Raw genomic sequence first — 72,089 nt, 5'->3', positions numbered from 1 at the left:
TTGACAATACACAGACAGACTGGTGTGGCTTTTTTCCAATAAAACTATCTACCAAAGCCAGAGGTAGGCTAGATTTAGTCTTTGGGCCATAGTTTGCCAAACCCTGTTCTGGGCAAAAGGACAGATACTCTTTGCCTATTTGCTGATGGGCTAAGGATTCCCGTTAAACTATTGACATCTTACTGATGCTGCTTGGTACTCAATTGATCTATGAGCTGTTCACTTCTGTATGGGAAAGTCATTTTCCCAGCAGAGCTCCAGATGTTGGAAAGAGGGAGAGAACACCTACTTAGTAAGCCGAATGACAAAATTAATTTGGGGTTAGAATGTCAAGGACAACTTCCCCCCATTCATTTGTAACTTAATGGAAGAGCCTTTTCATAGATTCTGAGGGTTACAGAGGGAAACCTAGTTCTTTATGGCACTGACGGTGGAGGAGGAGGGGGAACAGTAGGAGGTAAGTGTCGGAAGGGAAAGAGAAAATGATGACGATGAAGAAAGGGAAAAGGAATAGAAATGGCAGAAGAGGGGTCTGATTTCTTATTCTGGGGGATTTTGTAAGCTGGACTATTTTGCTCACCTTCCCATAATCTCTAGTAAAACGCTGACTATGAAGAGAGAACGTTATGGGTAACAAGTTCTTATAGTGTCTTCCCCTGAAATTTGACTGATTCCTTACCGGAATAGAGATTCACACTGATAAAAGGGTTGATTTGGGGGTTTGGTTTTCATGGAGCTATTTTTTTTCATGGAGCTATAATTCTGTTTTGTAAAGCTCTCTGGACAGCCATTCCCTAGGAACACTATGTAAATTCTGGAGATTGATTGATTGATGAATTGTCTTAAAAATACTGTTCACTACTGAGATCAAGACAGTTGTTGTGATTTATTACCCATTTTGTGTCCTATTGCTTTGTTTAACTGTAACCTTTACCTCCAAGTTCCTGTCCTTTCTGTTTTCTTTTGAACTATTATTTCACCTACCTGGAGCACGTACCTCTTCTGCAGCGTTTTCTGTTCAGTATCATTTGATGTGGATTCAATTTTCCAAAAATATATCTCTGGTTCAACAGTTTCTACATGGAATATGGTAATGTGACTCTTAAGGAAAGCATTTCTCTCTCTCTCTCATTCTGGTGAAGCCTTATCTCTGCTGAAAAGTGATTAAATAACCGAATCATGATGCCTTCTCTTTAGGTGAAAATGAGCTCTGCATTTGTAATTTAAATATATGGGCCTACAAATGTACTTTGCCTGCTGTGTACTGCCTTCTATGAAGAGCAATTAAATGCTTTTGCCGTTCAACGGTAATGAAAATGTAATGCAATAATACTCTAATCAATGCCTTATGCTTATATGCAGCCAGACCATCACTCCCTCTGCAGTACACCGATTTCTCCGAAGAGCATAAAAGAAGGAGAGCCTGTTTTCCTTCTTAACTATAATTGCGTATTTACCTTTAACCCTAGGAGTTGATCATAACAAAGGCTGCTTTTCTCCTTGTCCTTCAACGGAGCTTTGTGTTCATGAGTAAGATGCCTAAGTGAAGGTGTATTTGGCCGCCTCAACTCACAAAGGTTAAGCAATTTAGCACTAAAAGCAGCCACAGTGGTGCTTTATAGGGGCGATTATCACAGCAGCAGTTTGATTTTCTGAACCAGAAACACAATTACAACACAATCTTTATCTAATACATTTTCAAAGAGAGTGAGGAAGAGAAGAGACATAGTGAAATAAACAATTTGCAAAACATTGAGATGTGAATTCTAGTTCTGCCACTAACTAGTTTGTGATTTAGGGCAAATTCCCTAACAACTCTTGGGCTAAAATTTATCTGTAAAATAAATATAATAAAATATGCATTATATATCCCAAAGAATTATTAATGGATTCATCTATAATAATATATATATAATTATAAAGTCTTACAAAAGTACAAAGCACTGGGGAACTGGAAAGCATTCTTGTTAAAAGATAGGTTACCATTGCACCAGGAATTCGTTTTATACAGCACTGAATTCTGACATGGATTCTGGATTCTTCCTCACCCACTGAGCATCAGCCCTGCCATTTGAGTGAGTTTGATCAGCTTCCAAGTTGGCATAAAATAATAGGCACAAGTCCCTCTCTCTTGCCCAAGTGTTAGTTCAGGGACGAATAGCCAAGCACAAAGCAGTCCTGAGCCACAGATATTGGTTCAGGATAGGCACACGATTTCAATGATCCAGAGAGAGAAACTCGGGGCTTCTAATATAATGAATTATAACCCTGCTCCAGAGGCTGTGTTGTACAGACATGAGGTAGGAACTACTACAGTCATGTTGCCACCATAAGGGAAACCCATCTGAGAAAGGTGGAAGTTAAAGAGCTCCAGGGGAATACATCCAACTGTACATAAAGCCTGCTCTCCCTCTGGACGGTTTCGATCATGGCAGCCAAATGCTTTCTTTTATTGTTGAAGCCAATTTAAACTGGGACTTTTGATATTTCAGCATCTTGATTTATACACAGCCTCAAGGACATAACATGGAGTAAGACATGGAGTGAGGATCAAGAAGCCATCAAAGAAATGCCAATTAAGTGAGAGAAAAAAGAGAACAGCTTTAGAAGAGAGGAGATGGATACTCTCTTATCTTCCTCCTCCTTTTTCTTTCCTCAAGATGGATGGTTGTGTTTCCTGAGAGGAAGCATCTAGAGATGGAGGAAGGGACAATTATATCTTGAATTAATTAAGGTAACTCTTCAACTATCAGTGACTTAAGAGAACATTAATTTAGAAACCAATTTTTTTTTATGTGGAGGGGGGAGTATAGGGAAGTTGGCTCTGGCGCTTATTCAAGCCCCCAGGTTGATGGAGGCGTTGCAGTTTTGCATGTGTAGCTTCCGAGATTACTCAGGTTTTTGATAACTAGCCACTGGATGCAGTAAGAAAAAGAAAAGAGGGTCACACCCCTCTTCCATTAGATAAAACAATGACATAGCAAAGCCAACTGCAAAAGAAACTGGGAAATGGAGTCTAGCTGTATGCTTGGAAAAAGCGAGTGAAATGGTTTGGTAAACGGCTGTCGGGTCTCTACCTCACAACTATAAGGGCTATGGTTTTTGGCCTGTGGGTGTGGTCAGAAATATTTTATGCTGCAAATTTAAATAGGTACCAGAGCCAGGTAGATAACACAGAGTAGTGAAACCATCCAGGCAGAATACAGTAAAGAATGGCAAAGATTTGGTCAATACAACGATTTAGTCATTTTGACTAAAGGAAGGAAGTACTGATCACTCAGCCAACTGTTATCACAAATTTACAAACATACCCGAGCCAGGTAGATAACATACTGAAACCAGTCAGGCAGAATATAGTGACGAATGGCAGACATCTGCTCAATACAGAGAAGTAGTCATTTTGACTAAAGGAGAGAGCCTTTGATCACTCAGCCAGCTGTTGCCACACAAGAATCTGAACTCAGTGTTTCTAGATCTTTTGATTTCCCAAGATCAATGAGGAATCTAGATTTTCTGTTCAACATTCTGATTTTTAAATGCTGAAAAAGGCTTTTTTTTTAATCACCAAGAAAAACAAAAGATGTGTTTCTGATACCAAGCTCCACCTGCCGACCACCAGCTCTTGATAAACAGTGTAGACTTTTTTATTTTTAACTTTTATATTCTAGTGGAGCCTCGTTGATTACCAATGTTGTGTCAGTTTCAGGTGCACAGCAAAGTGATTCAATTATACATATCCAGGTATCTATTCTTTTTCCGATTCTTTTCCCATTTAGGGTAGACATCTCAGTCTATCAAGGAGTTTCTCTGAGCACTAAGCTCTAACACAAATGTGCATATATTTATTAAAGCTATATAAATAAATCCATCTGTATCTCAGATATCACTAAATGTTCATTTCTAATCATCTGGTTATGAAAGTAAAATAAACTTTTTAACATCTGTCACCACACTCTAGTGGATTATGATGCATGCATCATGTACTGGAGATAACAGTTCTATGAGTTCACTCTTCTATTTTTTTTTTTTTCACATGTTTATTGGAGTATAATTGCTTTACAATGGTGTGTCAGTTTCTGCTTTACAACACAGTGAATCAGTTATACATATAACTATTCTTTTAACATTTCAATTTTTCTTTAAAAATTTTTATTCACTAAAACCTTTATCTTGTATATTCATCCATGTAAGATAGGTCATGCAGTTAAGTTAGTCTGAAGTGACTAGACCTCCCACGTTGCCCGTCAATAATTTTCTCTTAGTGATTTCAGGCAAACTATGACACTGACGGTTTTGCAGCATATCGTCTGAGGGCCATTTCTTCTCTACATTAAATGGCTGCAGTTCATCCCCACGTTTTGAGATGACAAATACGATAAGGGTTTTGTCTTTTTCTTTTTTACCCCAAAGCCTACATACATATTTTTACTAATTGTAGAAAACCATTTCTGACCGGGATAAGAATACGGAATTCGAGTGATGATATGTTTTATAAACTTGAAGAACTATGAAGATACGTGCACCAAGAAGCATCTTTATAAAACACACTCAGGAGATAAATATCATGTAATACTCATTCAAGGCATAATATTCAGGCTTAGAAAGATACTTGGTGATGATTTCCTTAAAATTTTTATGAAGTATATTTTTTCACATTTATTTAAACAGCATTATTCATTGGGAAGATCTTTTCCACCATAGCCACAGTTCAGTGTAATCTAGAATTATTTAAGAGAGCCAAACACGCAGCAACAGGCAGAGGTTGCCATTAAATACTACCCCTTGGACAAGTTCATAAACTTGATTATACAAAGTAAAGTAACAGTAAAGGTCTAAAAGAATGCTTTCATGTTAGCTAGCCTTTGAATTAGAGAGCTGAGAGAAATGCACATGTATGTTCGGAGCAAAAAAAAGTATAGATGTGTCTGGGTCATTGAGATCAAGGTGAACACTGAATACTATAGACCCACTACTAACAATTGTTCAAAGGACTAAAGGGCAGCTTTGTCTTCATTTCCTTTCATTCCTTTCATTTCACTTTCACTGACTGTAGCCAAGGAGATGACCTTAAACCTTAGGTTGTGCCTGTTTTTTTTTTTTTTTTTTTTTATAATAACAGCTTTGTGAAGATTTAATTCATATCTCATTCAGTCAACTCATTAAAGAGTACAATTCACCTCAACATCACTAATTATTAGAGAAATGAAATCAAATCTAACATGAGGTATCACCTCACACCAGTCAAAATGGCCATCATCAAAAAGTCTACAAACAATAAATGCCGGAGAGGGAGTGGAGCAAAGGGAACCCTCCTCCACTGTTGGTGGGAATGTAAATTGCTAACAGGCATTGCAGAGAACAGTATGGAGCTTCCTGAAAAACACCTAAAAATAGAGCTACCTTATGATCCGGCAATCCCACTCTTGGGTGAATATCTAGAGAAAACCGTCATTCAAAAAGACACCCCAATGTTCATTGCAGCACTATTTACAATAGCCAAGACATGGAAGCAACCAAAATGTCCATCAACAGATGGATGGATAAAGAAGATGTGGTATATATATATATATATATATATATATATATATATATATATATGCAATGGAGTAGTACACAGCCATATAAAATAATGAAATAATGCCATTTGCAGCAACATGTATGGAACTAGAGATAATCATACTAAGTTAAGTAAGTCAGACAAAGACAAATATCATATGATATCACTTATAGGTAGAACTGAAAATATGATACAAAGGCACTAATTTACAAACCAGGAACTGACTCACAGATTTACAAAACAAACTGTTTGTTACCAAAGGGGAATGTTGTGCGGGAAGGATAAATTAGGAGTTTGGGATTAGCAGATACAAACTACTATATATAAAATAGATAAACATCAATGTCCCTCATTTTAGCACAGGGAACTATATTCAATATCTTGTAATAAACCGTAATGGAAAAGAATGTGAAAAATAATACATATATATCTGAATCAGTGTGCTGCACACCAGATACTAACACAACCTTGTAATTCAACCATACTCCATTTTATTAAAAAGTGTACATTTCAATGGTTTTAGTATATTCATCGTTAAGTTGTATACCCATCACTATAATTTTATAACATTTTCATCAATCCAGAGAGAAAGACCATGCTCATTAGCAATCACTCCCATTTCCCCTCAAACCCCTCAAGACCCAGGCAACAACTAATCTACTTCCTAACCTGATAGATTTGCCTATTCTGGGAATTTAATACCAACGACATCATGTCATATCTGGTATTTTGTGACCACCTTCTTTTACTTAGTTTACAAAGTTCATCGGTATGTCAGCATGTATCAGTCTCCATTCTTTTTTATTGCTAAATAAATAATATTTCATCACATGGTTATACCACATCTTCTTTATCCATTCAGATGATAGACATTTGGGTTGTATCTACTTTTTAAATATTATGAATAATACTGGTATAAACTTTCGCGTACAACTTTTTGTAGGAACATATGTTTTGAGTCCTCTTGTGTACATACTTAGGAGTAGAAGTGCTGGTCACATGAGAAGTCTGTGTGCAACCTTTGAGGAACCATGAGACTGATTTCCAAAGCACTTGGACCATTTCACATTTTTATCAGCAGTATGTATACAAGGGTTCCAGTTTGACCATACTTGTGACTGTCTTTCTTTTTTGCTTATAGCCATCCTAGTGGGTGAAAAATAGTGTCTCAGTGAGGTTCTGATTTTCATTTCCCTGATGACTAACAAATTGATTTTTAAGGCATTACACATGAGCAGTAAAAATAGAAAACACTAAATAGTTTCATAATTTAAAAAATATTAAGGTATATTTGTGTTAATAGTATGAACCAAAAAGGAGGTAAACCAAAAGGAGAAAATTATTCCTATTTCACTGGACCCAACCATCACATTTCTTATAGAATGGCATATCCATGCAGTATAGTTTCCACATGCAAAGGAAACAGGCAGTAGATCTATTTTAACTATACTTTTGATGAGACTAGAAGGATCCTCTTAAGAGGTATGCCTCTAAGAAGAGAAGACAAGAAACAGGAAGACCTATTAGTAGGCTCTTGTAGAAGCACGGGCGAGAGAGTGTGGTGACTTGGATTATATGGTAGCCGACTGGAGGTTTGGATGAGGATCCAGGAAATGCTTCATGAATTACATACCATCCACGAATACATGACTGGAGAAAGTGGCCTCGAAGGATGAGCAGAGCGTTAAGGCAGAGAGAGCGTGAGAGAAAGAAAGCAGAAAGCTAGAGTAGAGAATTTCACTCTGAAGATTAAAGGGCACATAAAAGGAAAGAGCAAGCCACAGAGTTACACACCAGAGGAGCGGTTATCAAAATGGAATTCCGTCACCAGTATCATCACTATCATCTGAGAACTAATTAAAGATGCACATTCCAAGGCCTCACCCAGACCTAATGAATCAGAAACTCTGGGGGTGGGACCCAGAAATGTGTGTTTTAAAAAGCCCTGCAGATGACACTGATGCACACCAAAATTTGAGAGCCACCTTTTAGACTGCAGAGTAGAAGCAGCGTTGGAAAGGGCTGGAAAGGTGAGCGGGTACCAATGGAGGTGAGGATCTCTAGGGATCTGGCAGCTCATAGGGAGGTCATGAGAGCTTCAGGAGCAGTAGAGTCATTCATCAGACTGACAACTCATGAGTATTAAATCGACCGCAGTGCAAGGTGAAATTGCCTACATGGAATGCAGATATCAATAATTACAGTACAAACACCTAACATATTTCTGATTTCAGCACAGAACCTGGGAGAAAATCTTGTTTCCTCCAATTTTAACTAAAATAAAACGAAAACAAAAAAAAAGCATTTTTCAGGTTCTTATCATTGGAAAGTCATTGCACTAGCCTGGGTAAGAAACAGAAATAAACGGACATTGTACGAAAAATGCCTGTAATCTAATGAGGGGGAAATGAGAGATTGCATATGGAAAGAAAATCAACAGTCACCAAAGACCTCTTTATTATTTGCACAGGGCTGTTGTGTCGCACAGCTTCATAGAGCACTGTTCAAATCAAAGTTGTTGTGAATTATGCCCCCTGGAGTTGTATCAGTGCATAGCTACTGCTGCTATAGGTATCCCACCGGCATCTGTGGCTGTCACAGGACTATAAATTATATTATCACGTAAGTTTTAATCTCTTAAAATCCATGGGATATACTGCTAAGTGAAATAAGCCAGTCTGAACAAACTGTGTACTGTATGATTCCAAACATATGATTTCCTGGAAAAGACAAATCTGTAGAGACAGGAGAGAGATCACTGGCTGCCAGGGGTTCAGGGGATGCAGGGGAGGGGTGAAGAGGTAAAGCACAGGGGACTTAAGGGCAGCGAAACTATTCTGTATGCAAATGCAATGGTGGATACAGGACCTTCAGCGTTTGTCAAAACCCAAAGAACTGTACAACACAAAGAGTGAACTCTAATGTACAATATTGACTTTAGTTAATAACACAGTCTATAGTAAAATTTAGTTAATGATATAGTAGTTCATCAGCTGTAACAAATGTACCACACCAATGCAAGATGTTAATAATAGGAGTAACTAGGGGATGGGGTGGGGCATATGGAACTCTCTGTACTTTCTGTGCCATTTTTCTATAAAACTAAAACTGCTATAAAAATAATCTCTAAATTAAAAATAATCCATGGGAGAGAAAAGGATAACACGATGAAGGAGGTATGACTGACCTCAGCTGAGTCATGAAGAATAGGTTAGAAGCATCAAACTATAACATCAGAAGTTTGAAAGATGGACTTAAGTGGAAAAAAAAATTAAAGAACCACTTAAAGACCTAGGTACTCCAAGATAATCTCACTTCTCTACAAATTCAATATTCTATCATGCTTCTCTGCCCTGGCATGTGCTGCTCCTTTTTCCAAAATACGTCTGCCCTCTTCTCAAGTGGGAAACTGTTGGTTATCTCCTTCATGAATGCTTTCTTGACTCCCTGCAAAACCACTTTTTATTACTTCATACTTATCTCCACTGCAGCACTTCCGAGCTGTCTTATGTGAAGATGATACTGGAGTCTGACTTCTTAACCGATTTTTACCTTTCTGTTAAGTAATGTAAATAAATCACGGTAAACTTGTTCCTTCGACCTCTTGGCGATGGTGAATAATGCTGACCACTATTAACAAGGAATAATAATGAACATGGCATGTATGTACGTGGATGTACAAACATCTCTTCAAAATCCTGCTTTCATTGTTTTAGATAAATAACCAGAAGTGCAAATACTGGATCATATGGTAGTTCTACTTTTAATTTTTTGTGGAAATGCCCTACTGTTTGCATTGTAGCTGAACTATTTTATATTCCCAGCAGCAAAGCACAAATGTTCCCATTGCTCCACATCTTCACCAGTACTTGTTATTTTCTGTTTTGTTTTCTTTTTTTTATAGTTACTATCCCAAGTATTCACTGACAGATGAATGAAAAAAAAAACAAAATATAGTATATATATATATGTGTGTGTGTGTGTGTGTATATATATATATACATATATATACATATTCATACAATGGAATATTACTCAGCCTTAAAAAGGAAGGAAACCCTATCAGAATATGGAGAAACTTTGAGGACCATACACTAAGTGAAATGAGCCTGTCACACAATGACAGGTATTGCATGATTCCACTCATATATGGGATATCTATTTTATAGCTATATCTTTAGCAGTCAAATTTATAGAAAGAGAAAGTATAATGGTGGCTGCCAGGGGCTGGAAGAGGGAAAAGTGGGAGTTGTTGTTTCATGCATGGGCATAGAGTTTTAGTTTTGCAAGATGAAAAAGTTCTAGAACTCCGTTGCACGACAATGGGAATATATGTAACACTACTGGACTTATAAATGGTGTAGATGGCAGATTTTATGTTATGTGTTTTATAACAAAATTCACAATAATGAAAAGTAGAAACTCTGAGTCTTCTTGTTTTAGTAGATCAACCAAGTTTATGGGTACTTTCAGAGCCATGGTCAACTATGCTGTTGCTAGAAAGTTAGGGAATACTCACTCTATTCCCTCTACAAGCTGTTTTGCAAGCTTGGTTGCAATCCTCAGCTCACAGTTCCTTCTACAATAAGAGTAAAAAAAAATCTTCCCTTTCCATCTGGAGCCATTAGGGTCTCTAATTATCTCTAATTGCTTGGACTACTGCAAATTTCATGCATAAAATATGATCCCTTTCTCGTCTTTCCTCTTATAAACTTATAATATTGTTACAGCGAGTTTTCATTATTTTCAAAATTGTTCCTATTTTAGATATTTTTATAGTTAACTAATGAATTTGTTCTGTCTCTTTTAAAAATATTTTTACATCACACTGACTTCTTTCAAATGGAGTATAATCTCTTTTTTCTAAAGCTAAATGTGTTTAGTTGAAAAGGAAGAAAATATTATACATAATAAAGATGATAACACTTTTTTTGTTTATACTTCCTGTTCTTTTCTCTGTGTGTAGATCTTTTAAAACTCGAATCACACATTCTATATCCTACAGCTTTTTTTCTGGTAACCATCATGCATCTTTATAAATAACATTGCATTGAAAATACTGTTTGCTAAATCACAGCACCGAGCCTTGGAACTTCCTTAGGATATATTCCTGTAAGTGTAATTACTGTGCTAAACAATTTGTATATTTTTCAGAGCTTACCTATAAATTGTCAAATTATCTTCCTCTTTAGAACCCCACCGTGAAAGTGCCTATTTTACTATATCCTTGCTAAGACTGTGTACAATTGCTATTTTCAATATTTTATAAGCTGATGGCTGGCCAATCCATGTTATCTGGTTGATTTGATGTGTATTTATTTGATTACTTGGGAGGAGAAATGCATTTTTAAAAATATGTTTATTAGTCATTTGATTCCTTCTTTTTATTATCTATCAATTTTCTTTACTTAGTTTTAAATAATGTCTTTCTTATTAAGATATAAGAGCTCTTTATATGCTAGAGTCATTAATCTTTTGTCATATATTTTCAATGTTTTCTTGACTTGTTGCTTACCTTTTAATTTCATTTATGGTGCTTTGAGGGAACTTCAGTGGCTTCAATATTTATGAAATTATGTCTATCAATGTTTTCTTTTATAAGCAAGTTCTTCAAGAAGTGTACCCTGATTCTGATTCATATTTCTGTCAGTGTTGGGAAAAGATGCATTTGGGGTATAGCACAGAAGCTGTGCCTTATGGCCTAGAAATCAGACGGGTCTACAGAGACTGATATTTTACATATTTTTTGGTGTCAATTTCTCTTACCAAGTTGCCTTATCTATAACATGGAGTTGTTATAAATATTAGATCAAATAATATATCTTTAGCTCTTAGCTCAGTGGATGGTTTCTAATAAATACTCAGTAGCTCTAAGGATGATGATGATGATGGTGATTTAAACCTCTGATTCTTAGCTTCATAATCTACTTGGCTCTCTTAGAACTAGATCCACGTACATATTTTTATCCCTCAGGGATTTAGCCTTCTTCTCTCACTCAAACCCTTTTTAAGGCTAAAAACATCTCTTCTAGGTTATTCCACACCCCAGCTTCCAGAATTGGGTAATGAATATAGTACATAGAGCTTCTCACTAACAACAAGTGGTTTGGGTTTAAAGGGCACAGGGATATCACACAATTTCATAAACACTAGATGAACTGCTCTCCATCATGGCTACTGGTGAGAAGCCACAGCCCACTCCTGTTCTCACCAATTCTACATGTGGAACTGACCGATTTCTGCCCTTCCTTACAACTCCTTTGTCCTGTGTTCATGAGGCTTCCCTCCCCCTTCTCAAAGAGGCTTGTCTCCCCAGGGTATAAGACTGCTCTGGCATTTGAGGCAAAACAATGTCGGATGCTTCGCATTTCAGAGGCTCTCCCACCTCTGTGAGCCGCAGTCCCCCTCAGGGACACTCCCCTTTGGGCACCTGTCATTCAAGTGACGTTCGTTGTGTATCTCTTGAAGCAAATACTTCTTCACATCGTGTTAAGTGGATCCAGTGTCCTGAAGACAAGGTCCCCACCTCTAAGTTCCTCCCCAGTCAGAGGCCCTTGCCTCTGTGTAGCGCCTTCTCAGGTTCTCATACCGCTTCCACACATGATACCTGACTTCATCATCATGGAAAAAGCCAGCAAGTTCACTTCATCAGTGATAAAACAGAGGTTCAAAAGCTTGAGTGACGTGGCAATGATGGAGCTGACTCTAGAGTTCATGATCCCTGTATAATCCCTATATAATCCCTTCCATCCCTCCGGATGGTAGCAAAACGAACACTGTCAGTCCAGCCTGCCTTTCCTGGTAGCTTCATCTTTGTGCTCTACTGTAGCGAATAAGTGCCCTGGTCAGGTACACACATGTTCAAATCCAGACACTCACCTTTACTTACTGGGTGATCTTAAGCAATGTATCCTACTTACTTGAATCTCAGTTTTGTCATCTCTAAGATGGGATGGTAATTATAAATAAACCTACCTCACAGAATTGTGACGTGGATTAAATGAGATAGGGCACGTGAAGAGCTCAATACCTATTAGCTATTATTATAACTGGAAACATAGGTATGACATTGGCTATTATGTGGATTATTTAGCAGCCTTCAGTCAGCTCAAAGCCATACCTGAAGTACATAACCCACTGCGCCACTGGGATGGAAAATCCTTCCATGATTAGCTCCCTGTGTCTCATTTCAAGGCTTTTTTTTTTTTTTTCTGAACTCTATAAAAGAATGGTAGACGCTCCAGAAAGACTGCCAAGGCAGGTGATTTTTGACTTCCTATTTCTTACTCATAACCCAAAGAAAACTGACAAGATACTCTTTAGCCATACACATTGTTCCCACACACACACACCTTGGAAGCATTTTAACTGGCATTGGTTTCATGAGCTTCCCAGCACCACACTTGGATTAGCACAGGAACCCAACCTGTAAAAGCTGACAGATGCCCTCAAGAGATACTCTGGTGATCATACCTTCCAATCCTTCCCTGGTGATGTCCTTCAGTTAACGCTTATTTTAGAACCGTCAGTAGCTTTTTCAAGACACCCTGGAGAGGAAGCCTCTGTGGTTACACTTTCAGTATCATGAATGAATTATTCATATATGTCACAACGATTCATAAAAAAGTGAATGCGTTAGCTCAGAACATTCTCAGAAGTGTAGTTTTAACATACAAGTCCTACTCATACACACCTCAATGCTTTACAGCCTCTGATGACTCACAATTAAGTGACATATTTTGAGCAGCTGAAATGGTGTGGAGATGAGTGAGTAATCTGTTATGTAACTCTGTGTCTTATACTTTGGAAAACTCTTTACTACCCCTTTAATAACTACACAGACGTCTCAAAAGTCCTTAGGAACCCCTTCTAAAGCCCAGCCGTGTGCCACTGTGACCACTTTGAATACAGTCAAATTCTCAACAGGCTCAGCATATATATCCAAGAAAAATACTCTTGCAGACATCAAAAGAGCTCAGCTGAAATGTCATGCAATTCTTCCAAGGGCTTATGTCTCAGTAACATCTCAACTATACAGCTAACAAGCCAAATCAAGCATAGTCAAAAAGAAGACGTAACCAAAGGGAAAGTTAATGGCCCTTCCTGTCATTAGTTGACTACAAATTTAGTTCCCAACAGACTCCTTGGTTCTGGAACATCTATCAAACTTAGCAAGAAAGTGAAATTCCTTATGTGTCTCTGGTTACACAAAGTTAAGAAAGTGATCGGAAGAAAGACATGAACATTCTTGCTGCATGTAGAGTTTTCCCCAAGAAGCACCAGACAGAAATCTTGACTCTACAGTAGAAATGTTTTGTTGGCAAAGAAGAGCCATGGAATCTGAAATGCAGCTCAGCCCTTAAATCAAGATGTCATGCTCGTGTGACCAGCAACCTCACATACTGCCATTTTCCAGCTGACAATTAAGAATATGGGATTTTATATTTTCTCCAGTTGTGTTCCACAGTTTGAAATAATTTTTGCCTACTAAGCAAAATGCCATTATTAAATAGAACTAATATTAATGAACTTTTACATTATTATGTACTAGGTATCTTGTACACCTTTTATATAGTTAACTCGTTTAATCCTCAAAACAATCTTATGTGAATAGGAATTTTTATATTCCCATTTTATAGATGAAGAAACTGAGGCCTCAAGAAGTAATGTATAGAAAGAGGAGCAGCTGTAATAGTAACCCACATATCTAAAGGTAAAGGCGGTCCTCTTAACCACTCTGAATCATCCTTTGATATCTCATGATTTTCAATATTTTAGAACAAAGAAATACGTAATTGAAAATATGACATTTTGGACAGGGTTATATAATCAACTTTAGCACATAGAGTTGGTAGAATTCTAGGCAAAGGCAAAATATTTGAAGTTTTTATCAATCTACAAAGTATTTTTATTTCTGAATGTAAGCTTTTAGTTGGATATGTTTTGAAATACTGAAAATAAAGGAGAAATCTTTACTCCCGTCTTCTCCTCCACGATGGCCTTTCTATATTCTTAAGGTTGTAAGGCTTTCAATTAGAGAACAGATTATTTTAGGTAGATGTTGAGAGCTTTTCTAACTCAAAAAATGAACAAAAAACATTGTTTTACTTCAATGATAAGTTTTTTAATTGTTGATTTTTTTAATGTGGCTATTCATATACTTGTCTATCAATGGTTTTTTTTTGAATTTTTGAATTTTTTTTTATATATGTCTATCAGTTTTTTAAAAGTGCATGGTAGTTCTCAAATTTCAATGTGCATAAGGATTCTGCTTGGGATTTCCAGGCTCTTTCCAAAGATTCTGATGCTTAACTTCAGGACCTATGTTCTTAGCATGTGGACAATTACATTCTCAGCCAGCCTCCAACAAGATTCTGGAGCAGATAATCCTCAGACCCAAACTCCTTACTCCGTACTCAGAGCTTCCTCATGTTCTCCTGTACCTGCACCGGTCATTGTCCACACAGCATCAGGACTGATCCGGGGGTGCCCTGTTTAAAAGCCTCCTTTGGCTTCCAATGCATTTAGAGCACATTCAACCTTGGGAGCTTGGCCCCCAGCGCTGCACTTTTCTGGCCTCCACTACCTCCTGAATTCATCTCTTGTCATTCTTCCCAAACTCACTCTGTTCCAGCACCTTCGACTTCTTCCATTGCTCAAAAAGGCCTGACTTGGTCTGGTTCTGCGGCCTGAGCCATCTGCTTTCAGGGACCTTCGCAGGCCACCCCTAGTCCAATACCCTCACTCCAAACTCTTTCTACGTTAGCTCTCTGTTTGATCGTCTTCATCAGACTTGGCCTTACCATTCCCAGTTAATTCTGGAGCATTAACTCTTGGTGGCACATTCCCTTGGCCCACAAAATCCTCACCTTGTGGGAAGAGGTGTAGCCAGAGAATGGCTAGAGCAGGGTCCTGTGGGTCACATGGCCCAGGGCAGGGGCAGGAAGAGGAGGGAGTGGGGGGGTCGAGGCTCTGATGTGATGACAAAAACAGGTCTATCACTTTCATAGTCTGAAACAACATCTGCTCCTTTCTTGGTTGCTTCTACAGTTTCAAATCATACTTACTAAAGTATAAATTACATAAAGGCAGACATCTTGTCTGTCTGATCGCAGTTGCATCTCCATCGTGTATGACAAAGCCTAGCACAGAGAAATGAAAAATCAAAATCTGTTGAATGAATAAATGAATGAGTAAAACATAATCGCTTACAAATATTCATAAACAAAGCACACAGACAGAAAGCCCTACCACATCACAACCAATATGCCAGGACCCCTTCTAGGTGCTTTGCATACAAGATCCACTTTATTCTTTAAAACGATTGATTGAAGTAGGTACAAAGAAAACCTCTGCTTTTACGGATGACATAGAAAGGTTAAGAAATTTGACTAATATACAGCTAGGAATAGGCTCAAGAAACTGTATTCTTTTTCATGATGAAACACTGCGTGGGTGAGTAAGTGTACGAATAAATAAATGATTGTGTAAGGGTGGCGAGGTAAAGCTAATGAATGAATATAATCAACCCAGTATACCAGACTGAAAAGAGGACTCTCTTCTTCATTCAGATGTAGAGAAAACAGGGCAAAATTTACAATTCAAATGTAATCCGAAAGTGTATGATGTGAAAACATTCATGTGAAAGAAGTCACCAGCATGCAGCCTTTTTTCTTCAACAGAATGAACTTTCCCAAGAATGCTGGGAATTGGCCACAGTGCAAGATGGTGGGAGAGAGAGCAGCATCTTGGTGTCACAGACAGTGACATACAAATAAGCACCATTTGAGCGGGTCCAAACCAGCATCCTTCTAGCTATGAAAATTACACACTACTTTTGGAGACTGCCAGGGCTTTGGAAACTTGAGCGCAGGAAAGATTTGAGCATTCGGTTGAAGATGATTTGCAGTGTGTCCCCTGGCTTTCTCAGTCCCCATAATACCTTAGAGCTTGGCTTCCGGATATCAGTATGCTGCCTGCTGACTTTTAAGTAAAAATAAAATCAAACACCTGTGCATCAGCCAGTACGAACTACTGTAGTTCCCACACACATCCAGCTATAAGACCTTGGCCATAAAGACAGTTTTATTTCTCAGTTGAAATACAGATGGGAGATTTATTACAGGAGTGACAGGTAGTATGATTAATAAATATCTGTCAACTTTTCATTCTTTCTGTTATGCTAGTGGAATTCGATTGTAAAAGAAAGAAGAAATCAGAAGAGGAGGGGAGGGGAGGGCGGAGGACCAGCAAAGGTGGGGAATAGTAGGAAGAGAGGGAGGGGACAGGGGAAGGAAGGAGAAGGAGGAAAGAGAAAAGAGGGCTTGTTACCTCTGGCTGGAAACAAGCGACCTCCAGAGACATCCTTCCTAGAGCCCACTAGTCACTAAGGTCTTCGCTCCTGACTTGAGTAATTTCAAGGAGAAGTTAGTTGGGTCGCTTCCCTGTGACCTCATCAGAACATCATGACTCGGGAACCTCCATCTCCGGAGCATCAGTTGTTATTCTCATATTCATCCAGCCTCATCTCTTCCCCCACAAAAAAAAAAAGGTTAAAAAGAGAGAGAAAGTTATGTACAACACACACATACATGTTTGGTTTGTTTTTTAAATTGTTTTGCTTCTCTTTTTATATGCATAACTCCATAGGGTCTCTTGAGATAATTCAGTGAATTAACTGGAATTGCCCTAAACACTGAGAAGCATTGTTCACTGTGGCAAAATAGAGGGAGGCGGTGGATATGTAACTTTCTTGTTTGCATTCTGTTAGCATTCTCGTCTCCATAATTATTGTTTTATTATTACTACTACTACTACAATTATCGCCATCATCATCACTACTATGATGGTGATGATAATGATTATTCTGATTTCTTCTCCATCTTCTCCTTCCACATTTATTTTCGTGGTTCCCTTTTTCTATCACAATTAGCTTTTGTTCTTCAGAGTGTTGGCTTAACTGTTTTTCCCTTTTACCAGCTGCTTTTCCATCTTAATGGTTCCAGTTTTCCCTTATTGCACTATGTGATGGAGTGCTGATAAATGGATTTTTCCATAATTTATACAATGAAATATTATATGAAGATTTATCTATACTTAATATAAAAAGGTACAGAAGCATAAAATGTAAGAAATAATTTCCTTCTTAGCCCACTCTCCATTTCCTTCCAGGTCATCTCAATTCTACTCTCCAGAGAAGTAGAAACCTTAACGTATTTGATACATCCTTCAGGTTATTTTATATACACATACACATATGTGTTTGTACTTATTTCTATAGTCACTCAAATACACATACTCTTCTATAACTTTCTTTTTCCTTTAAACACTGTGTTGGATCTCTTTCCAGGTCATGGGTTGTTACCTCATTCTTTTTACTAACTTTCTGGTACTCTGTTGTGTAAATATACCATATTAAAAAAAAAAAAAAGAACCTCTACTATATTGATGACCATGTAACCTTTTTCCTAAATTTAAACTGTCAACGGTTTAAATCAAACTGCAGTGAATATCCATTCATGTTGGGACACACACACCTCTATGAACATAGAGACAAACTTCTTTTTTTTAATGAGACAAAGTCTTACAAGTAAAATTATAGCAGTGAAAGGTATTCTTATTTTAAATTTTAATAGAGTTTGCCAAGTTTCCTGCTGTCAAGTAATATCAATTTATAATGTTTAAACTGAATTTATGTTCTTGAATTTTGAAATTAAAAATTAATACACACCCAATTTAATAAATAAAAATCATATAGAGATATACTGAGGGCCTCCCTCCTCCCCCTACCTTCCAATTATAGCCCTTTAAAATACCCAGTGTTAACTATTTGACTAACGGATTGGCAAAAATCAAGAATGTCTATTTTTCTACACCCTCACCAGCAGTGAAGGTTATCAATCTTTATTTTTTCTAATGGATGAACAGAAAGATGTTATTTTATTTACATTTATCTAAAGGCATCTATTCATTGTACATTTACATTTCATAGTCCATAAATTCCCTTTGTATTACTTTTGTACATTTACTATTAGATTATTTTTTTCTTGTCAATTTATAGGAGAATTTTTAACATGAGAAATATATATATATACATATTTGCATAACATAGTTATAGTCCACTGTTTATCTTTTAAGTTATGTTGAATATTTTGCTACTTTGAAATTTAGAATAGTCTATATATTCATAGAAAACACCTGGGATTTTAATCTGAATATTATGTACTTTAATATAAAAATTCAGGCATTAATTGTGAGTTCCCTTAACTTTATCGCAACATATTTTCTCTTTGTCTCTTTTCAGATTCTCGGGAAATGAAGTGCCTCCTATTGTCAAAAGCAAACGTTTTTCTTGGGCTTCAAACCTAATATCCCTACCTCATACCCTTTTGAACCGATGGTTGCTTGAGATAAAGGATTTTTTTCTTTTAAATATTTGTGTTATACAAGTATTTTTCTGATTTTATAATTAAATTCTACCTATATTTCATGACAATCAGAGACTACTCTTTGTTTATACATTTTCAAAGCATTCATTGTGTGTTATTATAATAACATTTTCAAGACTGTCCTAATGGAAACTTTGAAAGCATGTATGCTCTCTTTTTACATCATTTAGAATTATGTGTACATAATTATACATGTAACTATCATCATGTATATGCAGCCATGTATAGAATCTATTTCTGTAATTGTAATTTATGTCTTTCTCTTCTTGATCTGTAATAGACTTAGATAAATGAATAAAATTATATGATTATATCCACTTCTTCTTTCTCCTATTGTTTTGCTTGATAAATATTGAGTCCATGATATGTGGTATGTAGACTTTTATAAATATCATGTATTTAGTATGAATTTTACCTCTTAATCTCTTTTATTCATGCTTACTTCTTCAAATACCACTTTATCTATTTTTTGGTGTGTGTGTGTGTGTGTGTGTGTGTGTGTGTGTGTGTGTGTATTGAGCATTAATTCTATTTAACTATACTGCAGATAAAAACAAATGAGAGATTACGGTTATAGCACTGGAGTGTGAGTGTACATGAGCATTTTCTCATTGTTTACTTTTGCATTTTAATTGCACTCTGGTTATTTGACTTCACAAAACTTAGCAAAAATAAAATGGCACATATCGTGTCTCATCTTTTTCTTTCTAAAGAATTCTAAATATTTAACACTATGTTAAAATACTATGCAAATATAATTTTATCACAATGGCAATCAATAAAATAATAGTAACAATGGGCTTATCAAGAGGTAATTCACTGATGGTACATAAATCACTTCATTCATGTCTTATGGACACATCTAAGGCAGGATTGACATTCTTCGTGGATAGAATGGCTGAGGTCTTTATGTATTCTACTACATAAAGGAAGATTCCATTCTCCTAAAAAAAAATTTTGCCTCATTTGAGTATTTCTCACCACTCTTTCATAGAGAGAATATACAAAGTAGCATAAAATCTAATGTATTGCATAAGTAAACATAGTTTTAAATGAACTAAACAAAATCTAAAAGTTTCCAGCCTTTTCACATTTCATCACGTTGACTTCAGTATTTTCAGGTTACGTTTCCTCTTTGGTTTGATTTTGATGTGCTCTCTCATATCAAATCTAGGATAAACTTTGTGACCCATCAAAATACTGGATTTATCTTACCTTCTAAATGTTGAACTAAAATTAGGATACAGTTTTTCATTAGTGACCATTTCTATTTTCACTACCATTTTTTTTTTTCTGGATTATATTTGGCTTTGATGGTCCTAATTTTCGTCTTCATTTAGGCTAGTATGGTCAGTCTTTGTGGCAGTTTGCTTATAGAATGTACCTTATTATAGTAATCTATCTTCATTCTTATTCTCAATGGATTAAAGGGCTCTTTGCAATTTAGTTTTATTTTGTTTTTCACATACTTTCTCATTCACTTACATTTTTATAGTATTATATTAAAATTTCTGTGAAATGTGTATACTGAAATCTCTGTGTCTGCATCTCACTAATTCTGAGACATATAAATATTCCTTTGAGAGAGAAGCCTTGATGAGCAATTATCTACCGAATGCTTAAGAGAAAAACAGACAATCAGGTGAATTTTATCTTCTTCTCTTATACTCACCTTGGCAGTATCATTAAATGCTGTATCTAAAAGCTTTGTTAATTAACTGAATCAGCAGGTAGGAAACTCAGAGACAGATTGCTAAGCGAAAGAAGGTGACTAATAATTGAGATCATTCTCCAAAGTCGTGTCATCAGGCTGGTCATTCTTATACTGATCTGGCTCTGGAAGGAGTATAAATACTCCTGTCTTGGAATGACAGATGTTCTTCTAAATTTGTCTTTGAAAATGTTTCTACTTGACTTGGATTGTTCCTATTTTCCTTACTGTAGCACTCTCAGCTCTTAGCTTGGTATCAGCAAAAAGCCTTCTCAGTACTTTCCTAGAAATTTTCCAGAATAGCACACATCTCACTCCCATCCATTATGCGTAAGGACTACAATTTTTGAAGGCACTTTAAAATAGGCAAGATAAAGTCTAAGAGCATGAAGAGGGAAAAGCATGATTGTCTCTGTTTCATAGGTGAGACAGTTGGGACCCAGAGAGGTTACTTTACTTACTAAGCTATGATAGAGCAGAGGAGAGAACCTAGATCTCCTTCTTTAATTCCTACTGGATATTTGATGCTCACATAAGAAGAAAGATAAAGCATAACTAAAGGTAACATTTTAAAATGAGTAAGTTGATTTTGTTTGCAATCTTTCAGCAAAGTATATGCAACTTGATGACATAGCTATTGGTCAGCTTTTACTTCCGGTTGGTAGATTTTTTTTTTTACTCTTTATTGTTTCCATGTTAGATGATTCCAGATGACCATTCGTGCTGTTACAACTGGCAGTAAATATTTTATGCATTGCACTGATAGTCCCAGGTAATCGTATGGAATATAAACACAAAAAGGTGGTGTTGTCAGTGAAGTCTACTTTTGGAATGCCATCAGACTCGAAGCTTATAGCATATCTCCTTCAAAAGCTGGATAGCTGATTTTTTATTTCACCTTGAGAGACAGCAGAAGACGGATTCCTCATTTACTGTTTAATTATATATGAATATGGAAAGAATTTAGTTATGTTTCACATTTGAATGTACTTTAAAAATATGTCTTAAAATATATCATCATTTTCTTTTTCTGATCAGTGAAGAAAATAACCTAATTTGGGAAGAGATAAATTCTTTGTGTTTGAAAATCTGTACCACTGTATATATATAGCACATCTTCTTTATCCATTCATCTGTCGATGGACAATTAAGTATATCTATCTATCTATCTATATTTATTTATTTATATATATTTATATAATGGAATATTACTCAGCCATAAAAAAGAATGAAATAATGCCATTTGCAGCAACATGGATGGACCTAGAGATTATCATGCTAAGTGAAGGGAATACAGACAGAGAAAGACAAATATCATATGATATCACTTATACATGGAATCTAAAATATGATAAAAATAAATTATTTATAAAACAGACAGACTCACAGATTTAGAAGACAAACTTATGGTTCCCAAAGAGGAAAGGGTGGGAGAGGGATAATTTACTACTTTGAGATTAACATATACACACTACTCTATATAAAACAGAAACCCAACAAGGACCTACTGTATAGCACAGGGAATTATACTCAATATTTTGTAATAACCTATAAGGAAAAAGACTATATATATGTGTGTATATATATATATTATATCTATCATATATATGTATGTATAAATGAATCACTTTGCTGTAAACCTGAAACTAACACAAAATTGTAAAACAACTATACTTTAATAAGAAAAAAATTTTTTAAGTCAGTACCCTAATTTTGTTTTCTTAATATCTTAGTTTCAACATAAAAAAAAAAAGACAGACATTCTGGTCCTGAAGTGATAGAGTCATTCTATTCCTGATACTGAATATATTACTGAGATATGCCACTTGTGCAAATAATGTAAAATCATAGAAATGATCTAAACTATTAGTAGTAGTATCACAAAGGAGTGTTTTTATATTATCTCTCATTTCAAAATTGCTCTCTGAACATCTTTCTCTTTCTTGAAAGCCAGCAACTTCAGGGTAGAAAAGCAGAATCTTACATTCATTTTCTCCATCTATGTCACCACTTGTACACTTCTGTTGTTTAATATGAATCAAAGCAGAATTGCTGACCACCAAATTTTCTTGGCAAATAAAATATCTTATGAATGGCATTAAGGTGCAAATCATTTTCTTTGCAAAGCAAAGCCCATCCTTGCTGCATATGGATTGTTGGACTCCAATGGGACTGATCCCACTGCACAGTTTCTAGTCTGGCTCATAGATCACAAAAAAGAATTGTAAACCAACAGACAGCTCCCTTTTCCTGTAGCCCGGATAAACAGAATAAAACATGTCAAGCACGTCTCCTTCATTTCTGTACTGCACCGATGCCAAGAGCAGCTAATTCATCCTCTCTCCATCAGTAGCATCACACAAGCCTGAAGTGAACTATCTACCAGCAGATGCACGAGAGTGTAACTGCTCTTCCACAATGTTTGCCATTGATATTTTGCAACAACCATCAGTGTTACTTGACAAGGAATTTTGCCAATATCTCATTCTGCCTTCCCTGTGATCATACTATTTTTCAGTAACATGGCATCTGCTTTTAGTAGTTTCTTGGCACTAGTGTGACTTGCACCTGTGTTTTGGCAAGACGAATGCAACCTTGAAAGACGCTTCTATAGTTCTGGTCTTTTTTCCACCACTGACAACAGAAGTCGTCAATTTTGCATCAGAACGCATTATTTTGAGCTTGTTCAGGAAAAACAGAGGGCACTCTTTTTTGAAGACAATATGAACAGTTCTATGGCCTTATTCCAATATTGGATCAAGTTTTATAATGAACTTTTATATAGCTTGCTAGTTTAAATATACACAATCTTTAAGATATTCATGAAATTAACACTTAAGACTCATTTTTCTTAGAACAATACTCGTTCATATTATAGATGTGCACCAAAGTCTCGGTTACTCTATATATTTGTGATGCTTTCTGAGTCAGAGAATTTATGTTCTAATTTAATCACCACTTTTATGCACCAATGAATTCCTTTTTGTGACTTGAACATTTTTTGAATATGTATAACATATTCAACAGGAATAAAAATGCAAATTTCACAGTTAACTGCATGTTAGCTGAAATGAACTGACCATCAGTCCTGGTTAAGCATATAAAACCCTTAAATGTAATGAGAATTCTGTGACTAATCCAATAAGCCTTGCATCCCATATCTGTGAAATTCATGTGGGAAAAGTGTGTTCACTGGCCTCACCCTCAAATCTCTGAACCACGTGTGACGGTCCTTGCAGATACCACTGGGTCAGGAACCAGCAGGGTTGGAGAAGCCCATTTTGAGAAACACTATTTCAGTGCAATGATTGGTTCCTTCCACAGAACTATTTTCACCTTAAAAGGCTTGCCATCTTTGGGAGAAGACTCCGCCAGTACAGAAGGGGAAAAGGCCACAAAGAATACTGCAGGGTATTACAGTCTCTGTCCTTTTGCTCTCCCTAAATCCAGTCTTTTCATCTATACCTGTATTTCACCATTCTGACAATGACTTCTCTAAAGCACCATGCACTGGATGCCTGGTTCTGAATTTATAGAAACATGTAGGCTTTTCTTACTGACTCTGTAAGTTTGTATTAATCCCGCTTTGGAGAAAAGGAAACTGAAACTTAGAAAAGTTATTTACTTGTCCCCTAATCACTTACTTGTCTCCTCATAAGTGGCAGAGTTGGGTCCAAACCCAGGCTTTTGGGGTTCTAAATCTGGTGCCATTGGCCTGCATGCTCACCGCCTTGTTACAAGGCACATAAGAGCTCCTTTTACTTTCTTGTTCTAAAATCTTCAATGATCTGACACTCCCTACAGGAAAAGGACAATCTGGGCTTCACCTGCTCTTCCAGCCTGACTCTGACAGGCTGCGCGCATTCCCCAAGAGCACCACGTCCCTCCCTCCTCTCGGGACTAAGTTCAGAGCCATCCCTCTCACTTGCCAGCCATTCCTGGCCTTGCCTACCTATCAAAATCCAGCCCACCCTGCATACTTCCGCCGCCAGGTCATGTAGCATGCCCTGAGGCCCCTCAGGTCATCACTTACTTTTCCACAGCAGGCACTGGAAAAGCAGGAGAATGACACCTGAAAAGGCAAATTCATATCATAACTGTCTGCTCCAGCGACTGTCATTATGTGGTCAATCGACCAGTAACAAAAGACCCATGGAAGTGGAAGTGTTTTTAAAAATGCAGATATCAAGGTTTCTTTCCAGATATACTGCTGGCGTGGAGTAGAAAGTCTGAGTCTTCAACAAGCTTTTAAAATTAGTCTTTTTCGGGGGCTTCCCTGGTGGCGCAGTGGTTGAGAGTCCGCCTGCCGGTGCAGGGGACACGGGTTCGTGCCCCGGTCTGGGAAGATCCCACGTGCCGCGGAGCGGCTGGGCCCGTGAGCCGTGGCCGCTGAGCCTGCGCGTCCGGAGCCTGTGGCGGCCTGCGCGTCCGGAGCCTGTGCTCCGCAACGGGAGAGGCCACAACAGTGAGAGGCCCGCGTGCCGCAAAAAAAAAAAAAAAAAAAAAAAAAATTAGTCTTTTTCATCTTAAAATGTGAGACTCTCTGTCTATACACATGTATATAAAGGATGCTCAGTGCCTTCACAAAGGTTGGAGGGTTACCTAAGACTGGAGATGTCCACTTATCCTAGCAAGTCTCTGGGGTCCAAAGTTGAGACTGTTCACCCTTCAGGGAAGGGAGCCTTAGCTAAGGTAATGATCACAGTGGGGTAAGTGAGCCTCTACCTGCTCAACACCCCGAGTCTCTCACTCTCTTTTCTTCTGATACCTCCTCACATTCTCTCCTGAATCCATTAACACATTCTCCTCTTGATAGCATCCTTTATTTTCTCATTACAAATTGGTATATATTTTCAGAGAAAAATTAAAACCCACAGAAAAATTGATATTAAAAGTGAAGACTAGGGACTTCCCTGGTGGCGCAGTGGTTAAGAATCCACCTGCCAATGCAGGGGACACGGGTTCGAGCCCTGGTCCGGGAAGATCCCACAAGCAGCGGAGCAACTAAGCCCGTGCACCACAACTACTGAGGCTGCACTCTAGAGCCCGCGAGCCACAACTACTGAAGCCCACGTGCCTAGAGCCCGTGCTCCACAACAAAAGAAGCCACTGCAATGAGAAGGTCGCACGCCACAACAAAGAGCAGCCCCCGCTCGCCTCAACTAGAGAAAGCCCGCGCGCAGCAAGAGACTCAACCCAGCCAAAAATAAATAAATAAATTATTTTTTTTAAATCCTGAAGACTAGTTAATGAGTGTTAATATTATGCCCTATTTCTTTCTCATTTTTCCCTATGCATGTATACTTTTAAAAGAAAAAACAGCACGGAATCAAATAATGGCTATATAGGGAATTTGTGTTCTCTTTTTATTCTCTAACCTCATAAATGTTAACATCTCTCGTATCTTTCATTACTTTTTTTGAGTCAAGATTTTTAATAACATCATAAGAACCTATCTTGTGATTGTTTTGCTTACCAGCATTTATGCAGTGCTGGGTATATGCTAGACACTTGATATAAGTGTTTCGGATAAAAGAGTTACTATTGAACGACTCAATTATTGATGGACATTTCGATTACTTCCAACTTTTTCTCTATTGTTAATAACACCACAATTTTTATGTCTGATGATTTCCTTCAGTTGAATTCCTAGAAGTGGTGTGTATATATACATATGTATATAAACATATATATACATATACATGTATATTCTGACGCATATATCAAATTTTATTCCACAAAGATTGTTCTAATATTTCATTGTTCTGATATTTCAAACTCTTCTAGTTTGAGAAGTTTTTAAAAAAACTACGCTTGCAGTAAAATATGTAAAAGATATATGCTATCTGTACTCATGCATTGTGATGCTTGGTTTCCAGTCTACATCTTTTTATAATCTCTTGGAACTCCTAACATGAAGATAGAAAAAAGATTCATTTTTTCCTATCTCTCTACTTAAAAAATCAATAAATATTTGATGAGCTGTAAATGTGTGGGGTAAGAATTTGATTACTACATGATAATTGAAATATAACTTTTATCCTTAAATTACACACAGTCTAATAAGAAAAAGAAGACTCACAAATGAATTAAATAATAGCATAGATATGAGGGACTACCATTTTATAGAAAATCTTCGGAAGGAATGATTATTATTGCTGGGTGAAGAAACTAGTCTTAGAGCTGGCTGTGGAATGGGTGGAATTCTGCTGAGGGAGGAGAAAATACACAGGAAATGAACAAGTGGCCAGGGGAATATGCCAATGTGTATGGGGGAACAGTTTGCCTAATGTGTGAAGTGGGAAATAAGATAGGGAAGGAAAAAATAAAAGGAATGCCGCCCTTCATGTCAGGCAAAAGATTTTATATGTAAACTGATTTAATGATAATTAACTTTAAGAAGCTAAATAATAACAACAACAAAAATAAACAATCATAATACAGCACTGCTGGCAAGCACTTATTAAGCTCTTACAGTGTGCCAAAGGCTATGCAAGTTATCATGTTGATATTTTCCTTTTTAATATTCACATCAACACTATGAGGTAGTTGTTCTATCTTTATTTCTTACAGTAACAGAGGCTAAGCATATTAATCCATATCAGTAAGACACTGGGATTATTAGGATTTGAACTCAGGTGTGTTTGACAGCATAGCTTATACTGAAAAATGAAAAGGGAAGGGAAGGGAAAAGATGGAGAGAGAAAGACAGGGGTTGGGGGAAGACAGAAAGAAAGAGAGAAAGAAAAAGAGAAAAGAGAAAGGAAGGAAGGAGGGAGGGAGGGAAGGAAGAAAGGAGGAAAGAAAAAGAAAGGAAAGAGAAAGAACAAAGAAAACAAACTTGCAAGAGAAAGGGTGTAGAAATCCGTCAGGTGGCTATTTCAGTGGTCTGGCTGAGGGAATATTTCCTACATTAGTGGCTTTCAAAGCTTAATGTGCAGAGTCATTGGGGTAGTTTATTTAAACTAAGTTGCAAATCCTCAAACTATACCCCAGGAAAGAGTTTTCAGCAGGAAACAACCTAACTTTATGCACTTTAAAAAAAGATCTCTCTGGCTACTCTTTAAGAGGGCAAACTGGATGCTGGGAGACCAGGTAGATGGCTACAGTCAGGAACTAGGTGACACGGTTTGGATGAGGGGGTGGCAGGGCTATGGAAGTAAGTGGGTGGATTCAAGAGTTATTCTGACTAAAAGCCAAAAGGACATGGGAGAAAAAGCAGGTTGAGGGAGAGGATGAGTTGAGTTTTGAGGGCCTATAACATAGTTATATTGATGGAGCCACTGGGAAGTTTAAAAGACAAGTTTGGAACTCTGGATTCAGAGATAGGCTAGACATGATTCTCAGAAAATCACGCACATTTTGGGAGGTAGGGTAAAATTATCAACATAGATAAGATTTTCAAAAGCAGATTATTTTAAGAAAAGAAGAAACACCTTTAGAGGCAGATGCTAGTGAAATGCTTATGTTTTACTGTTGTTATCATCCTTGTAACTAACATTTATGGGACACTTACTAAGTTCCAAACACAATGCCAAGCACTTTTTATTATTCAAAAATATTTTGAATGTCCAGAAACTCCAGAAAATACAATGCCAATCCAATATGGACTTAACAAGTATTTAACATCTTGCCATTCTTGTTTTAAATTGTTTTAAAGAATTGAGTTGAGACTAAACATCTTACATGTACTGCCTCAAATATTCTCCAAGACGCCCAGGTGAGGTAGGTACATGCATTATCTCTTGTCCTCGGTTTTTCCCTTCAGGGGCATTCACTATTCTTCTCTGTGTCCCCCTACCTTCATGGACTGCACAAAAGATTCTCTTGGCTTTTGGCTTTTAGCTGATTTCCCCCAAAAGGGAGCAGCTCGTGGAGACTGGAGGCAGGGAGGAGAGTAAGTCAGAGTCTGATTCACTATAAGGTGGCCTGACAATGATCGTGTCCATGGCCAGAGGTCACTGCTGTGCTCAAAGGAACCTGTGCTCTCTCTCGTTTCAAGTTCCAGTAACCTCTATCTTGTGCTTTGTGGTCTAGAGGTGGGAATAATTTGGCTACTAGATACGGACAGTGCTGGGGTGGCATCTCCTGTTTTCTCTATACCCCATATATGCCTTTGTAATTTACCCCTTTGTAAATAAACCTCTTCAAATGTAACCTCATTTGGATATGTCATTTGTTTCTTGTTGGAACCCTGACAGTGCAATCCTATGTTACAGGTGAGGAAACTGAGGCTCACAGGGGAGGAAGTAGCAGAATCCAGACTCAGTTCCAATCCGTCAGACTCCAGAACTTGTGCTCTTGTCCACTCTGTAGCATCACCTCCCTACATTAGGCGAGGGAGGTAAAACGAGGGTGCAGAGTCGAGCTGACCATTGTAGAAGGAACTTAGTTTCCTGATCAAGCCGAGCTTGTGCCCAACTCTGGGCCTTGTTTTCACTCTTCAATTTGTATGTAATTCCGTTCTGACTCCACTCTTTCCCATCATTAGCCTCTGAACATAATATCATATTTTCAAAGCAACTTCTTCACATTCCTAATTTATGGTACTCACCCGCTGTTACCCAGCCACTCTCTCATATCACCCTATTTTAATTTCTTTATAGAACTTGTATTCTCTGGATGGATCCTCTATTTATTTGTTTACTTGTTTATTGGTATCTTTCCTACCCCTCACCCTCTGGCAGGTAGAAGGTCTAAGTGACCAGGGACCATATGGGGGGTGCTTACCCATATGTTCCCATTGATGAGGACACCGCCTGACACACACAAGCAAGTGCTCAATAGTAATCAATGAATGCATGAATGAAGAAAAAAGGAAAAAATGAACAAGTGAATGCAATTATATCATTTTAAGGCTAACTAAGATAACAGATAGCTAAGGAGTAGGTAGTGTCCAGCTAGGAAAGAAAGCAAACACAGATTTTTCTTTCAAGATGTTTGACTTTGAAGGGAGAAGGGTAGCACAACAGGATGGAGCCCCTATATCCCAGCTGAATTTATGGTTCAAAGAAGACAAAATCCATGTTTCTGAAATTCTATTATTTTAAAGAACCATTTCACTATGATTATACGCTATTTTAACACTTGCAATTATAGAACCAAAATAAATGCCTTAAAATACGAATCAAGAGAAATTGGATTATATATCTATCAGTTTTCAAATCATATTGGTATATCTCCCACTTGGGAAGATATTTCTCCTCTTTTTTCTCTTTGTGGAAAGGCGGCTTGTTGCATTTCTACTGCTGTTACAAGAGAACACAAGGATATAAATTAAATGGCTTATTTTGGAATGACTGTCCTTGTAAATCTTTGTCCTTTGAAATTCAAAGGTCAATGATACGCTCTGTATACAAATTTAGTTGTTAAATGTATTGCACATTACTAGTCCTGGCAGACGGAAAACTACAAATTTATCATGGCCATGGCTTCAGGAACATGCCAGGTCATTATGCACACAGTGTGACAACTAATGACAGTCTTTTAAATTCTCTCTTTACAGTGGCCTCTTCCACACACACACAAAGCTAAAATATACTTTGCCCATATGTCAAAACCAGATTCAATATCTTTTTAGACACTGTAATTGATTGCAATCCTTCATTCTGCTAAAGATTAAGCTGAACTTCTGCCCTTTAATAAAAACTTTAATAAAAACTCTCTGGGAAAATTTCATGTAGTCAAGTCTTATTTTTAGTTTTGATCTGGATGCTTTATATTGAAACTAAAAATTAGAAATGATGGAAACAACTGTTATTGTAATATCTTGAATTTGATACAATTCTTTTCTTTACGGAGCTTGAAATGCTTTCACATATAGTGTTTCATTTTTCAAAACGTCAGTCAAAAAAGGAGATGTTGATTTTCATTTAACATTCTTTCATGCTCAAAAAATGTTTGAATTGCTCACGCACATGTGTTAATTTGTAAAAAATTAAAGAGGGGGCAGGGGAGGGAGACAGAGAGATGGTGGTATCATGGACCACTGGAATTTAGGCATAGAAGAGACAGAATCCATTATTCTGGATTACATAATGAAGTGGATGTGGAACTTTGTTTTAAGTCACTTGGGTTTGGAGGCTCTTTGTTACTGCACCATCACCTCACCTATCTTGACCATACAGTATGAATAGTTATCTACATTAAAAAAATTCTTTGTATCATCTGTGAAATTTAACAAAAACTCTAGGCTCCAATCTTATTTCTAATACCTACCCACTGTGTAGCTAGAGCAAAGGATAGAAACTTTCTGAATCTCAGTTTCCATTTCTATATAATGAAATCCAAACTGCATTTCTCACATGGTTGTTGTAAAAATTAATAAAAAAAACTTTGCCCAGTGACTGACATCTATTAAAAATGTATTAAATGGAATATCCATAAACACAGAATCCACAATTCCAGTGTAATAAGCTAGTGACCATCACTAAAATAGGTCAGATTGGCAAGTCATATTTCCTGCTATCTTCCCCAATTTTACTTCTTTCTTTAGAAATTCTAGGCCATCAACAGTAGCAGCTTCTCCTAAGCTGCTGTTTCTTTAGTCACGTTGGTATTCATCATTTGTTAACTATAGTGAGTGGTAACTAGGAACTGTACTATTCCTTTATCTTGATCTGGGCCTTCCCAGTCTTAAATATCTGGTTCTCTTTCAGGAGACAGCAGGCAAAGCTCCCTCCTTAACACATCTCTAGGTAAGTACCTAATTTCAAGTCTGCAAAACTCTCATTCTATTCCACCGACGGTTTAGTCCTTCTCATCCCCTTAGGAAAGATATCTCTAGTTATCTCTCTACAGTCCTGTGTGTGTCTTACTCTAGCTTTCCTTTCCATACTGATCTGTCATCTTCTACTACAGAAAACTAAGAGGTCAATGGAAGCTTTGTATTTTAAGAACTTCTACAATAGATTTTGCTCTACATTTTTATTAGTTGCCTAAAATAAACATGTGCTTTTCTATGTTTAAAAATAATACGTTGTTTCAATAGTGAAACACTGAAAGCTTTTACCCTAAGATCAAGGACCAGAGAGGGAAGCCCACTTCACCACTGGTATTCAACTCTCCACTAGAAGTTCTAGTCAGAGCAATTAGGCAGTAAAATAAGACAAAAGGCATCCACACTGGAAAGGAAGAAGTAAGACCATCTTTTTTCACAAGTGACATGATTCTATATAGGGAAAAATCCTAAAAACTTCACACATACACACAAAACCTATTAGAGATAATAAATTCAGCAAAGTTGATGGGTACAAGATCAGTATGTAAAAATCAGTTATATCTCTACACACTACCAATGAACAATCTGAACAGGAAATTAAGAAAATCCCATTACAACAGCATCAGAAAGAATGAAATGCTTGAGAATAAATTTAACCAAGGGGGTGTAAGACTTGTACACTGAAAGCTAAAAAAAATTGCTGAAAGAAATTGAAGAGGACACAAATAAATAGAAATTTCCCTGAAATTCTACTCAACACATAATTTCACTGTTAAAAGTTTGGTATATATTATTTTAGACCTTTTTCTATTTATTGTCAATTATGGTTCTTGGTTGGAAGCAATAGAAACTGTCATACTGGGTGATATATGGCTTTTTTACTTTACCTCTCTGAGTTTTACCTTACATATCTGGTAAATGAAAATAATAAAAAGACCTACTGCACTGGCTATTGTGAGAAGTAAAGGAGCTACAGCATACAAAATACATAAAACAGTATTTATTACAGAGAAAGAGGTTAATACCTATTTGTTATTATTATTATTTTCATATTTTAATTATTGTTGTTATAATTGGTTTTCAAAATCAAGTGTAGCTTATTATGCAAAACTCTCTATTATAGATGGCCTCACATTACATCCTAACTTACTTACCACTCCCAAGTCAAAAAATTATTTTCCTCTCTTGTAAGAATACTTTCCTTACTTTTATTCAATCTGACTTGTTAATTTTCTTCATCTGTACTTTAACTTACAAAGAAAATATTTTTCTTCAATGCCATTTCCTTCTATCAGCAAATCCAACTCAAAAATTTATATAAAACCTACTGAAGTCTCAACACTTCTACCACACATGCTCTGATCACTATGGCCCCTGATAGCCATCTAGTGGCAATAATATATGTGTTAGATTGCATTATTCTTCAAAGTGTTTGCCTTTCAGTAAGAGACCCCTTTCTACAGGAGGCTTTCTTACCCAAGGCTATATGACTTGCTCGAGCCAATGGAAATCAAGAGGAAGTGACATGTCCTACTGATTCTGGTGATGTTTGCACAACTTTATGAACATACTAAAAACTGTGAATTATATGTGTTAAATGAGTAAATTCTATGGTATGTGGATTATATCTCAACAAATCTGTTACAAAAATACAGTACAATAAATATACAACACTAAAATACAATAAAATTTAATATACTTAAAGTAGAATTAATGAGGAGATGATAAAATAAATATTTTAGATTATAAAAAAAGTATGTGAAATACTTCTATGAAGAAAAGCCACATGGAAGACATAATTAATGTTTGTGAAATTTCTGAGGTACTCATTCTAATTTCTGTAAGTTATATAGAAAACATCAACATAATAGTTGATATTAAACATGTCATATCAGTATAATAGTATTGGTTTGGATTAAGTTCATCTGTGAGTGACAGAAATCCCTAAAAAATGGTGGCATAAACATTACTGAAATATACACTTCTCTGATATAAATGTAGGTAGTCTAGGACAGGTAAGTTGGCACAAAGAGCACCAGGAATCCAGGTGCCCTTTAATTTGTTGTTTCATCATCCTCAACTCTCGTCTTCTACCTCATACTACAAGATGGCTGCTCCAACTCCAGCCATCATACCCCTAGTTTGGCCCCAAGAAGACAAGAAAGGGCAGGAGAGGGGCATGCCTCCTTCTTTACTGATGTTACCCAAAAGCTACACAAACGTCTTCCATTTATTCAAATTACCATACCAAATTGAAAGGGATACTTGGAGTTTTTATTGTGTTCAGCAAAGAGCCCAGCTCACACTAGGGGTTTTATGCTAGAAAAACAAGGCAGAATTCCTGTTTGGTGACAACCTGTGGTCTTCGCTCAAACAACCAAAAAGCAGAATGCCCAGAAATGCTCCACGAATAATTTCATTATGCTCCAGGGCAAAAGCCATTTACAGAAATCCTGTTCTTTATATCAGCCTCTATTCTAAATACTTTGTGAACATTAGTGCATCTCATTTAGGGAGAACAAGCAATCTCATGCAGGTCACAGATAAAACCAGAAACGGGAAGGAAAATGAGGAGTCCCTGTGCTGGATGACATTCAATTTGGTAGGGGGAAGGTAAGTGGGAAGGAGGGGTCCTGGCACATTGACAAGCATTGCCCTGCTGAATGTGATAACTACTTCACAGTTACCACTTATTAAAACATGTGGAATCATGGGTCTACAACTAAAAGACATTCCAACTATTTAAGAGAGGCCAGATATCTGAACTTTTATTGAAATCTGGATTTTATAGGAAATCACCTTTTTCTTAATTTTGTTTAAAAACAACATGCAACTTGCTTGTGGACCACCAATTTGAGATATCTGGCTGAGAACAGTGAGACAATGTATCAGCTGCTGAAAAACGGATGGCCCATCAGACTCTGAAAGTAACCCTTGTGCTGAAAATTATTATAAAGGGTGGTGACAATGAGGTGAGACTTATCATCATTACCGACTTACTGAGTATCAGAATGTTTACTGAGCATTTCCGTTGGCAGGTATTGTACTCAACCTTTTTCACGTTCATTATCTTGCTTACACAAAAGTCTTGTGTTATTTCTTTTTTTTAAAGGGGAGTGGATGGAAATTGTGGGCCATATATCTTTAGTAACAGACCCAGGGTCACACAGCTGGTAAGGGAAATAGGTGGGACTTCAATCTGGCCCTGTCAGATATCCAAACCCATATCCTTAATCCTCACTCAATATCATATGCAAGGACTTCTCTGGTGGCACAGTGGTTAAGAATCCTCCTGCCAATGCAGGGGACATGAGTTCAATCCCCTGTCTGGAAAGATCCCACGTTCCATGTAGCAACTAAGCCTGTGCACCGCAACTATGGACCCTGTGCTCTAGAGCCTGTGAGCCACCACTACTGAGCCCACATGCCACATCTACTGAAGTCCACAGGCCTAGAGCCTGGCTCCACAACAAAAGAAGCCACCACAAGGAGAAGCCCGTACACTGCAAAAGAGTAGCCCCCACTCACCACAACTAGAGAAAGCCCGTGCACAGCAATGAAGACCCAACACAGCCCCAAAAAAGATATAAAAATATCAAAAATTATATATATCACATGCAATTTCTCTGCCTTTCCTGGAACAACATAGGGCAGGTTTGCCACAATATAAAAATAGAAATTTAAGTAGTGATGCAGAATCTCAGCATTTAAGCACACAGTCATCCTGTCAGAGAAACAGCACAGAAGATGTAAGAGGAGGATTAGCCAAAGTCTGAAAAGCCTCCAGAGGACCTCCCTGCTCAAAATATCATACATTATCTTTAAACAACATCTGGAGGGCCCTCACACCATTTATCCCATTAAATGAAAGAGAAAGTTTGACAGTTACCATTTCATGGCTTGAAACCCACAGTGGAGCTATGCAACTTATTTAGCACAGGTGTTTAACTGTGATAAACTGGAGGAAGTCCCAGTATTCAATGTCCTCAAACTAACACTACCATCTAGGTAGAGCAGGGTACTGGCTTTCTGTCAACAAACTTGCTTGTAAAATTTCAAAGGTGATGGCCTTTAGGAGATCCACAGGGGTAGATCAGGAGGTTGGGCATGTGTGGAGGGGACAGAATACTTAAACCTTCCCCAGGATGACAAAATACTATGGAGGATAAACAGGAAGACTTTGTGCTTATTATGTTCCTGAAAATCGACTTTTTAAAAATACAATATTAAATACTAAAAACACGTGGGTATCTTAGTGAGAGACAGATTACATTGCCATTTTGTATGTTAAGGGAAATTTATGTTGACTGCTTTTGGCAAATCTTTCTGCTCATAAAGAGTGCACAAATGTTTCTAAGGTCTGCCACGAGAAATCAGTGCATGTTTTAGTTAATCAAAAATGGAGTCACAGAGGGACTTCTGTTTCCAACTGATGTGAAGTAACTGGGACTAGAATTATCTTCCCACCTGAAATAATGGAAAAACCAAATAAAATATATGAACCAATGCTTTTCAAAGACATTGGACATCAGGCAATGAAGGAAAGTGATTCTGGAAAGATAGAAAAAATGAGGCTAGCCCTGCAATTGACCTACCTAACTGACTTGAGAGTTTCCAAGCCACAATACAAGGAAGAACTGAGGCAGAACCTCGTGGACTCTCCAGGTGAAGAGACAAAGCTGAGAGTCTGGGGGGACCAAAGCTGCTAGAGTTGGTAGAGTACCAGGGAGGAGGGGTCTACACAGAGAAAGTATTCAGAGGACTGCAGGGAATCACTCTCTCAAGTATCCAGTAGCAGACTTATTTACGTGGTGTGTGAGGAAACTACCAGAAACCCAGCAAAGATCACCTGAAAGGTACATAGCACCTTTATAGTGCATAGAACACAGGCAGGGCCAAGAATAGTCTATTCTCTCCAGCCAGATAGGGAAAACTCAAAATTCACAGGGCATTGGGTAGAGCAACTCAGAAGAGTCTTGCCCTAGTAGTGCGTAATAATTAACCCTGTTAAAAACTGAAACAGAAAAAAAAGTTAAATGCTTTCCAAACAAGTGAATTGCATATCAAAACAAAGCTTAAGGGAGGAGCTTCAAGATGGTGGAAGAATAACACGCGGAGATCGCCTTCCTCCCCACAAGTACATCAGAAATACATCTACATTTGGAAGAACTCCTACAGAACACCTACTGAATGGTAGCAGAAGACCTCAGACCTCCCAAAAGGCAAGAAACTCCCCATGTACCTGGGTAGGGCAAAAGACAAAAGAGAAAACAGAGACAAAGAATAGGGACGGGACCTGCACCAGTGGGAGGGAGCTGTGAAGGAGGAAAGGTTCCCACACACTAGAAGCCCCTTCGCGGGCGGAGACTGCGGGTGGCGGAGTGGGGGAAGCTTCGGAGCAGCGGAGGAGAGCGCAGCAACAGGGTGTGGAGGACAAAGTGGAGAGATTCCTGCACAGAGGATCGGTGCCGACCAGCACTCACCATCCCGAGAGGCTTGTCTGCTCACCCGCCGGGATGGGTCGGGGCTGGGAGCTGAGGCTCCGGTTTCGGTCAGATCACAGGGAGAGGACTGGGGTTGGCGGTGTGAACACAGCCTGAAGGGGTTAGTGCTCCACAGCTGGCCGGGAGGGAGTCCAGGAAAAGTCTGGAGCTGCAGAAGAGACAAGAGACTTTTTCTTGCCACTTTGTTTCCTTTTGCGCGAGGAGAGGGCATTAAGAGCGCCACTTAAAGAAGCTTCAGAGACGGGCGTGAGCCGCGGCTATCAGCGCAGACTCCAGAAACGGGCATGAGACGCTAAGGCTGCTGCTGCCACCACCAAGAAGCCTGTGTGCGAGCACAGGTCACTCTCCACACCTCCACTCCCGGGAGCCTGTGCAGCCCGCCACAGCCAGGGTCCCGGGATCCAGGGACAACTCAACTTCCCCAGGAGAACGCACAGCGCAACGCAGGTTGGTGCAACGTCCCGGCACCCTCTGCCGCCGCAGGCTCTCCCTGCATCCGTACCCCTCCGTCCCTGTGGCCTCAGTGAGCCAGAGCCCCTGAATCAGCTGCTCCTTTAACCCTGTCCTGTCTGAGCAAAGATCAGAAGCCCTCTGGCGACCTACACACAGAGGCTGGACCAGACCCAAAGCTGAACGCCAGGAGCTGTGTGAACAAAGAAGAGACAGGGAAATCTCTCCCAGCAGGCTCAGGAGCAGCGGATTAAATCTCCACAATCAACTTGATGTACCCTGCATCTGTGGAACGCCTAAACAGACAACAAATCATCCCAAATTGAGGAGGTGGACTTTGGGAGCAATGATATATATATATATATAGATAGATATATATATATATATATATATTTTTTTTTTTCCCTTTTTCTCTCTTTGTGAGTGTGTAGGTGTATGCTTCTGTGTGTGATTTTGTCTGTATAGCTTTGCTTTTACCATTTGTCCTAGGGTTCTGTCTGTCCATCTGTTTTGTTTTGGTTATTTTCCTTAAACATTTTTTTCTGTTAATAATTATTTTTTGTTTTTTATTTTAATAACTTTATTTTACTTTATTTTATCTTCTTTCTTTCTTTCTTTTCTCCCTTTTATTCTGAGCCACGTGGAGGACAGGCTCTTGGTGCTCCACCCAGGTGTCAAGGCTGTGCCACTGAGGTGGGAGAGCCAAGTTCAAGACACTGGTCCACAAGAGACCTCCCAGATCCACATAATATCAAACGGTGAAAATTTCCCAGAGATCTCCATCTCAACGCCAAAACCCAGCTCCACTCAATAACCAGCAAGCTACAATGCTGGACACCCGATGCCCAACAACTAGCAAGACAGGAACACAACCCCACCCATTAGCACAGAGGTTCCCTAAAATCATAATAAGCCCACAGACAACACAAAACACACCACCAGACATGGACCTGCCCACCAGAAAGATAAGATCCACCCTCATCCACCAGAACACAGGCGCTAGTCCCCTCTACCAGGAAGCCTACACAAGCCACTGAACCAACCTTAGCCACTGGAGACAGACGCCAAAAACAACGGAAACTACGAACCTGCAGCCTGAAACAAGGAGACCTCAAACACAGTAAGTTAAGCAAAATGACAAGACAGAGACACACACAGCAGATGAAGGAGCAAGGCAAACACCCACCAGACCTAACAAATGAAGAGGAAATAGGCAGTCTACCTGAAAAATAATTCAGAATAATGATAGTAAAGATGATCCAAAATCTTGATATAGGATGGAGAAAATACAAGAAAATTTTAACAAACACCTAAAAGAACTAAAGAGCAAACAAACAGTGATGAACACAATAAATGAAATTAAAAATTCTCTAGAAGGGATCAATAGCAGAATAACTGAGGCAGAAGAACGGATAAGTGACATGGAAGATAAAATAGTGGAACTAACTACTGCAGAGCAGAATAAAGAAAAAAGAATGAAAAGAATTGAGGACAGTGTCAGAGACTTCTGGGACAATATTACATGTGGCAACATTCGAATAATAGGAGTCCCGGACGAAGAGAAAAAGAAAGGGACTGAGAAAATATTTGAAGAGATTATAGTTGAAACTTCCCTAATATGGAAAGGAAATAGTTAACCAAGTCCAGGAAGCACAAAGAGTCCCATACAGGATAAATCCAAAGAAAAACACGCCAAGACACATATTAATCAAACTAAAAAAATTAAATACAAAGAACAAATATTAAAAGCAGCAAGGGAAAAAGAACAAATAACACATAAGGGAATCCCCATAAAGTTAATAGCTGATCTTTCAGCAGAAACTCTGCAAGCCAGAATGGAGTGGCAAGACATACTTAAAGTGATGAAAGAGAAAAACCTACAACCGAGATTACCCAGCAAGGATCTAATTCAGATCTGATGGAGAAATTAAAAGCTTTATAGACAAGCAAAAGCTAAGAGAATTCACCACCACCAAACCAGCTTTAAAACAAATGCTAAAGGAACTTCTCTAGGCAGGAAACACAAGAGAAGGAAAAGACGTACAATTCTAAACCGAAAACAATTAAGAAAATGGTAATAGGAACATACATATTGATAATTACCTTCAATTGTAAAGGGATTAAATGCTCCAACCAAAAGATATAGACTGGCTGAATGGATACAAAAACAAGGCCTGTATATATGCTGTCTACAAGAGACCCACTTCAGACCTAGGGATACATACAGACTGAAAGTGAGGGGATGGAAAAAGGTATTCCATGCAAATGGAAATCAAAAGAAAGCTGGAGTAGCAATTCTCATATCAGACAAAATAGACTTTAAAACAAAGTCTATTACAAGAGACAAAGAAGGATACTACATAATGATCAAGAGACCAATCCAGGAAAAAATATATATTAACTGTAAATATTTATGCACCCAACATAGAAGCATCTCAATACATAAGGCAAATACTAACAGCCATAAAAGGGGAAATCAACAGTAACACAATCATAGTAGGGGACTTTAACACCCCACTTTCACCAATGGACAGATCATCCAAAATGAAAATAAATAAGGAAACAGCTTTAAATGATACATTAAACAAGATGGACTTAATTGATATTTATAGGACATTCCTTCCAAAAACAACAGAATACACATTCTTCCCGAGTGCTCATGGAATGTTCTCCAGGATAGATCATATCTTGGGTCACAAATCAAGCCTTGGTAAATTTAAGAAAATTGAAATCGTATCAAGTATCTTTTCCAACCACAATGCTATGAGACTAGATATCAATTACAGGAAAAAGTCTGTAAGAAACACAAACACATGGAGGCTAAACAACACATTACTTAATAACCAAGAGATCACTGAAGAAATCCAAGAGGTAATCAAAAAATACCTAGAAATAAATGACAATGAAAACAAAACGACTCAAACCCTATGGGATGCAGCAAAAGCAGTTCTAAGAGGGAAGTTTATAGCTATACAAGCCTACCCTAAGAAACAAGAAACATCACAAATAAACAATCTAACCTTACACCTAAAGCAATTAGAGAAAGAACCAAAAAAAAAAAAAAAAAAACCCAAAGGTAGCAGAGGAAAGAAATCATAAAGGTCAGATCAGAAATAAATGAAAGAGAAATGAAAGAAACAATAGCAAAGATCAATAAACCTAAAAGTTTTTTCTTTGAGAAGATAAACAAAATGATAAACCATTAGCCAGACTTTTCAAGAAAAAAAAGGGAGAAGACTCAAATCAATAGAATTAGAAATGAAAAAGGAGAAGTAACAACTGACACTGCAGAAATAAAAAGGATCATGAGAGATAACTACAAGCAACCCTATGCCAATAAAATGGACAACCTGGAAGAAATGGACAAATTCTTAGAAATGCACAACCTTCGGAGACTGAACCAGGAAGAAATAGAAAATATAAACACACCAATCACAAGCACTGAAATTGAAATTGTGATTAAAAATCTTCCAACAGGGCTTCCCTGGTGGCGCAATGGTTGAGAGTCCGCCTGCCGATGCAGGGGACATGGGTTTGTGCCCCGGTCGAGATTCCCACATGCTGCGGAGCAGCTGGGCCCGTGGGCCATGGCCGCTGGGTCTGCACGTCTGGAGCCTGTGCTCCACAACAGGAGAGACCACAACAGTGAGAAGACCCGTGTACTGAAAAAAAAAAAAAAAAAAAAAAAAAATCTTCCAACCAACAAAAGTCCAGGACCAGATGACTTCACAGGCGAATTCTATCAAACGTTTAGAGAAGAGCTAACACCTAACCTTCTCAAACTCTTCCAAAAGATAGCAGAGGGAGGAACACTCCCAAACTCATTCTACGAGGCCACCATCACTCTGATACAAAAACCAGACAAAGATGTCGCAAAGAAAGAAAACTACAAGCCAATATCACTGATGAACATAGATGCAAAACTCCTCAACAAAATACTACCAAACAGAATCCAACAGCACATTAAAAGGATTGTACACTATGGTCATGTGGGGTTATCCCAGGAAAGCAAGGATTCTTCAATATACACAAATCAATCAACGTGATACACCATATTAACAAACGGAAGGAAAAAAAACCATATGATCATTTCAATAGATACAGAGAAAGCTTTCGACAAAATTCAACACCAATTTAAGATAAAAACCCTCCAGAAAGTAGGCATAGAGGGAACTTTCCTCAACATAATAAAGGCCATATATGACAAACTCACAGCCAACATCATCTTCAATGGTGAAAAACTGAAACAATTTCCACTAAGATCAGGAACAAGAAAAGGTTGCTCACTCTCACCACTATTATTCAACATAGTTTTAGAAGTTTTAGCCACAGCAGTCAGAGAAGAAAAAGAAATAAAAGGAATCCAAATGAGAAAAGCAGAAGTAAAACTGTCACTGTTTGAAGATGACATGATATTATAGATAGAGAATCCTAAAGATGCTACCAGAAAACTACTAGAGCTGATCAATGAATTTGGTAAAGTAGCAGGATACAAAATTAATGCATAGAAATCTCTTGCATTCTTATACAGTAATGATGAAAAATCTGAAAGTGAAATTAATAAAACACTCCCATTTACCATTGCAACAAAAAGAATATCTAGGTATAAACCTACCTAAGGAGACAAAAGACCTGTATGCAGAAAATTATAAGACACTGAAGAAAGAAATTAAAGATGATACAAATTGATGGAGAGATATACCATGTTCTTGGATTGGAAGAAGCAACATTGTGAAAATGACTCTACTACACAAAGCAATCTACAGATTCAGTGCAATCCTTATCAAACTGCCACTGGCATTTTTCACAGAACTAGAACAAGAAGTTTCACAATTTGTATGGAAACACAAAAGACTCTGAATAGGCAAAGCAATCTTGAGAAAGAAAAACGGAGCTGGAGGAATCAGGCTCCCTGACTTCAGGCTATACTACAAAGCTACAGTAATCAAGACAGTATGGTACTGGCACAAAAACAGAAATATGAATCAATGGAACAGGATAGAAAGCCCAGAGATAAACCCACTCACATATGGTCACTTTATCTTTGATAAAGGAGGCAAGAATATACAGTGGAGAAAAGACAGCCTCTTCAATAAGTGGTGCTGGGAAAACTGAACAGCTACATGTAAAAGAATGAACTTTGAACACTCCCTAACACCATACATGAAAATAAACTCAAAATGGATTAAAGACCTAAATATAAGGCCAGACAGTACAAAATTCTTAGAGGAAAACGTAGGCAGAACACTCTATGACATAAATCACAGCAGTATCCTTTTTGACCCACCTCCTAGAGAAATGGAAATAAAAACAAAAATAAACCAATGGGACCTAATGAAACTTAAAAGCTTTTGCACAGCAAAGGATACCATAAACAAGACCAAAAGACAACCTTCAGAATGGGAGAAAACAGTTGCAAATGAAGCAACTGACAAAGGATTAATCTACAAAACATACAAGCAGCTCATGCAGCTCAATACTAAAAAAACAAACAACCCAATCCAAAAATGGGCAGAAGACCTAAATAGACATTTCTCCAAAGAAGATATACAGATTGCCAACAAACACATGAAAGAATGCTCAACATCATTAATCATTAGAGAAATGCAAATCAAAACTACAATGAGATATCATCTCACACTGGTCAGAATGGCTATCATCAAAAAATCTAGAAACAATAAATGCTGGAGAGGGTGTGGAGAAAAGGGAACACTCTTGCACTGCTGGTGGGAATGTAAATTGATACAGCGACTATGGAGAACAGTGCGGAAGTTCCTTAAAAAAACTACAAATAGAAGTACCTTATGACCCAGCAATCCCACTACTGGGCATATATCCTGAGAAAACCATAATTCAAAAAGAGTCATGTACCATAATGTTCATTGCAGCTCTATTTACAATAGCCAGGACATGGAAGCAACCTAAGTGTCCATCAACAGATGAATGGATAAAGAAGATGTGGCACACATATACAATGGAATAAAACTCAGCCATAAAAAGGAACGAAACTGAGTTATTTGTAGTGAGGTGGATGGACCTAGAGACTGTCATACAGAGTGAAGTAAGTCAGAAGGAGAGAAACAAATACCGTATGCTAACACATGTATACGGAATCTAAAAAAAGAAAAAAAAAATGCTCAGAAGAACCTAGGGACAAGATGGGAATAAAGATGCAGACCTACTAGAGAATGGACTTGAGGATATGGGGAGGAGGATGGGTAAGCTGTGACGAAGTGAGAGAGTGGCAGGGACATATATACACTACCAAGCGTAAAATATATAGCTAGTTGGAAGCAGCCGCATAGCACAGGGACATCAGCTGGGTGCTTTGTGACCACCTAGAGGGGTGGGATAGGGAGGGTGGGAGGGAGATGCAAGAGGGAGGAGATATGGGGATATACGTATATGTATAACTGATTCACTTTGTTATAAAGAAGAAACTAACACACCATTGTAAAGCAATTATACTCTAATAAAGGTGTTTAAAAAAAACAATAACAAAGCTTAAGAATATTTATAGGAATATAAAATATCCAACAGCCCACAAGAAAAAATTAACAATGCCTGATATCTTATCAAAAATGATCAGGAATACAAAAATGTAGAAAAATGAGACAATCATGAGGAGAAAAATCAAAGGATCAAAATTGTATCAGAACTGACATAGTTGCTGGGATTAGCAGATAAAAATATTAAAACAGTTAGTATAACTGTATTCCCTATATTTGAAAAGTTGGGTAATACATGGAATACTTAAAAACTCAAATCTAACTTCTAGAAGTGAAAACTATAATCCTGAGATGACCAATGCACCGAATGGTATTAGTGGATGAGTCATCATTGCTGGGGGCAAAAGGTAAGTGTACTTGAAGATACAGCAATATAAAGTATCTGAAATGGAATACACAAGAAAAATGATTTTTAAAAATGAACAGAGCATTATTGAGCTGTGGGACAAATTTAAGCAGCCTAATATATATGTAGTTGGAGTCTGTAAAAAGAGAAAGGTGACAGAGAAAAAATATTTGAATAAATAATGGCTAAAAGTTTCCAAATTTGTTGAAAATGATAAAACCATGGATCCAAGAACCTCAACAAACCCCCAAAGCAAGAAACATGGAGAAAATCACACCAAAGCACGTCATAATCAAGTTACTTAAAAGTAGGAGTTGAAAAGAAAAATTTGAAAAGCAGCCAGAGAAAAAAGATGTACTACATCTACAAATAAAATGAGTAAATGGCATATTTCGCATTGAAAATAATACAAAACAGTAGAGTAACATTTGCGAAGTACTGAAAGAAAAGAAAAAAAACTATCAACCCAGAAAGTAGAACTATATCCAGTAAAAATATCTTTTAAAAGTGAAAGTGCAATAGAGACTTTTCAGGCATACAGAGCTGAAATAATTCCCTGTTGTCAGAGTTGCATTACAAGTTATGTTAAAGGAAGTCAATTAGGCAGAAGGAAAATGATACCCAATGGATATATGGATGTACAAAAAGGAATAAAGAGCGCTGAAAATGCTAACTATATGGGTCAATATACAAGATATTTTCTTATTATTTAAACCTCTTTAAATGATAATTAAGTATTTAAACGAAAGTAATCACAATGCGTGTGAGGTTTATAACATTTGTAAAGGAAAGATACGTGACAGCAGTAACACAAAGGCAAAGAGGAGAGAAACTGAAGTATCTAATTATAAGGTTTTTAATATGTGAAATGCAGCACCATTACTTGGAGTTAAACAGTGGCAAGTTAAAAGTACATACTATAAATCCTAAAGCAACCAGTAAAATAGCCACCCCAAACTTTAAGCTAATAAGCTGATAAAAGAGGCAGAGTACAATTTTAAAAATAAACATGTGATCCAAAAGAAGGAAGAAAATGTGGGAAAGGAAACAAAAACCTGATGTTTCAAATAGAAAACTAATGGCAAGATGAAAAATTAAAATTTAATCACATCAAATGTTAAAATGCCTTTAATCTCCACTTAAAATGCAGAGATTGTCAATTGGTGAGAAAAGCAAGAGCCAAACTATGAGATGCTCAGAAGAAATGCACCTTAAATATATAAGCACACATAAATTAAAATTAAAAGATGGGGGCTTCCCTGGTGGCGCAGTGGTTGAGAGTCCGCCTGCCGATGCAGGGGACGCGGGTTCGTGCCCCGGTCTGGGAAGATCCCACGTGCCGCGGAGCGGCTGGGCCCGTGAGCCATGGCCGCTGAGCCTGCGCGTCCGGAGCCTGTGCTCCGCAACGGTAGAGGCCACAACAGTGAGAGGCTCACGTACAGCAAAAAAAAAAAATTTAAAAGATGGTAAAATACATACTATGCTAACATTAATCAAAGGGAAGCAAAGGGGGCTGTACTAATCTCAGACAAATTAGATTTCAGAGCAAAGAATCTTTCCAGGGATAAAGGTCATTTCATAATGATTAAGGGATAAATTTATCAAGCAAGCAAAATAATCCAAAGTGTTTATGCACCCAATAACAGAGCTTCAAAGCAATTGAAGCAAAAACTATAGAACTGCAAGTAAAAACAAATCCACAACTCTAATGGGAGATTTTAATACCACTCTCTCGATAATTGAAAATCCTAATCAAAATCCCAGGACGCTTTTTTATTTTGAAAATGGCAAAATTATTCTAAAATGTGTATGGAAATGCGAAGGACCTAGAATAGCCAAAACAACTTGGAAAAAGAAGAACAAATTTGGGGAACTAACATTACCTGATTTAAACACTTATTAAAAACTACAGTAATTGAGACATTGTAATATTAGCATCACGTTAGACAAATAGATCAATGGTACAGAGTAGAGATTTCAGAAATACACCCATGCATATAAGGACAATTTATTTCTGACAAAGATGCATGGCAAATTCAGAGGAGGAAGAAGAGTTTTTCAACAAATAATACTGAAATATTTGGATATCTGGATGGAAAATGCCTTATCTTCAACCATATACAAATATTAACTCAAAAAATAAATGCTCAACCTAAAACTATAAAGTTTCTAGAAGAAAACGTGGAGGAAAATCTTTGTGTCCTTAGGTTAGGCAAACGTTTCTCAGATATTACACCAAAAGCATGATTCACAAAGAACAAATTGATCAAGTGGCCATCTTCAGAATTAAAAAGTGTTTTCAAAAAACACTGATTAGGGAATGAAGAGACAAAGCCGCAGACTGGGAGAAAATATTTGCAAAGCACATATTTAGAAAAGGATGTATATCCAAAATATGTAAACAATTCTCAGAAAAAGAAAACCTGATTTAAAATACGGGCAAAAATTATGAACAGACGCTTCACAGAAGAAAATATACCAATGGTAAATAAGAACACGAAATGATATGACACATCATCAGTCATTAGTGAAATGCAAATTAAAAGCACAATGATATATACACTTTTCAGAATGACTAAAATTAAAAGGTCTTACCATCGCACATGGCTGTAAGGCAACTGGAATTCTCATCCACTGCTGGTGAGAATGTAAAATTAAGCAACGAAAAGTTCAACATACAGCTACCACATGATCTAGCCATTCTACTCCTAGGTCTTTACCCAGGAGATTTCAAAGCGTATATTCATACATCTATGTTCACAGCAGCTTTCTTTGTAATAGCCAAAAACTGGAAACATTCCAAACTCCCATCAATAGGTGAATGAATAACCAAATTGCTACATATCCATACAATGGAATAATAAGAAATGAACTATTGATAAATGCAATAAATTTATCATGGATGAATACCAAATAGTTATGTTGAGTGAAAGAAAAGTACATACTCTTTTCAGTAAATGATGTGTGGCAAACAACATCTACATGTGAAAGAATGAAACTGTTATCTTACACCATATACAAAAATTAACTCAACATGAATCAGAGACCTAAACGTAAGAGTGAAAATTATAAAAGTCACAAGAAAATGTGGGGGAAAGTTTCACAATACTGAATTCGGAAATAATTTCTTGCATATGACACCAAATGCACGGCCAATAAAAGAAAAAAAATAAATGGGACTTCATCAAAATTAGAAACTTTTGTGCATTGAAAGATACTATCAACAGAGTGAAAAACAACCCAGGAATGGGAGAAAAATATTGGTCAATCATATTTCTGACAAAGGATTAATAGCCCAAATACATAAATAATTTTAACCAAACACAACCTGATTTAAAAATGAGCAAAGGACTTGAATAGACATTTATCCGAGAAGATATACAAATGGACAATTAGCACATGAAAAGATGCTCAACGTCTCTAATCATTACGAAAATGAGCATCAAAAATGCAATGAGATACCACTTCACACTGATTAGCATGGCTATTATAAAAACAAACAGAAATAGAAAATAAGTGTTGGTGAGGATGTGAAGAAATTGGAACTTTTGTGTATTGCTGATGGGAAGGTAAAATGATGCAGCCACTATGGAAAACAATATAAAGCTTCCTCAAGAAATTCAACATAGAATTACTGTATGATCCAGCAATTCCACTTCTGGGTATATCATCAAAAGAACTGAAAGCAGAGACATGAACAGATATCAGTACACTTAAGTTCATAATAGCATTATTCACAACAGCCAAAAGTTGGAATCAACCAGTGTCCTTTAACAGATGAACAAATGAACAAAATGTGATATATCCATGCAATGGAATATTATTTAGTCTTGAAATGTAATTGGAAACATGCTGCAACATGGATGAACCTAGAAGACATTATGACATATGAAAAAAGCCAGTCACAAAAGGACACATACTGTATGATTCCACTTATATGAAATAACTAGAGTGGCCAAATTCATAAAAAACAAAGTAGAATGGTGGCTAGGGACTGAGGGGAAAGAGAAATCAGGAGTTATCGTTCAATGGCTACAGAGCTTCAGTTAGGAAAGATGTAAATAACTCCAGAGATGGATGGTGGTGATGGCTACACACTAATTTGAATGTAATTAATGCCACATAACTGTACACTTCAAATTGGTTAAAATGGTAATTTAATGTTATCTATATTTTATCATAATTTTTAAAAGAAAAAAAAGTACATACTGTATGTTTTTTTGCATAAAAATTTAAACCAATCTATATTGAGAGAAAACAGAGCAGTGGTGGCTTGGGGATGTAGGATGGGAAAATATGGAAGAGGAGGATTACAAAAGGGTATGAGGAGTCTTTTGGGTGTGATGGATATATTCCTTATCGTGAAGTGGTAATGGTTTCATGGATGTATACATATGTATGCATATGCCCAAATGTATACAATTGTACTCAGTAAATATATAAAGCTTACTATGTATCAATTATATCCTATAAGACCTTTTAAAAATTGATTAAGCATAAACAAATAGACCTTGAATCAACGACCTAAACGTAAAAGCTAAAACTGTAAAACTGTTAAAAGAAAACAGAGTGGTAATTCTTCACGGCTTTGCTTTCGGCGAGGCATTCTTAGATATGACACCAAAACACGAACAATAAAAGAAAAAATGTAGATGATTGAACATCATCAAAATTAAAAACGTTTTTTGCTTCAAAGGAGACCATCAAGAAAGTGAAAAGATTAAACGTGAGAATATATTTGCAAATCGTATAATCAATAGGGAGTCATATCCAGTATCTATAAAGAATCCTCACAACTCAATAATAAAAAGATAAATAACCCAGTTAAAAATGGGCAAAGGATCTGAGTTGATATTTCTCCAAGATATACAAATGGCTTATGAGCAAATGAAATGCCCCCTCATATCCTGTAGGAAGGCTGGAATCAAAAAGTCAGATAGCAACAAATGTTGGAAAACATGTGAGGTGGTGCAAGATGGTGATGGGAGTGTAAAATGGTGCAGCCACTTTGGAAAATAGTCTGGCAGTTCCTCAAATGATGAAACACAGAATTATCTTTTGACCCAGCAATTCCTCTCCTAGGTATAGACTCAAGAGATACGAAAACATACATCCACACAAAAACTTGTACACAGAGGTTCATATTAGCATTACTCATAATAGCCAAAATGTTGAAACAACACAAATGCCCATCAATGGACGAAAAGATAAATAAAGTGTAGTGCATCTATATGGTATAATATTATTCCACCATAAAAAGTAATGAAGTGTTGATACATGCTACAAGGAATGAATCTTGAAAACATCATACCAAACGAAAGAAGCCAGTAAGGAAAGACTGCACACTACATGATTCCATCCATATAAAATGTCCAGAATATGGAAATCTACAGGAAGTTGATTAGTGCTTTCTTACAGCAACCTAAGGGGGGGGGGTGGAATTAGATGGCGATAGCTAAAGGGCACCGAGTTTCATGGTGATGTGATGAAAATGTTCTAAATTTGACTGTGGTAGTGACTGCACACAACTGTGAATATACTAAAAGCCACTGAAATGAACACTTTAAATGAGTGAATTGTATAGTATGTGAATTACATCTCAATAAAGTCAGTTTTTCAAAAAGTAATAAGTAGACTTGTACGTTAACACAATTATGATAAAATTTGGTTCTCTCCCTTTCTATCTCATTAATAAGAAGATGATCAGAATTAGAGTTTCATCGGTCAGGATGTGCTCATTTATGCTGTGGTAACAAACAACCCTAAAATCTCAGCGGCGTAAAATAGTAAAGATCTGTTTTTCACTCACGTGTCCACCGCTAGCTGGCTGGGAGCTCAGCTCTTGCATCCTCAATCCAGGATCCAGGCTGCTGAAGATGCCACAAAACAGAACATTACCTGGAAGAAAGAAAAAGAGAACACGGGAGGGTCTCACTCTAATAAACAAATGCTTGGCTGGAAAGTTAATTCTATCAGTTCTCATTGGCTGAAAATAGTTACATGGCATCTTCCAACCACAGGGGACCGTGATATTCAACTGGACTTTTTTCCAAAAGGCAGAGAGTAGGAACTATTTGACAAAGAGCCCTAATATCGACCACACAGCTAATATTCATTCAGGGTTTATTATGTATGAGGAGCTGTTCTAAACCCTTGCATGTATCATCTCACTTAATACTCACCAAAAAAAATAATAAACACTTTTGAGGTGGGTGCTCTTATTATCATCAACACCAATATTTTATGCAGGAGAGAATTAAAACATAGAGGATGTTCCTAAGGTTAGTGAAGTATTAAATGATGACAGGTTAGAAATTCAGGTCTCCTAGCTCCCATCTGGTACCTTTCTAGCCATCAGTGTCTTCCCCACTTTCCTGGGCAGTGCTGTTGTTTCTCACGCTTATCTCAGGCCTGCTGAGGCTTCTGGAAGCTTCAGACAGAACAGCTTTGCTTTACCCCCTGTGCTTTCACTTATTCCATTTATTTCTTGGCTAATGAAAAAAAGTTGGGACAACTGTATCGTTCCATTCACGAATCTCCATCCCCATTAAGAGACAAACCGTAAGGAAGAACAAATTCAAGCAAATGGATAAAGCAGGCTCCTTTTCGATTTCTACGGTTAAAAATGCTTACTTCTATGTGAGTTAGGGCAAATGTTTTGATCAACACTGTCATGTATGTGAAGCATTGACTAAAGCAGATTCTAGCTTGGAAAAAATAAAAGTACATAATTCATACAAAGGCATCATTAAGTAGAGGAGTCAGCAGTGAATGAGACTAACAGGACCTAGTTCAAGAATACCAGGGCTTAGGGTTAAGAAATAGTGCTTTGATCTTTCAATAGAGCCTGTTATTCAGATTCAGGGTTTGTTGCATTAGTGCTGACTGATCGCCTGTGAGGCCTAGCACGGTGCCAATCTCATGGAAGATATTTACTGATACCTGGTGAATTATTTGAGGGAATGAGTAAAAACTGAGGGATAATTGGAAGGAAGGATTCCAGGGCCACCAGGAATAGTAATACACTGGGTGGATAGGACACCAATCAAGTGTAATGCTAAAGACATTACACAATCCTTCTGTTCTGTTGTTTCTAACAATACAGATGCTGTTAATTGTTATGACTAAAGCAGACATTTGAACAGGTTAATATCAAACAAAAAATCTGGACTGCATCATTGGCATCAACGGGTAGAGTGACAGCTCGGTGGGAGAAAAAAATGGGGAGTCTTCCCAAAATGACATGCAAGAAAGAAGCAACTTTCTCAGGCTGATGCTCTAAGTGTTCCGTTAGCAGCAGGAGCTAGTCTAATGTGATAATAACCTCTCTCTGGGGTGGTATCTTAAAAGGAAACAACTTCCCAGTTCTGTGACCTTTTGGAAAAAGAATCGCGGCGGGGAAAGGGAGTCTTGGCAAACACCCTCCAGCACTATGAAATCTTTGAAGAGACCCAACTTTGAAGACTGCCTACCATATCGTGAGCGTGCATGCACGGTCAGGGAGAAAACCACGCAACTCTGATTTTCCAAAACCTATTTGAACTTTCCCCTAGATCTCCTTTTCGATAGAAGGTGACCAAACCCCCTCCGAGGTGGCTCAGAGGCAGTGAGGAACCACAGAGAAAGCACATTTTCATCAGGCTGTTATTACGGGAATGCTGCCAACAGGAAAAATAATGTGCAAAGGAAGAAAATTCTGATTATCCCACTAAGAGGCTTGAAGCATCAGCATCTGTGGCTTCAGGCCAAGAGATGGAAGGGAAATTAAATGACAAAATAAATCCAAGATGTCTTCTCCCTCCAATGTGTTTGAAAGGGCAGAATGCTGTCTGTCTGTGCTGCCCGAGGTCTTCTCCAAGTAACATATTTAGTGTTGATTTTTAGCTCATTATTGCAATTTTCTTTCAAGAGTTTTAACACTCACAATTCAATCCAACTTCTGTCTCCTTTTTTTTTTTTTTTTTTTGGCCAGTAGTAAATCAAGCATTCTGTATGGGTCCTATCTGTGGTTTTCAGTTATCCTGGAGACTTTTCCCTTGATAGAGATAAAAAAGGAAGACTTCAAAGGATTTCAGAATCAAGGGGATGTCACTTTTCATATAGCGAAGGAGGAGGAGTTCAAAGATGGACTAGTACAGGGCTGACCACGGGAATGACTAATGACATAGGCACCAGTGCTGAGCGCATGGGAAAATCATAATAATTTCATTCATAACTACAAATATTTCTCAAGCACTACTCTGGCCCAGGCACTCTGCAATGAGTTTTATACTCATAGTCTCTCTTAATTTGGATGAGAAACATGGTGGTGCTTTCTAAAGGATTTCGTCCAATTAAAAGGCTCGGTGCTTTGTGACCACCTAGAGGGGTGGGATAGGGAGGGTGGGAGGGAGACACAAGAGGGAGGGGATATGGGGACATATGTATACGTATAGCTGATTCCCTTTGTTATACAGCAGAAACTAACACACCATTGTAAAGCAATTTTACTCCAATAAAGATGTTTTTTTGAAAAAGGTTTTTAAATAGGAAGTAATTTGGAAACTATTTTATGGTTTACAGATGTTAGTTATTAATGTGATATGCACACCATGGGGTCATATTTTAATATATCAGCCAATGTGTTTTTCATTTCTAATAACTCCTTTTCACCCTCTGGCCATTCTCCATGGAAGCAAGATTAGAAGTACTCATTGTCTGAAAGAATCGTTAGCGTAACACAAAGGGAGAGAAATGAATTTTGGAGCTTCAAAAGCCCTGCAGAGCTGATCCCATATACAATAGTCCTGGGTGAATAATGATGGTAAGAGGTACCTTTTCTATGTCCAGGCCAGAAGCTGGACAGTTTTCTTCCCAGTGACCCTGAGAGGTGGGCCTGGATTTTAACCCCCTGGTAGGGTGCAGGAGAAACCTCAGGTCAATTTGGAAGAATCCGAGAATGTAGAAGACCTACGCTTCCTTCCTCTGATCCACCCTGGGGAAGTGACATGTCACCCACCACCCCCTCACCCTCAGAACCACTGGGGAGTTTTAAGGAGAGGTGGCCACAGAGGATCTCCAAGAAGATGAGACAGAGGCCTCATCAGAGATTTTCTCTGGGTTTCATTTGGCTCCAGGAGAAGCCAAATGTTTCTCTCATCTCTGAGTGGTCATGAAAATAGCTGGAAGGCAGCCAACCTGGAAGGCACCAGGGTTAGGCTGGAGGAGGAAGGGCAGCAATGAACTGACATCTATAAGACTTCACAGTCATGCAAACCCTTTAGCACATACCAACATGGATGGGGGACAACACCTTGACTTCATGCCCTGGCACATCATACTCCTCCTGTCCTGGGATGTAGGCACAACTCCGGGAGATCAATTGATTGAAATGACCCTCAACAGATTGGAAAGAATTCTATGCTTCTTGGAAGAGTGAGCGCTTGAAAGAACAATTAAGCTGAGTTGTACAAAAATAAGGAAAGCTGTGTTTCCACACTGCTACCCACACCTGCACATATTCCTGGTTCCCGCACCATCTCAGTGGATGATGTGTGAGAAGGGAATTAGATACCACATCCATTAGCTCCTGGGGAGATCTGGGCAAATGACACTACCTTTCTGAATTTCAATACCCTCATCTGTTGAGCAGGAGAACTGAAAAAAAAAAAGGTTCTGTAGAAAGGCTGCCCAGAAAAGTAAGGGAGGCCATTTCATGGGACCTGGTTCAAGATTGCCCTGCACCAACTCTCAACTGGGGCAGCTCGATTCTAGTCTTATTTTTTTCTTTATGTATTGGAACCGAAGTACTGAGAGGAGAGTTTATTATTCTCCTTCTTTGATGGCATAGTTTCATCATGGTATCATTCCTGACCTTTTCTTATTTCACTTTTTCCCTTTCTCCCCAGTCTCCACTCCTGTTTTTGACAGTAATTCTGGCAACCTCACATATTTCCCAAAGCTCCCATTTTACTTTGTTTACATTTGAGGATACATGTAAGATTTATTTTCGAAAAAAAAGAAAAGATTAACTCCAGTTCTATATAGAGAAGTTTAAAAACCATTTCGTGGGCTTCCCTGGGGGCACAGTGGTTGAGAATATGCCTGCTAATGCAGGGGACACGGGTTCGAGCCCTGGTCTGGGAAGATCCCACGTGCCGCGGAGCAACTGGGCCCGTGAGCCACAACTACTGAGCCTGCGCTTCTGAAGTCTGTGCTCCTCAACAAGAGGCCGCGATAGTGAGAGGCCCGTGCACCACGATGAAGAGTGGCCCCTGCTCGCCACAACTAGAGAAACCCTCGCACAGAAACGAAGACCCAACACAGCCAAAAAGAAAGAAGGTTTCATTAAATTTTTAAAAAATTTCATTAGTTCATAACTTCTAAGGTCCTCTCTAATTTCTATATTCTAGGAAGATATTTTGGGGTGAATTGTGATCTTCCTCTCAAAAGACACATTGAAGCCCTAACCCTCAGTACCAAATTCCAAACTTATTTGGAATCAGGGTTATCGCAGATGTAATGAGTCAAGTGGTGGTAGGGTGTTCTCCTAAAAATACCTAAGGAATACCAAGAGAGGTCAACTCAACACTCCGTAATAACCTACACGGGAAAGGATCCAAAGATGAATAGATCGATACATAGATATAATGAACCAGATGCTGTACACCCAGACCCCATTCCAGGGGACAGAGGGCTCCCCGGTTCCACAGTTCATTTCAAAGCTGCCTTCGCTGGCTTGCTCTCTCCAGCAGGAGGTCCTAGTGGCTTAGACCAGGCTATCCTCTCTCTGCAGACCTCAGATCTGCCCTCCCAAGGGAACTGGTGCCCTTGTAAGAAGACGGCCATGTGAAGACAGGGACACACAAGGAGAAAGCCACGTGATGACAAGGGCGGAGATTGGAGTGGTGCACCTGTAAGCCCGTGAATACCAGAAGCCATCAGCAAACTCCTAGAAGATGGGAAGAGTCAGGGAGGGATTTCACTACAGGTTTCAGAGGGAGTCTGGTCCTGCTGACACCTCGCTACCTTGATTTCAGACTTCTAGCCTCCAGAACTATGAAACAATACATTTCTATTGTTTTAAACCACCCAGATGTAGCACTATGTATGGCACCTCTAGGAAGCTCAGACAGAAGAGAAACAGGAAATAGTAATTTACACACATAATAATTCTGCTTCTCTGTTCCCAGTTGAATAGGAAGTATTCCAATAAGTTCCTCACTCCTTTCTTCCATTTGTTACATATACTTTGTCTTTCTCCCCTCTCTTCCTAGTTTTTTTTTTTTTTTACAGCCCACACTGTAAGATGGATTGCCAGAAAATAGAAGAAGCCAGTTCAGGGTTTTTTTATTTTATTTATTTATTTTTTTGAACTTTTCTCCTAGCGCAACCCCACTTGGCAACGGCATCTATAAATGTGTACACTCCCACCCACAACAAGAGTTTGTCTCATTCTCATTGCGTGTTTTGCAGTCAGCCCCCAGAGCAGGATTCCGGGATTTGATCAACTCCTGCTATCTCAGCAACTGTTTCTTGATAGTTTCTGCTTTGGTGACATCACATATTTGATTGCTGTCGTTGTAGAGATACAACAAGTATAATTCTGTGCTGGAAGACTTCAGTTTGGAAAGCCCAAGTCCTATGTGGGAGAAATGGCGCTGGAACAAAAGCGTCATGGCGCTGGGATGTTGCCATGCCTGTTCTCTTGCATTGATTATTTATGTGGCAGGGCAGATGGAGGACCTGTATTCAGAATGTGCGTCACTCCCCGCTGGGTTTGCTCAATGAAAGTTTGTCTAGTCCCAGCATGCAAGTGGGGTAAGATTTTTTATTTAGATGATTCATTTATGCACGTATGCATCCATACATACAGTCAAAAATATTTAGTGAACATCCGCTATGTGTGGAACTCTATGTGCCAGAGATACAGTAGTAAATAAGACAGAAAAACCCCTGTTCTCATGGGTTACATACTGAGGGATTGGGTGGGACAAGACACAGAATTAATATATATGATTTTAGAAAATGACAGCTATGAGCAAAAAATGATGAGAGAAAAAGGGGTGACTAGTGTCTCAAGGAAGTGGGGCGGGGTTGTAATTTTAAACAAGGTGGTTACGGAAGACCTCGCTGAGAAGGTAACATTTTTAGGGCAATAAGCCTTGCTGTTTTCTGCAGGGAAATAGTAATGAACTTGGAATTGGAAAACCTGCATTTAACTCTTGTTATGAACTGAATTATGCACCCTCCCCTTCGTATGTTGAGGTCGTAACCTTCAGGAACTCAGAATATGACTGTATTTGGAGATAAGCCCTTTAAGGAGGTAATTAAGTTAAAATGAGGTCGCTCGGGTGGACGCTAACCCAATATAAATGATGCCAGAGGAAGGAGACAAGAGTCCAGGGACATGTCCATACAGGGGAGAGACCTTGTGATCTCACAGCGAGACGGAGGCATCTTCAAGCCAAGGAGAGGCCTTAGAGGAAACCAAACCAGCTGACACTTTGAAATTCTAGCCTCCAGAACTGTGAGAAATAAATTTCTGTTGTTGATGCCACCCAGTCTATGGAGTTTTGTTATGTCAGTTCCAGCTGACTAATTCAACTCTGAACTCTGACACTTGCCAAACTGCCCTCTTGACCTCTACATATGAACTCTACACTTGGACCTCTTCAAACCTAACGTGTCCAAAAATGAGCTCTTATCTCCACCCTCATCCGTCTGGCTCCACTCACAGACCTTCCCTCCTCTATTGATTTCAGCTCCAACCTTCTAGTTTCTCAGATCAAAAACAGTCAGGCACGGTCTCACTCTCTCTATCAAACCCTAAATCCAGCATGCCAGCAAATCCTGTTGGCCCTACCTTGAAAGCATATCCAGATCTAGTTGCAACTCACCACCTCTGCTGCTACCACTCTGTTCAAACCACCAACACTTCTGACCTGAATTTCCGCAGTAGAATGCGTCTCCAAGCTCCCGTCCTTGCCTTCTTATGGTCTACTTTCACAGCAGCCGGAACTCTTTAGCTCACCCACACCTTCCCCATGCAGACAGCCTCCAATCAGGACACAACCCTTTGTTCCACTGTAAAGCTTTCCCCACTCCTCTTCCTGCCTCTGGGTTTTTGGTCGAATGCAAGTGATGGGGACTAACCCCCTTACTATAGCAAACTCTGAATAAAGAAAGAGTCTCTGCTTGCTCCCATATGGGTGGCCTTCATTTAGTTCCACAAATATCACGTTTAAAACATTTGATAATGATGCAGACTGGTTTTATGGACCACACTGAATTTTGTTTTTAACTTTGTGCTCCATAAAGTGCTTATTTTGAAGACTGCATCTGGATCGAAATAGGAAGAACATTACGTATAGATAACTAAGCAATCATTGGACTAGATGGCCTGGTATGAGCCTCTCTTGTGTAGTGTCCCAGCAGAGGATCATACTTAAGCCTTCTCCGGCATTCTCTAAAAATCTGAGTTGTACCTAAGCACTTTAACCATCTCAGTGTTTCACTCTGATGACCTTCTTTTCTTTCTTTTCTATGCATAACAATTTCCATTTTGTTGCAGTTCGAGTTTATGTATATTTGTCCTCTCCTCAGTAGAGATGGAAATCAGCATATTCTACGTCGTCAGCCCTTTGGACACCTGATACACTCTGTTAACTTGGACTTTGTGTTATTTTCTCAAAATTGGAAAAGATTTGTCTCTGTCATTTTTTTTCCATATAATTATTGTTTCCTGATACAACGTTCCCAAGAAACCCGTTTGGGGACCATTGCTGCATATGATTTTCTCTAATTACCCACAGGAAGCATCCTATGGTTAAACAAGTATAAGCATAATTACAGGACATCTTAGAGCCTAATATGCAATATGGAGAGTGAATTTTTGAGAAGTGGAGATTTTTACATGGTACTGAAGAATTCTTTTTCTTGTAGAGCATTTTCATGTTTGCGTTTCATGTGTTCTAATCCTCATGTAGTTTCATGACTCTGGTAACCTTTTCCAGGTTCTTCCCTCTCAACAAGCCTTATCCCAGGATGGTATTTGGCTTGTTTGTTAGACTACTTGGAGTGACAAGTAGAAGGCAGGAATCAGCCCATTCTCTCGTAAAACAGCAGTATGTTATAAGTAATGATGTGTTGTGGTCTTACATACTAATCGATTGCTTTTATCATGCAAACCTTTAAAAACACTCTACATGTTGGTTGGGTATGGAGGGGAAAACTATCAGTGCTTAAACTAACTGCTGATACAACTCTTGTGTTTCATTTTCCTACCAAATAGGATCTGCTATTTTAATGCATTTTAATTAGTGCCAAGCCCAAGATGTCACTGTGCACAGACATGTTTAATATTGTGGAAGTTTTTAATAAAATTTTGATCTGATCAATTTAGCTACTACAATCCCTGCTTAGTTCTTGCTTATCTGAAATGCACATTGTTAATTTTTCAAACCACCTCTCTGCCTCTCCTCTTATTTCATCTGGATTTTCTTCCTTGATTCTCTTTACATCTTTATCTTTCTTCCTGGCTAATTGGAACCTAAAGTCAGATGCTCACACTAAATAAATAAATGCCTTTTGTGTACATTTTCAATTTAGCAAGATCATGATTAAGATGGATCATTTATTATTAGGTAAAAATACAATCGGTTTATGAGAAGCAATAACCTCTTATTTCTGTATAGTACTTGAAAATTTTTAAAGCACACTCACAAGTATTACTTCGTTGGTGTGTAAAATTGTGGTTAGAACGTTAAACTCAGGGTCAAGGCAGAAGTGGTCTTGGAATCCAGAATTACCACTTGCTGACTTTGGCTAAGTTCCTGAGCTTTTCTTCACATCAGCTCAGTCATCTATACAATGGAGCTGAGAAGATACTAATTCAAATTGTTGTTGTGAGGATTGAGACATAATACAAAAGTTTTCGTTCAAAATTTAGTACCTAGTATATTAAGTGTTCAGATGTTTTAGGTAGTGTCGGGAGTGAGGTCTTAACCCCCATGACATAAGAAGCACAAATGTAACCTCCAATTTGAAAGTAGGAGCATTGATGCCCAGGTGGGTTAAGTGAGTTACTCAAGGCCATAGAGCTAATTAATGTAAGAGTCAGGCCTGGTAAATGACTTCAGTAAGTCTAGTTTAATGTTTCTTAAACTTCAACAGAGTAGTGGAATATTTATAAAATACATACAAACATATTTTTGATACCTCATATAATCCCCTCTCACATTATCGTCCTCAACCCACGTTCCAAGGACTTTGATCAACATTTGGAAAAATTAGTTTCTTATAAGATAGATGACAGAAATATTTGAAAGGTGTTCCTTCACCAAAATATATGGGCCCGCTGCAGCTGCTACCTGTGTATGCTCATCAACTATTTCCTCTTCTGAAAGTAGTGCCATGTCTCCTATTTAGGATCTAGAGCTCCCCTGCCTATTACTATTACATTGTCCTGCCCTCCAGGGGAGCAGAAGAGTGTCTGTGTGACTGTATTTGGCCACACTGTATCTCTCTGAATCTTGAAAATGATCCAAATAATGACATCAGTTGGCTCGTATTCATCCTGAATTTGGTGCTTTATAGAGACGCATATAGAAACCTTATAGATTTGCCAAGAGCCTGTAGCTGCTCTTTTTTTGGGGGGGTGGGGTACCTGGTTCTTTAGTCTATCCTTGATACTGAGGCTATGACTTATTCATCTTTTACACTTAAAAAAAAAAAAAAAAGTTTAACCAGAGTCAGTTTCTTGTAAGAAGAACTTCAACTCATAGTAGTAAGCTAATGCTACAAAAATGTTGCAAAACAACTCCAAGACTCAGGGTCACACAACATTATTTGTTTCTAATTCACACAACTGTAGGTCACCTGGGGCTTGACTGATGTAGGCTGGACTCTGCCTCAAGCTGTAGGTTGGTCCCAGGTCAGCTCTATATGGCTCTTATCCTCCTTGGACCAATGAATGGCCTGTTCTCCTGGCAAAAGGCAGGAGCTCAAGAGGGCAAGCCCAATCGTGTTGCCACCTTTCAAGCCTCGGATACCACCTTGTCTGCTAATGTTCCATTGGCTAGGGCAGGTGAAATGAAGAAGTTCAAATTCAAAGGGTGAAAAGACCACTCTAAACTTAGAGATAGTGAGCACAGCTGTGAATAGTTGCTGAGTAATGATCTCATCTACTGCAGATAGACTGATTTGCATTAGAAACTCTTCCCTTTCTGCCAAGGAATTACCTTTTAACATGCCAATGCTATTGGAGAAGAAAAAACATAAAGCCTCTCCTTTAACACAACCTGCCTTAACTGTGTTCAGTTGGCTGATATGCAGTGTCCAGCGATAGCTAAGAAGAATCTCTAGAGGGAACACAGATGGATCCATGTTACCGCGAGGGCTTGGGATTCAGAAGAAATGGAAGACTACGTTCATATCACAGTGTGAAGGGCACGTGTAAATCCAGGTGAGGGGGATGCTCAGGGACTAAGGGAAAAAGTAAATTTCACTGGACATGTAGGTGTCCCTCCTATATAATACGTGAGAGGGTAATAAAAGGAGTCTACAGGTCCCTAAGGTTTACAGCCTATATCTATTTTGGGCTTACACAGAATGTCTCAAATACCATTTTCACTGCCCTGTGCTCTGCAATAGTTACACTGTCAATGTGGAGTTAATTGTTATAAAAAAGTTAGCATAATGTCTTTTTCCATGGGAGAGCTGAGTAAATAGGTTTTTGATTCTGATTCTGGGAAAGCATTTTTTTTTTTTTTTTTTTTTTTTTTTTTTTTTTTTTTTTTTTTTTTTTTTTTTTTTTTTGCGGTATGCGGGCCTCTCACTGCTGTGGCCTCTCCCGTTGCGGAGCACAGGCTCCGGACGCGCAGGCCCAGCGGCCATGGCTCACGGCTTAGTTGCTCCGCGGCATGTGGGATCTTCCCGGACCAGGGCACGAACCCGTGTCTCCTGCATCGGCAGGCGGATTCTCAACCACTGCGCCACCAGGGAAGCCCTCTGGGAAAGCATTTTGCTTTCAGTCACTTCTGGCTTTTAATTTTTCAATTGTATTTGAGATGAGGTCATCAGAGCTGCCAGGCAGTGTCATGTCATGAAACACATATACTTTATAAGGCTCTGAGGCCTACGGAAACTTCCCAGGAGTGTAAATTATTGTACCAGTTGGGCTTCAAAGGAATGGGAGAAGTAGAGAGGCAATGCCCAGATCTGAAGTTTCAACTTGTCTCCAAGTGTTAAAACATCAACATGCGTGAGAGTTTGCTTAGCGTGAGTGTGAAGGCAGGGGAGTGGTTCCTGTATAATCCTGTTTGGATGTTTAGAAGGATATAACTGGAATATAAAATAGCCACATTTGGACAGAGCACAATTCCACTCCCAAATGTATCAGCCTGCTCTCCCAAATGTATCAGCCTCCTCTAACTACACTGTCATGCAAATTAGGTCAAAATATGGCTTAAAAGCCAGCTGCTCTTGGAATGAAGGGTATTTTCCCCAAGCCCGTTTTACACAAAATGAATGACATATACTCCCATAAAGAGAGATGATTGACATTACATATGCCATGAAATTTTCCATTTCAAAATCATGACATTTTATAACATAGAGATAGCAATTATAGTATACATTCCTCAAAGTTAAAAATTAAAAAAAAAAAAAAAAAATGCTACTGGGAAAACAGAAATAATATGTCCTACAACTAATGTAATTACGTAGAGCTAGATTAGAGAATCCACAGAGGATAAGCCACAGGGCTGATTATCTCGAATTTAATTTGCTGCTTTTAATATTTTCCCCCTGCATTTTAGTGATTCCAGAGAGATCAGCCTACAACAGCTTCATTTTTCAATTTGGTTTTTGTTTTTTTTTGCATCAGGCAGAGTAAAATATAACTACCCAGACCTATTATCAGTCTTCCAGCTGCCTTGTCATTTCCAGCAGGAAAGTGACAATAAGATACCTGACACCTAAATCTTCTCTCATGAGGTAGGTTCAGTCCAAATTTCTTTTAAATGGGGGCACTTGAAGTTAACTTTTATAAATACTGCGACGTGTTGAGAATGGACCCAAAGCTAGTTGATGGAAGAAAACATCTCTGGCTGCCTTTTCTGTCTCCTGAAATGCTAGAGTTTCAAATAAACTGCCAAGAAGCTATAAATAATCAAGAGATGTCATTTTTTCACAAAATAGCCAGGAATTTTTATAAGGGAATTTTTATAATTATAAAAATTTTTATAATTATTTATAAAGTAAATTTGTAACTTTTTAATTCTAAATATGTAACTCATAAACCCCACTGCCCCTGCATCTAGGTGTATTGACTGTCTGCACCATGCCCAATGGCATGCGGATTTTAACTTCTTTTATATTTTCTTCATGACATTTTTATCACATTCAACATATCATGGATATTTTGCTGCCTTTACTACAAATTTAGCAAGAAGATGGAGGAATTCTTTCTCTATATAGACCCCACTCTTGCAGGCAACTTCCTATACTGTCAAGAGTTTGAGTTTCTCCAAAGTTCAAGTGGTTTTCCCCTTCCCATCTTTTTCTGCATCATTCAGACTTGCTTCTCTTTGTTTAAACAACTGAGCTCTGAACGTTACAAACTGCACTGTTTGGAATAACAGAAATGCACCATCTTGAGCTTGGCAACTGATTCTTGTCACTTGAGAAAGCCCCTTTCGGTTTGTCCATCCTACCACATGCAATTTCACAAGTTTTTCCTCTAATTCCACATAGTTATGTCCCAAGAAGTGAAGTGGTAATACAGTACCAACTAACTTTTATGAAACACTTTTTTCTTCCGAATTTTTGGCTTGGAAAAGAGATTGTAACAATGATATTATTTGGGGGGAGGGGGTGGCTTGGAGTTTCATGAGTGGAATTCGAATTAAGATGCTAGTAGACAGTGTATTTTCTCTTCCTTTAGATATCAAACAATGTAGAACTTTAAGGAATTAGTTCGTAAAATAGACAAGAAAATCTGGTTTTAATCATCCTACTGGAAACCTTTTTCTTACAATATTGTATCCTGTGTGTAAAGAGACTTAAGACTTCTACTAGAAAGTCTTAAGGCTAATGCAACACCATCAATTCTTCAATCTGAAGGAAATAAACTATATATTTTTTTATTACGGTCACTTCTTCTAGCCCAAAGGTAAACTAGAAGGGTAATCGAGAAAACAATTCGACTCTGTTATAGCTAGATACTACATGTAAGGCCATTCTCAGCATAAAGTGAATTTGCTTTTTCCAATAAGTTTATTTTTTAAAATCTTGAGCTATTTGTCGACTTATGATTTTTATTTTTATTTATTTATTTTTTTTGCGGTACGCGGGTCTCTCACTGTTGTGGCTTCTCCCATTGCGGAGCACAGGCTCCGGACGTGCAGTCTCAGCGGCCATGGCTCACGGGCCCAGCCGCTCCGCGGCACGTGGGATCCTCCCGGACCGGGGCACGAACCCACGTCCCCTGCATCGGCAGGCGGACTCTCAACCACTGCGCCACCTTGTCAACTTATGATTTTTAAATTACTACCTTATGGATACTTAAATTGCTTCTATAATATATATGTTAATTTTAAATTATAGCTTTCATACTCTCACATTTTATAAAACACGTTTTTTCAAGCTCTTCCTAATGATCTTTAACACTAGTGCCTTTGTCATGACTAGAGCTACCGTTTGAATCATCTAAGGCAGTTTCATGACGTCATTTCTCTGAGGTGTTCAATACTTTTCAAATCTATGTATGAGGCTGTCTCTAGAGATTTGTATCCTAAGCCACAAGTATTCAATCATATAACCTGAGAACAGTTGGTTCCTTGTTCATCCTTGTTCGTCCTGTAGGTGTGAAGTCATGCTTTCCAATTTCTGGTGGCCTTGTAAGTGACCTGAAAAAGCTTTTTCACAACAGGCATCCAAAGTTTGCAAATTCTGAGGTCACACGTGCCAGGATAATTACCAAACCTGTGTTAAATGTCAACGTCTTGACTCACATGTTAAGAATTCTACCTTCTGACCCCTGTGACCTTTTCCAACCAGCATTGATTGAAGTCATCTCTGGCTAATGTATATCTTCAAACAGTTCTTTATTTGATCAAAAAAAAGGTAATTGAGACATATGGTAAACAGAGTAACACACCCTCCTTCGGAGAGGTCCATGTCCTCATCCCCAGAATTTGTGAATATGTTAGTTTATATATGTTAGTTTATACAGCAAATGAGAATTAAGTTTGCAGATGAATTAAAATTGCTAATCAACTGATCTTAAAATAGAGAGATCATCCTGGATGATGCCAGTGAGCCCAAAATAATCACAAGGGTCCTTAAAAGCGAGGGAGTGAGGATGAAGGATTAGTCAAAGACAGGAAATAACGAAAGAGGCTGCAAAGATTTGAAACACGAGAAGTGCTCTCAACTGCCCTCGCTGTCTTTGAAGATGGAGGAAGGTGGCATGAGGGCAGCTTCTAGAAGCTGGGGACAGTGCTCAGCTGACAGCTAGCAAGGAAACAGGGACCTCGGTCTCATAACCACAGGGAACTGATACTTCCAACACCCTGAATGAGCCAAGGAATGGATTCTCCCCAGAAGGGAAACTCTAGAGTGGAATACAGCCATCCTGACACTGTGATTTTAGCCCCGTGAGATCCATACTGGATTTTTGACCCTACAGGACTCTGAGATTATAAATTTGCTTTGTGTTAGGCCACTGAATTTGCGATAGGAGACAAATATTAGAGAATACCTATGTTAGGGAACCGTTGACCGAAACTGCCCGCCTTCATCAGGCACGATAATAACCACTTGACTGAGTTGTCTCACAACAGAAGGTCGCAATAAAGAATGTGGTCCTGCTGCCAATAAATAACCCGGGAGAATTCGGGAGGGGCCAAAAGGAGGGAGGAGACACCAGCCTATTAAAATATCCTGCCAACCTCCCAGAATCCTTCACGCTGGAATCCATCTTGGCAGAGAGATGCTCACGCCACCAGGAAGGACCCTGAGTCAGACCGAACACGGGCCAAGCAAGATGACTGGCCAGAGACAACCCAGAAACTATCTCCATTACCATAAAACCCAAGACTGCGAGCCACGTGGGCAGAGCAGTTCTCCTGGCTTCCCTGACCCTGCTGCTCTCCACCCGGGCGCCCCTTCCCAATAAAGTCTCTTGCTTTGTTAGCACGTGTGTCTCCTTGGACAATTCATTTCCAAGTGTTAGACAAGAGTCCACTCTCGGCCACTGGAAGGGGTCCTCCTTCCCGCAATACCTTTAATTTGAGAGACTTTGTGAGGACTCGAGTACTAGGTAACACTTGCTTTTTAAAGGAACAATTTAGGCAGAGACATTATGCCTTATGTTTAGCATATAAGTATATCATGGTAGTAAGTCATTCCATCACACAATTATCACATCGCCAATATATAGAGAGCAAATGATTAGAAAGCACAGCCCATTTCCTTCCTATTAAAACGAATAACAGATCCTTAAATGCCAAAAAAGAGGAATTTTTTTTAAGTCACAAGTAGATACTCCTAGAGTTAAACAAAGGTGATTATTTGCAGCAACAAAAAAGTTTTGAGAGAAAGAGGGATATATTCATTTTTCTAGTTTCTCATTATTCAAAGTCCTTGTCAAAATGCCGCCTTTACATAAGAATAGCATAATTTCATATCAGCTTAAAACATGAAAGTGAAGAAAATGCCAGGTATGTGGAGGAGAGGCCCATGGTTGTACAGCCCGAGTGTGGGATGCAGTGTGGGACGCAGTGTGGGATACAGTGTGAGATGCAGTGTGGGATGCAGTGTGGGATGCTTTGTGAAGAGCACCGTGGGATGCAGTGTGGGATGCTTTGTGAAGAGCAGTGTGGGATGTAGTGTGGGATGCTTGGTGAAGAGCAGTGTGGGACACAGTGTGGGATGCTTGGTGAAGAGCAGTGTGGGATGCAGTGTGGGATGCTTGGTGAAGAGCAGTGTGGGATGCAGTGTGGGATGCTTTGTGAAGAGCAGTGTGGGACGCAGTGTGGGATGCTTGGTGAAGAGCAGTGTGGGACGCAGTGTGGGATGCTTGGTGAAGAGCAGTGTGGGACGCAGTGTGGGATGCTTGGTGAAGAGCAGTGTGGGACGCAGTGTGGGATGCTTGGTGAAGAGCAGTGTGGGACGCAGTGTGGGATGCTTTGAGAAGAGCAGTGTGGGATGCAGTGGGAGGGGAGGGATGGAGGAACGGGTGGGGAGGTCTGGGCCGTGGCAAACCCTGGCCGTCATTCTGGGGGAGCAGAACTTTCTCTGAAGGGATCCATTCAGGGGTTTATGCAAGGGAAGGGCATGATCAGATTTGAGTTTAGAAAGATCATTCTGGAGGACATAACAAGGTTAAAGCTACTGCTATAGTCTAGCTCCCACTCTCCCCCAGGAAATCATAGATCTGGTGGGAGTTGAGACAGAGGCACAATAACAACAACGTGTGTAAATGTAAACATATCTTCTTATCACATTCAACCCTCACAGTGATGCCCAATTTATCGCTGAGGAAGCTGAGACTCTGAGTGGTAATCTGACTTCCCCCAGGTTCATGCAGTCAAGGGTCAGAATGTCGGCACCAGCCCTTTTGAAATAAATTAATGCTCTTTCTGCATTCATGGGCGTGACCTTTGTGCTTCCATCAGCATCCTATCTATAAAAGAGTCAATGATGATGTCTCACTCCACAGGTCCCAAGAGACCAGAACTGTGTATGAGCTCTGAGTTCCATTGATTAATACAAGCGAGGTGCTTTAGAATTCAGAGCAGAAAAAACTAGTCTTCCCGCTCACTACAAGTGCTCTGATCATGTTCATTAAAATTCACAAAAACAAAACTGATTTGATTTTATAAGTAGCAGGAAAAAGTAATCAAATCCTTTTTATGTTTTGGAAATGATGAAATGAGTTCCCATCTATTGAGCTCTAAGGCTGTGCTAGGATAAACACATCTTAACATTGACAGGATGAGATGACATCGTGATCCCACTTTACTGGAGGAAAACAGAGGCCCAGAGAGGTTAAGTAATATGCCCAAGATCACTCAGGAAGTGAGGACAGGGTCAGGGTTCGAGTCTAGGAATTCCTAACTCAAAGTTCTTAACCTCCATGTCAAATTGCCTAAAATCTGAGAAGGAGGTAGGTAAAGGGAACATGAAAGAAAATCCATATAAAAATAACTTTTGGGTGATTTACAGGATCACATATGACAGCTTCTATACTTCTCGCATAAACTCAAGTTCATTGATTTCTTTGGATATACTCAAGGGAGTACATGAATCTAAAATATTGTGCATTTTTCTGGCGAAAATTTAAAAATTTTTCTCAGATTCTGAAAGAAGTGTGTGTGACCCTAAACATATAAAAGCCATCACGTCGAAAGAACGGATTCATTCCTGAGCCTGCCGCCCCTGCCATCCTCAGGGTCTTGGTGCCGGAAACCCCACCCCGTAGTAATAATTGCTTGTGGACCAGTATCAAGATGGCTCTACCCTACCTCCAGGCAGACATCCACCAAGCAATGCTCCTGTGTCATATGCCTTGGATCTTCCTTCCCCCAGAATCTTCTCGCCTGTTCATGTCTTCCTGATCGGAGGGATTCCCTGGTAAAATAGGAAAAAAAATAGAATAACGCTGTTTGCATACAAACGAAAGTTATAGAATACAGTTAATATCTGTAGAAGTGTCATTACAGTGGTAGCTGCGTCACTATACAATATCTGCAAGACTTAACTCTGCTGGGTGATAGACAATAAAAAACACCAGGAAACCTGAAGGGGTCGAACGGAGATGGAAGACAGAACAGCAAAGAAGGGCAACTTCATAAAGGACTCCCACGGGTGTCCTTTACGATGAGTGTTGAGGGAAACACATGGTGACTTGAAGAGAAAGTATAAAATATCTGCCTCATTCTCCTGCGGACTCTTGTTTGTGACCTAGGAAGTAAGACACCTTCTTTTCTGGCATGGATTGCGCCTGACAATATTGCAGGAGAAGAGTGAGTATTTAAGATTACAGAAATCAGTGAATTCATTCTAGAGCTCAGCTTCATTGGTTCAAAGACACGCGAAGTTCAAAAACACAAAAAGTTTCTCTCTGCCACTGGAAACTCCTAATAAAGGCTATTTTAGACCTTGTTAAGGTACAATCGTTTTTCTTTTTCCTTTCCCGGTGTTTTGATTACTTCAAAAGGCCACCAACTTTACAGACAGCCCTTAAACTTGATCTGTTAACTTTCCCTGGGAGCAGACGGCCGAGTAAACAGAGACTCAGACAGCCTGCTGTCCTCTGTGAGAACTGTATGGCTGGTCAAAAGGGACCATCGGGGCTGGGGATCCATACAAGAAGAAAGAAATATAGGCTGCCATCAGGCCACTTTGAAAAGACAACGGGGAAAATGTCAGGTGCTGAATTTTATGTGTATCAATCATTTCATAAACAGATTCCATTATTCCTGTTCACTCTCCAACTCTTGCTTGAATGGTTGCTCATTTTTTTTTTTTTTTTTTACCGTATTCACAATTTCTTTTGCCTCCAGGTGGAGAGGCATTTTAATTTTTTAACTTCATTTCACTCCCAATTTACCAAGTGTGGCTTCAAGATCTGACAAATAAAATTATAGTAGTTTTATGACGTTAACTTCAGAGCTAGCATGCCTGGGTCAGGAAGGTTGACAAAGAAAGGAAAGTTCTCCTGGAATGCATTTGTAAGATTTCCTTTGCACATCTGGAATAAAGAATTATTCACCAGTTGCTTATTGCCTATTTTCAAGAGTCCAACTTAGATATTTAGTTTTAGAAAGACAATGAGTCTTAGGGATTATCTTGTCCACGGGGTCAAATATGTTTCATTTCCTGGGTCAACCCTCATTGATTGGGCGTTGTCACCGGAAATACTGTGTTAAGTAGGATTCTGATGCTCAGTCTGGTTTCGTAGAAAATGAGCCATGATTAACTTCTACTATGTCCACCATGACTGCAGAAATGGAGTAGAGCTGTTGGAGATAGTTGTCGTTCTGGCTCTAGCCTAACCCATTAATTTACAGATGACAAAACTAAGTCCCAGTAAGGTAAAATCATTTAAACCTGAGTCACTCTGGGACATAATACAGAACCAGAGAGAGAATTTAAGTTTAGACCTGAGTTCAGCACACCAGCTACAATCAGCACTTAGGATAAGACAAACCTGTGAATATTTTTTGATTAACCTATTGTAGTTTCCTGCCATTGCTAATTTCAGCTTTCCGTGATTAGATATTTCTTCTTTTGGTGTATAACTCTTGTTAAAATATTGTGAGAGTGGAAACACTTCACACTTTCTATATATTGTTATATGAGTTACTCTCTCAGATAATTTGCTATAACAACATAAAAGAGAATGAGAGCAAAGGGGTCTCTATCTGGGTGAAGGAGGTGAAGAGGATGTACACTGGTGACTTAACAATTTTACATCCAGTAGAATATAGAAGGGAGATAGAGAAATGTATGGCTTGGGAAGTAGGGGGAAGTGGTGTTATATTATTTGCTGTCTTTATCCCCCTTGAACACCCCCAGAGTTCTTCAGTGTCCTAGCTTAGCACTTCTTCTGCCTAGAGAACTGTGTCCCTAAATATTGCCAGGCTGAACGCCTTTACTTCCTTTACATCTCTATGTTTAAATTTCACCTTAGAAGAATGATTCTCTCCCACTCTTTTTTAAAAGTAGCACATCCCATCCTGTCCCTCTGTCCCTTTACCCTAACATGTTTATTCATAGCATGTTATCAGCTGACCATTGTAAATTGTTTACGGCTATATTTGTACAACATACTGTCTGACGCAGAATGTCTTTTACCTTTGTAATAAATGAAGTGCTTGCTTTTCTCCCCTGCTAGATTGTAAGCTTCATGATAAGCACAGTCTTATTTGCTCCTGGCTTATTTGTTGGCGCACGTAACAGTCTCTGGCACACTGTAGGTCTGCAAAGAAAACTGTACAGTATGTGAAGCCTAAACTAGTTCCTATCTGACCCTTTATAAAAAGGCTTTCTGGTCCCTACTACAAAGCATTACCAGGGATGAAACTAGTCAGTGGTGGTCATAACTATCTTTCTGTAATTGACCAAGATGATCTGCCAGAGAGACTGAAATAAGGAGGTGAAGTAAGTTACTGCTCAGAGCCAATGCCCCAGACCTTGAGCAGGCCTCAAGCTGCAAACTGCTGAGCAAATTCTGGATCCATTCCACAAAAATTTCTTGTGTACCTACGACGGGTCAGTCTCATTCCAAGACCCTGTGAACAAAAACAAAAGTCCTCGTCCCTTGAAAATGTACATACTAGCGGCAGAGACAGACACTAACCAATGAAAACACGAAATAAGTGAAGTACAGAGTACATCAGAAGTTAAGTGCTATGGAAGATGAAAGGGGGGCAGGATAAGGGGTGTTGAGAATGTTTGGGGGAGGAAGGGGAAGATCATTTTATAATACGTGTGGGATGCATTGAGAGGATACCATTTAAGCCAACACGTGAAAAGGATGATCAAATAGCCATGGAGATCACGTGGGGGAAAATAATGAAGGCAAATATTCAATAGAATAGGCAATGCAAAAAGCCCAGTGCAGAAGTGAGCCTGCTGGTCTTGAGGAACAGCCAGGAAGCCCCTGTGAATGAAGGGGAGGAAATGCATGGCCTGGGGGGTGTCCACAGTGAGAGTATTCTGCTGCAGTCAGAAACTCAAATGGGGAGGGAAATCCATTTCAACATGTTATGGAGAAACTCCCTTGGGATATTCGATTTGGTCAAGTAAGATACAGTAGAATTTTGTTAAATGGAGGACATCTTATTGGCTCCAATGAATTGGCTCTCCCCACATTTCCAAATGACAGACTCTTCCCCACTTATTTGGAGTCTCTAAGTTGAGGAAACCTTTGACCTTTGACTTCTATGCCCCTGATCCTTGAATTCCCTCAAGGTTTCTGCTCAAGAAAGAAACATTCATCCTGAGGATAAAACACTCAGCAGTCAGACTGGCAAAATTCCAGCAGTTCCTCCAAGTCACTGAACCTTTTCTTCTGAGCCTCGGTTTCCTCATCAATGAAATGGACAGAATAACAGTGCCTGTCTCACAAGGTGAACATTGAATGACACAATGTAAGCCAGCACTTAGCTCAATCTTGTAAGCATTTATATACATGTTAGCGATTACGATTACATACCCTTTCCTCCATTCAAACTCTTCTGCTTATGAGCTGAGGACCACAGGGAATTTATGTCCTCCTGAGGCAGCTCATTGCTTCTTTGGGTGAGTCTGGCTATTAGGATACACAGCCCAAATCCACCTGCCTGCAATTTGCATCTACTGGCCCTAATCCTTTGACCTTACTCCCTTGCCTTTCACCCATCTTCAATTACATTTAAGTTTCTTCCCAACTTCTCTCTCCTTGCTCACCTTCCAATTTAATTAAGTAAACTGTTATTTCTACCTGTCCAGGTTTATAACACGGGCATTCTATCCTATAACCCTAATTCCTACAGTTGGTTAGCTTTACTGCATATTTTTTTAAACTATAAATACCTGAGCTCTGCTTTGACCAACATGTGGGTTGGGGGCGGGAATCAGGCTTCCCCTCTCTTGATCCTAACACATCAATAGCTCAGTTTTTTTTGTTGTACTCGTAACTCATTTTGAACTGAAGGTCCACGTATTTCCCAAAGTTCACTTTACACAATACTGCTTCTGAATTGCGTGTGCCTGATTTTTCAACTGGACAGTAAGATGGTCTTTTGACCCCTAAACCAGATATTATTATTATCTTCCCTGCTAAAATAGACTACATCAGCTTTTGTTTGCC

At 38.6% G+C, this 72,089-nt stretch overlaps 1 long non-coding RNA gene across 1 annotated transcript; it reads right to left on the bottom strand.

Moving 5' to 3' along the window:
* Positions 1 to 16,624: 16,624 nt before the first annotated feature.
* On the bottom strand, positions 16,625 to 67,846 carry LOC136794910 (uncharacterized). The gene is made up of 3 exons (XR_010842376.1): positions 67,756 to 67,846; positions 50,055 to 50,143; positions 16,625 to 17,086 (listed from the first exon to the last, which is right to left on the bottom strand). It is a non-coding gene; the product is annotated as an uncharacterized lncRNA (long non-coding RNA).
* Between the last annotated feature and the right edge of the window lie 4,243 nt (positions 67,847 to 72,089).

The sequence above is a fragment of the Kogia breviceps genome, chromosome 10, assembly GCF_026419965.1.
Source record: "Kogia breviceps isolate mKogBre1 chromosome 10, mKogBre1 haplotype 1, whole genome shotgun sequence".
Classification (NCBI taxonomy): domain Eukaryota; kingdom Metazoa; phylum Chordata; class Mammalia; order Artiodactyla; family Physeteridae; genus Kogia; species Kogia breviceps.
The sequence above is the reverse complement of the archived record's forward strand: the minus strand, read 5'-3'. Positions and strand labels throughout refer to the sequence as shown.